Source organism: Chenopodium quinoa, unplaced genomic scaffold, assembly GCF_001683475.1.
Source record: "Chenopodium quinoa cultivar QQ74 unplaced genomic scaffold, ASM168347v1, whole genome shotgun sequence".
NCBI classification, from domain to species: Eukaryota; Viridiplantae; Streptophyta; class Magnoliopsida; order Caryophyllales; family Amaranthaceae; genus Chenopodium; species Chenopodium quinoa.
Genome location: NW_018743050.1, coordinates 70,024 through 138,875, shown reverse-complemented (window position 1 = coordinate 138,875; position 68,852 = coordinate 70,024). Strand labels below are relative to the sequence as shown.

Sequence of the window (68,852 nt, the reverse complement as noted above, 5' to 3'; positions counted from 1 at the left end):
TCGGCCAACTCGACCGTTTCAGTCTACTGGTCCATGTCCATTGCTGATGGACTGGACTCTTCACAATCTAGTCTGCTGTCTATGTCAGCAGGCGTCCCAGACTTTTTCTTCTTCGGCTGGCTCTCTAAGTCTTTCGGCTCAGATGAAGAGCCAGTTCTTTCTTTTTCTGGCCCTTTTTCTCTGGGCACAGAACCTTGGGCCGAAGCACTTAAACCTTTCGGCTTTTTTGTGCTTGTCTCTCTTTCTTTTTCTTTCTCCTCCTCATCCTCATCGTCGTCATCTGGGCGACTGGTGGATGGCTTGAGGTAGTTGCACCTTCGGGCGTCCTTTTGGCTGCCCTGGATCCTTTCGGGGAAGCCGGCGTCTGAGACGTAAATCATCAGCTGATGATAGGTTGAGACGACTCCTTGGATCTTGTGAATTATGGGTCTCCCGAAAATCACGTTGTACACTGAAGGAGCGTCAATGACTAAAAATTCAGTCATGACGTTCCTGGCTGCCTCATCGCAGCCGATGGTGACAGGAAGTGTTACCTTCCCGTCTGGATAAGTTGAAGCCCCGTTGAATCTGGATACCGGGTAGGGTACCGGCGTAAGGTGCTTGGGCTTCAGCTTAATTTGATTGTAGGCCTTTCGGAACAGAATGTTTTCTCCGCTGCCACCATCAACAAGGACCTTACTGACGTCGTGGTTGGCCACCGTGGCGATGATCACCAGCGGGTCCTCATGAGGGAATGTTACCCCACGGCAGTCGGCGGCTGTGATCGTCATGTTCGGCACCGGCGACTGAGGAGGCTGAATATCAGCGTTGTTCACCTGGTGGGTCAGAGCCCTAAGGTGCCGCTTGTGTTCCCTCCTAGAGCATATTCCTCCCGAGATAACATTGATTGGAGAGAATTTTCCCTCCGCACTCTTGTTGTTCTTCCGGGGGAAGTCGAGGTCCTGCCGAGAATCCTTTGCTGACTTTTTGGCCTCTTTTTTCTCGCGGTGATCCGCGATGTATTTTTTCAAGTATCCCTTCCAGACCATGTCCTCGATCTGGTCCTTTAGCTGGATACATTCCTCGGTGTTATGTTCGGTGATTCATGGAACTCGCACCACTGGTTTTTATTTTTTCGCTGATACCACTCTGGGAGCGGTCTCGGCTTTCTGTAACTCTACTCCTCCTTCGTCACGCTGTAAATTTTGGCGCGTGGAAGAGAGAGTGGAGTGTAGGATTCATATCTGCCTGTGTACGGGGCAAATTTTTCCTTCTTCGGCTCGTTGGCCGAAGATTGTTCCGAGGCCTTAGCCTTTCCCTTTGTCTTCTGGCCTTGGCCTTCAGACGAGGGTGTTTGTTTTTGCTTCCCTTCCCCAGATTGAGGTTGGGTTTTTGTTTTGTTCCACTCTTCAGCTTGGATGAACTTATCCGAAGCATTCAGCGCCTCCTCCAGGGTCTTGGGTGAATTCATGACCATGAAGTCGGAGAACTGCCCTGCTCTGAGGCCATGCTGAAGGGCGAAAACTGCTAGCCCTTGGTCCAGCTGAGAAATGCTGGACGACTCATTGCTGAAACGGGTCAGGTAGTCCCGGAGACTCTCGGTCTCCCCTTGCTGCAGGCCCATGAGCTCAGCAGTGGTCTTCTCTCGGCGATTTGCCGTGGAGAACTTGCTCTTAAACTTGGTGGACAGGTCATCCCACCCTGTTATAGAGCCTTGTTTCACTCCCTTGGAGATCCACGCTTGCGCGACCCCCTTGAGAATGGTTGGAAAATATTTGCACCATGTCGCTTCGGACCTGGGGCAAAGATGCATATGAGCCTCATACGAGGCAATGTGGTCCTTCGGATCCGAAGTCCCATCATATGTGATGTGCGACGGTATTTTAACCGTGGGCACGTGCTCTTCCAGTATCCATTGCTCGAATGGGGAGTTGGTGGGTAGCATAACGGCCTTGCCTTTGTTCCTGGCCGAAGGGACCGCGCTCCGCCCTCTTAGAGAGGTAGGAGTGGTTTTCGTCCCTGGCTGGGAAGTCTGGGCTTCGGCTACAGGGAACGAGAGGCGACTGTGCACGCTCGGCTCCCTGCCGCCGAGTCGGTCGAGTACGCTTCGGCGAACAGTCTCAGGTTGCTCTCGGCGAGCAGATTCTGGCCGAGAAGCTGAGCTGCTGCTCTTATGCGTTTCTGGCCGAGAGGTTGAGGATCCTCTGAAAAATTGAGGGTTCTTTTTCCTCTCTCTTTCAGTTCTCCTGGTATCCTCTTCCCACTTTTCCAGTTCCCGGAAGGAGGGAGGTTTCTCCCCATCGCGGTCTAGCTTCCTCCGCCGATGCCGGGTATGCGGAGGAGTTCGATCGCGAGGTGGAGGCATATTTTGTGCCCTCAATGCCTCCATGAGCACTGCCAGCGCTCTCGCCACCTCCTCTGAGCTGGGCTTCGTCAAAGGGGTCCTCGGCTGAGTGTGGGAATGAGAGCGGATGGTCGATGGTTGGCTTTAAGGCACTGAATGAGTCCTATGATCGGACTGACCTCTGTTAGACCGAGAGGGACTCGGCCTATGATGAGAGTTGTGAATTACGGTAGAAAGGGAATCCTCCCTGTATGATCCTCCCCCGAACTGGCACCCTTGGGAGAGTTCCGGTCCGGTGAGGGTGATGGTGTAGGAGTTTTAGGCTTTTCTCCTGCTCCTTGACGGAGGCTTTTGCTCTTGCGGTTCTTAGCCATTGCTACTAATATGATTGCAAGATGATTTTTGATTAAAGATTTGGCTTAAAGATTTTTGAAAGTCTTCCCCACAGACGGCGCCAAATTGTTTCGGATGAAAACAATGGGGCCTTGCCAAAGGCCCGCTGAAGTGGCTGAAGACTGGTTCGGTCCAATTGATGTTGGGCCGAAGGTTTCCTGCACAACTAAAACACGTAAACTGGCCTCGGGGGTGGATCTGAGGAAGACCCCTCCGATGCCGAAGTCAAATAGTGTTTAGAGAGAGAAAGCTATGCAAGAGATTTTGTGCTTGAGGCTTTTGTGTATATGTCATAAATGAATGAATTGAAGGCTTATATACCTTTGCATATGAGGAGAGGAGAGTAATTGGGCCCTTAAATAGTCATGGGCTGACCATGACAATTCGGACCAAAGGACTCTTGGTTGACTTGGCTTGATTGGAGGCTCGGGCCTTGACCTTGGAATATTGAGTCATTTAGTGACCAGGCCCAATAAGATAATTAGACCCAAATAAATGACTAGGCCCAATTAGATAAATTGCACCCAAACACTCCGTATTAAGGAATGATGAACTAACTCATCAAGATATGAGAAAGCAACAACAGCAACCATAATGCCAGTCTTTTGCTTACTGACTATATCCACACAGTAGTCAGACTCTCTTGTTATCAGAGATAAAGCAAGTATTCCTAAAGAATGTTTTTTTTTTTTTTTTTTTTGCAATAACACTTCAAAAGCAATCAGATTTAGAATTTTGCTTGCTCTACATCATAATAAAACTCACACTGTTTTACATTCCCCTGGGACGTGATATTTAAGGTGTAGCTTGGACAACCAATAGCGCGCATTGGTATTTGATTTATCAACTTCTAAAGCCAAATCCAAATTCTCCTTAGCACCCGGGTAAAGATTACAATGAGCAGCAACAATTAGATCAGATTGAAGCATTAGCATATCAAACCAATACAATTCATCACAATGCATGCCTAGTTAAAAATGAGTATTATCAATGCAAACTAAGACGAGTATATTAGCAAGAGCTCATAGAGTAATTGTTAAAATTAACAAACACATAGTTCGATAGCTTAAGTTACAAAAGGGTGAACCACATCTTCATAATACAATTTTGATATTGTGAAGGCAGGCAGAGCGTACCCTCTCCTGACTCGTGCTGCTCTAGAGTGTACACCAAGTATCTCTTGTTACCAATCCTTTAGAACTCCGAGGGCTTCATCCACTTCCTCTCTATTTGAGGAGGCGAAATATCATAGGTTGCTAAAACCTCAATCCAACCACATTCGTTGACGACTGAACCACATTCTTCTACAGGTATCTGAAGAGTACCACTAAACACTACATTCTCAGTTGACGCATCTGTCAAATATACATCAAGACAAAGGTGGCTATCTACTGGCACAGCCACCTTATCTCTTGACAGTGAAAAATAACCTCCCTCCAACAACTTCTGAGACATTGCTGAGTACATAACAGCCCCATGACATATGTTAACATTATGATGCTTGTCGTCGAGGTCGAGGAATAAAGTCCAAGAATGGTTATCAGACCTTGCACAATTTGGAGGACCAACCAAATGCAGTTGTTGGGTTCCATTTGGAAATATTATAGGGTTTTCATTATCTGAAGGTTTGAACATATCAGTACCACCATCGACATCAATTGTGTTATCTAACAACCTCACAAAACCATCAAGTTCAACACTTTCGATATCATCAGTGTAGTACCGTTCTATCCATATCGAAAATATTTCAACCATACAACCTGGAAATCTCTCCATTGCTGAATAATAACATTGCATCCTCGAAGGTATTATAAATTTTACTAAGTACCCATGAATGTTGGGATCTAAGAAACAATTAATATTTTTCTATGTATTGTTAATTAAATTAAGGCCGATTTATAAGGAAATACAACACATATTATCTTCTGTACATAAATTTTATCATTCTTTATAAAATCCTTTTTAATTGTTATCCATATCAATGTTGTTTTTATTAACGACACCAATCACATGAATAATTTTATCATTTTTTTTAGTTGTTATCCATATCAATAATTTTTTATTTATTTTTTATTTTTATACCTACTACATTAAGCCCGTGAAACTAGTTAATAGGATTAACATATTTTATTTGAAATAATTAGATAAATTATTAGATTAGTATGATAATTTTAATTTTTCAATTTTTTTTTTGTATAGTTCTTTGAACCATAGCAAGATTATGGTAGGGTAGAATTAATAAATTTAGGATAGCATTAATAAATTTTTAAAGGATAAACATATTTTATTTGAAATAATTAGATAAATCATTAGATTAGCATGATAATTTTAATTTTTGATCATTTTATTGTTTTTATTTCATCGTGGCACACATAAATATGTGGCGCTCTATTTTTTTTTTAAATAACAAAATTCTACATATCTCTCTAAAAACTCTAGAAAAAACTCCCATATATATATATATATATATATATATATATATAATATTAGATTGCAACTTTGGAATATTTTATATGTCACAAATTATACCTCAAAGTTGCAACTAATGTGTAACGGAGGTAGTAATAAAATAATACGGAGTACTTTGTAGTAGATTACAAAATAAAAATAAAAAATGATTGTCAATAATGTTGTAATTATTATATGGATGTAAACGAAAATACTACCTCCGTTACAGATTATGTGCAACGTAACGATTTGACATAAAGCAGAGAGGAAAAATGTCTAATTGTTTCACATAATCTGTAACGTAGGTAGTACTATAATTATTAAAAAAAAACAAAGAGAAAATAACCAATTGAGCAAAAGGATTACTAGGACTATGAGTACATCCTTTTCAAAATAGTTCTGTTTTTTTTTTTTTGACTAAGAGAACAAACAACAAAAACAGTCAAAAAGACCACGAAATAGCAAAACGACGGCGAGCTTGGCCCGCAAGCCAGTGAGCCGGCAGAACCCAGGACCTAGGAACTTTCTGAATCTTACAGTCAGAAAAGTCCTTGACTGTATCCCTGATTGCATCCAGAAGCCAAACGCACGAAATGTCGTCCCCACCCGCCCTTGTCAGTAAAGAAACAACCTGAGCACTATCCGTATTAACCTGCAACCGATCAAAACCCTTACGCTTAGCCGCTTTTAAAGCCCACAAGCATGCCTGAAGTTCAGCCTGCAACGCCGAACCTGCTCTAGTAGCCCTCAGACCACCACCTAACACCAAATCCGAATGAACATCCCGGAAGATCCAACCTATACCTACTGTATTATCATTAACATTCCAGGTGCCATCAAATAAAAGGCAACAGTCGAGAATATCAAAACTATCACCCCTCAGCCAACCTGTCCTCAAGGGAGAAGACACCAAGCAGGGAGTATGCACCAAATGTCGGGTCTTAGAGACCGCTAAAGCCTCCGCCCCCCGATAAACCCAATCATCAGCTAAGAATAAAAGCAGAGAAGGAGAAACCACAACATGACGAAAAACCTTTTGATTACGAGAGACCCAAACTGCCCACATAAAACAGACAAAATAGGATAGACCAGTCCAATCCTTAGCTTCTTTGAAATCTGTAAACGTGACAGGGTAAAGTCGTATCCCCTAATAAAAAAAAATTCCTAAGTCCTCTAACTAAAGTAGATAGGGAAGTAGGGTCGAACTCCACACGGAAACAAGTCTTTCTATTCCTAATTAACTAATATAATCTAGATTATGAAGTGACCAATATTTATATTTGAATAATGAACTAAACTACGAAGGTTAAGAATAAGGAGAAAATAATATATAAAAGGATCTAGGGCACATGTTCACCAATAAATAATACTCCAGGGTAAAACATAATAATCAATCATTGACATTGCATAGATAACATGATTAACAGGCTCTCGCAATTTATTAATCAACATCGATCTAACAGGCTCTCGCAATTTACTAGATCTAAGTTCTTATTGAAAATAGCCTTTAATATCAAATTAACATTTGCTCGATTCATCAATTCAATATTGCTATACTTCTACAAGCCATAATTGTAAAGAGTTAAAACAATTCAATAAGAAATTATCATGCAATATCAAAAATCAATAATGGTCAATCATCAATGCATCAATTAACCAGATCATAAAGGGCTTTCGCTACATATTACAATCACATAATTAATCTACCGGTATTAAATCTCATCTCTCGAATCTCGACTTAATCATTTATAAATTAATCTGCCTATTGAAACTAGACCTAAACATCAATTCTCATCTGCCAAATCTCGAATCAATATTATCAAACTCATGCATAAAAGATCAGGCCTAATCTAGTCACAGAGCATTAAATAAATCAATAGAAAATTAATCTAGCATTGATAATTAACAACAATAAATTACCCCTTCATATTATTTATGGATCCCCATAAACCCTAGATTAATTTCCTATTGATTGGTTTAATGCTCTGTGACTAGATTAATCTAGCATTGATAATTAACAACAATAAATTACCCCTTCATATTATTTATGGATCCCCATAAACCCTAGAAATAAAACTACTCACACATAGTTAAAACTAAACTAATCAAGACAATTAGAGGAGACATGATCAAAGAAAGAGAATAAATTACTGAAATTAAACCAAGAGTTATATAGAGAGAAAATAATACTAAGAGTTTAAGAGGAGAGAGAAAAGAGTTAAAGAGAGAAAGTCTCAGAAAAATCAAGAAAGAGTAAAAAGAAGGTAAAGAAGTACTAAATTCGTTTTACGGAGAAGTATTTATACTCCTTAAGAATCCTAAACTAAAACAAACTTAAACGACGCTAATCGTCTCCTAACAATAACACCGCTCGATCGGGCGCGCCTTCGGGCGCCGACCTTTGCTTCCCTCGCCCGGCCAGGCGCGCCTCCGGGCGCCAGCCTCTTTGGCCGGGCGCCGACCTTTGCTTCTCTCGCCCGGCCGGGCGCGCCTCCGGGCGCCAGCCTTTTTGGCCGGGCGGCTCTCTTGGTCCACAATTTGAACTACGATTGGGCTCCAATTCTTCGGGCCAATCTGGGGTTCTTCTTCGGGTCTTGAATTCTCGATCCAAATGCCCCGGTATCACACATACCAAGCCCTTAATCACCGGTTCGATGGCTCTAACCGGTCTTGGGCTATAAAATCTGGTCGTGCTTCACCAATGTTCGTGATTGCTCCAAAATATCTCGGGAAAATACTCCAAAAGTGTAAATCCCTGCAAAAGTCAACCAAATCTACGAAAACACTAGAAAACACCAATTAGTAATAAAAGTGGCTCTAAAGAGCCAAAAACACTACTAATTATGACCAAGGGACGGGGGTAAAATACTATATAAAATAGACACATCAAAGAGCCCAAGCGAGACTCCAAAGAGGGAATTGGAAGACTATTGCCAAGTGTATCGTAATATGAGGGATGAGAATCAGCCGGGAACTCGGAAGGGTCTTCCTCATCATGGAATCCGAACCATAATTCCGTTGTCCAAACAGCAGGGGTCGGAATAATGCCACGAAGAGCATTAGAGTACAAATCCGTATCTGTTGGGCCAAGTAACACACGCCCCCCATTGTTGTGAATGCTACGAAAACGATTTTCTAAGTGAAAATTAATAGTAGCATCAGATTTGACACACGTGCGATCCCCATGTCCGACAAAACCACACTTTTTTATAGAATCTAAACACACCTTCCTATTTAAATCGTACCGACTTGAATTCCATTCGTAGGAAAATAACAGCCCGCAATCAAAGGTATCGACAAATCAACTAAAATTCTAACTCTAGGACGAGGAATAGGAAACTGACCCGTATCACCATCGATCATAGTAATGTCCCCGACACGAGTTAGAACCGCCGCCGCAATATTTAGAGTAGAGTAGCGAATAGGAAGACCCTCAACCGCTACCCATAATTCCGCCAGATGGAGATTCATGTTGACTGGTACTGAACTTTCCCGAATACGCTGAAGAACCACCAAACTACCCTTAAAATGAACTCAAGCACGAGCATCTAGCTCCTCTGCATCTTGTTCTGTTCCACAACTGAAAATGAAATCCCTACCATAAGGGAAAACCCGAACTAGAGCTCGAAGGTGCCAAAAACGCGACACCAGACGCTGAATAAAAGAGATAGAAAACACTCTAGTATCCCAAATCCTACCAATAACGGTACAGTTCCAGTCAATAGGATATTCCTCCTCCAAAGGGGGAGGAAACAGAATACCTTAACCTACTAGATGAGGATATACAAAAGTACGAGAGTCAAGGTAACTAGACATATTGAGGAAATTCAGGGAGAAAGGATGAAGGGGGAGAGGATTGAAAGGGGTTAAACTGAAGTAAAAATTAGGAGAAGAGGTTTTTCACTCACTACGGTCTTTCTCTCTCTAGAGACTTTGGGGAGTATATATTTTACCTTTTTAATTGACATTCCTACTGTTTCAAAATATAATTCGACTATTTACTCATTTCGGAGTAACATATTCCTATTTATTCTTCTCATTTTAAAATGAGTAAAAAGTGAATTCTAGTAAGTGTGAAACAATTAAGACACTGTAATAGAGTTTCTAATCTTTAGATTATTAGCTTACTAAGGGCTAAAGCTGCTAATGCGTGCGTCATAGCTAGTCATGTCTGGAGATTTGTTTTGATTTAGTCCTATGTCACAAATTTAGTTGTTGGTGACATTCATATGTAAACAAATATTTTAAGAGATATAAATGTCCACACACTACTTTTAATCAACTTTTTAAAAGGTTGGAAAATAGTCTCAATTTCCGAAACAAACCAAATATGAAAAAGATTTTTTTTTTTTTTTTTTTTGAAAGGTACTCCCTCCGTCCCTAAATTACATTCCTCCTTTCTATTTTTGGTATTTCAAAATTACATTACCCCTTTCTATTTTTGGTAAGTTTTTTTAGTAAATCAACTCTCTTTTTCTGTTTTTATTTAATGTTTTCTCACTCATCCTTACCTAATCTCACTCATAATCCTTGTGCCAAATTACAATGAATATGATTGGTTAAAAAATTTCAATTAGGAGCATGTGATTGGTCCTTTTTTTTTTTTTTGCAAATGATTGATGACATGTCATGAGTAATAACTAATCTATCTTTGTACTTCCCATTACATTATCTAATAATTGTTATTTGTCTTATTCTTTCCTTCTTAATTCCCGTGTAAATTTTCAAAGAGGAATGTAATTTAGGGAAGGATGGAGTACTAATTAATGTGATAATTGATAAAGACAGAGGAGTAATAAAAATTGGAATTTGTGGAAAAACACAACTAGTGGAAAATTGTTTTAAAAATGATGTGAAAAAAATATATTATACACTTACTATCATCATATTTATCTATTTCCAATGCAACTAATACCATTTACCAAGTCCTTAGAAGAATTAAAAAACATTACTCCGTACCATTTACCAAAATATTTACAAATCCAAAGTAACTATTCTCATTTATCAAAATATTTACATATTCCCAAAACATACATTTTCATTTACCTACTCCTAAAGCATATATTTTCATTTACCAAAATATTTACCTACATTTAACATAAATACTCCCATTTATTCAGTTTCGGTCCTTAAAAATCCATTATTCCGGGTTTCAAATATGGTCCGTGTAAAACCCGGAATTTTCAAGTCCGAACCTGAAACTGGTGAAGTAGTTTTTTTTATTTTTATTTAATAGGTCCATATCAGGTCTAAACAGGTCCAAACAAGTCCATATCAGGTCTAAACATATCCATATTAAGTCTAAACATGTCCTTAAACAAGTCTAAACAAGTAAACAGTTCCATATGAGGTCTGAACATGTTCATATCAAGTCCTTAACACAAGTCCAATAGGTTTTTTATTTAAAAAATTAAAAAAAAAGGAACAAATTAATAATCAGATCTATTCAGGTCCAAACCTTGACCGGACCTTATTTTCAGGTCTAGACCAGAACAGGACCTGTTGATTCAGGTCCGGTATCCGATCCTTAAAAATCAATGATTCAGGTCCCGGTCCATTCAGGCCCGTGTCCGGTTCGATTTTAGACCAGTGTACAACCCTACTCCCATTTACCTAATATGCCCAAATCATTTTTCTAAAGTAAAGGAGGAAGTAAGATAATTAGATAAAGATAATTAGATATTAATCCAAAATAATAAAAAGTAAGGGTTAGCACTTGGCAAATGTGGAAGTCTATTTAGAACAAGGGTAGTATTTATTACAAGTAATTACAAATATGACTAATTGTACAGTGAAGAATATGTGATAATGCAGATTATACAACATACATGCACTGAACAAATAATTAGCATTCTGATGATATCGAAATTATGAGCTCATTCCCTGCTACCAGACCTGAGGTGGCTACAGGGCGGCTGAGTCATGGCCAACAAACTGTTTTAAATCAGAGCAGATTACTCACCAAACACTGGCACAACGAGGATAGAATGATTTTCTTCCAACGGTGTAGACTTTGTACTGTTGATGGCCTTGGTGTCAGCCATGGTGGATATACAAATGTTTATGATCATGCACCTCGATATAGTAAGCATGATGTTCTTCGACTCTTCGTACATATTATGATGCCTCTTGGTTAGCTGGAAAGCACCCACATATATTGAACGCCTTTGTTCTACTAAACGAGGGAGAAGACTGACCTACAAGGCTACAATTCCGACTGTGGATAATGAAAGAGTGCCGTGCAATCAATACTAGATATGAACAATGCAGGAGATCCATCTCCACTTCTCCAGATTTGAGACTATTTCTAATTGTAAAGCTAACTATGAACATCTGAAAGCTTCAACCCTGCAAATCAAGAGATAATGCAGCATATGCGTAGTTTCCTACTTGACTTTCTTCTACTCAAATATACATCTCCTTGTGTTACAAGAGATAAAATCAAGGCAATACATGCGAAAAGGAGGAATGAAGCAGCATTTGTGCAATTGTGTCTTATACCTCACCTACCTCAATATCCAGACTCGGCTCTCCCTCACAGCCAGAAGAAAGAAAAGGAGACGAAATATAGTACTTCATTCCAAAATCTAAAATATTTACGCCAAAGAGGACCAGACCAACAGCTACTTTAAGAGAAACTAACGGAAGCTTGCAGTCAACTTCATAATTAAACCAAACGAAGCTCACCTAGCTGATCTATTATAGTTCAGAAACCCAGAGTAAAAGAACTGAGAACCAGCTTACAACCAAGAAAGTCACAATTTTGGCTTTTCAACTCTCAAACAGCTGTGGTAGCTCCCTATCCAGACCTGGTGCCCTCTACTCTTAAGGTCATATCATTTGCTTTCCTCCCTGCAAATTTATCAGAGATGAAAAAGTATATACTGACATGTTGTTTTATAATTACCACATCCTAAAGCTGAAAGAGCACCAAACTATTGATCTACGAAAAAGTTAGTGGAATGCACCCCTTGAGTCGAAAGGATGCACACAAGCCTAATCCCTTTACTGGTTCACAGGGGTCAGTGCCAAGGCTTTAAAAAAAAATGAGAATGAAAGAACCCAACCTCAGACCTCAGTATTCAGAAATCTCACCAAAATTTGTCCTAGCAAGAGTAGCAACTCAAAGTGGACAAGCAGTTTATTCGGTTAAACCAATAAATAGGGTCAGCACTTTCACTAAGTAAATAGACAACCATCAAACTTACAATCTTGATAAGTTTATCTACTGAATAATGTCATAAATAATCACTTTAAACCTAGAAACTTGTTGAGTGGTGAAGGAAGAAATAAGAAAGAAAATTAATGACAAAAAGAATTATAGAAGTTCGATAGATTGCTCATTAAACAAACACTTAGAATCTTGAATATACCACTCCAAGGCAAACTGATACATCTAGTTGTTTGAGTAAATAGATCACATGTCACATGAAACATCCAATTAGGGGAATCTAATCAAGCCTACCAGAATCAAATCAATTGAAATGCCGAAGAGGAAGTCAAGTGACAAAGTAAGTATGATTTTCGAAATTTTTCCATGTAAAGCTTGATTTTCAGACACAACTGATTAAGTAGTTCTTTACTACTACCGTACTGCATATAATTTTTATCTGGTTTACTGGTATATTCAGACACTAACACATCATGTAAATAGATCACGGTGTCACATTAAACATCCAAACAAGAGAATCTAATCAAGCCTACCAGAATCAAATCACTTGAAAATGACGAAGAGGAAGTCAAATAACAAAGTAAGTATGATTTTCTTTCCATCTAAAGCTTGATTTTTTGACACTACTAATTATGTAATTCTTTACTATGCTTTTTATAATAATTAGGAAATTTTAGATTTTAACACCACACAAAAACCCGAAAATGGTTTTTAACACCTCCATAAAAAAAAATTGATTTTAACACCACACAAACTAACAAAAAATTGGTATTACCACCACTTAACGGATTCCATCCAAAAATTCCGTTAAGTGGGGTCCTCAGTGACACGTGTCACCATTTTAGTTGTTTAAAAAAAATTTACAAAAATAAAAAAACCCTAAAACTACCCCAGCCACCCCAGCCCCACCACCGCGCCACCACCGCCAACCACAGACCTACCCCTTCCCTCCCCGAAACCACCACCGGCCGCGACGCCTTCACACCCCAACCCAGATGAACCCTCCCCCTCCCTTTCCCGCAATGGCTTCGCCCCCAAAAACGACCAAACCCAAAATCTCCTTCCCCAATACGGTCGCGGTTCCGGCCACAAATGGACGAAATCGGCCGGTTTTGGGGTTAAGTTGCCTTAATCGGCCGATTTCGACCATTTTTGGCCGGAATCGTGACCGTATTAGGGAAGGAGGGTTTTGGGTTAGGTGGTTTTTGGGGGCGAAGCGGTTGTGGGAAAGGGAGGGGGAGGTTTCAGCTAGGTTGGGTGAGCGAAGGCGTCGCTGGTGGTGGTTTTTGGGAGGGCAGGGGTGGGTGGGTGGTTAGGTGGTGGTGGCGCGGCGGCGGGGCTGGGGTGGCTGGGTAGTTTTAGGTCTTTTTATTTTTTTTATTTTATTTTTATTTTTTTGGCCAATAAGAAAGCGACACGTGGCACTTACCGTAAAGTGGTGGTAATACCCATTTTTTGTTAGTTTGTGTGGTGTTAAAATCAATTTTTTTTATGGAGGTGTTAAAAATTATTTTCGGGTTTTTATATGGTGTTAAAATCTAAAATTTCCTAATAATTAATTATTATCCAGTTTACTAAAATATTCGGATTGTTAATTTGAAAAGATGATACTTTCAAGTAAAGTCAGTCTCCATCGATTATATTCAGGATAAATATTTGTAGAACAACTGAACAAGTAATATGCTACTCACAACTCACAAATACAACATTAAACTTATTGGAGTTTGAACTGAATTGAATATTATATGTGAGAAGAAAATTAAGATAAGAATTGAAATGAACTGAACTTATTGGAGCTAAAGAGAACAGACCCTTATTATCAGAAAGCTTAGATCATGAGATTTATTTATTTGTTTATTTATTTATTTATTTTTTGATAAAGTAAATGAACAAAGTCTAATGATGTCTGATGTGAACTAAGAGTAAATTGTAATCCTCGGAAAAACCAATAATACATTTACAACCATGAAAAGACGATCAAAACAGAACTACCAATATATGCAATTTCGATAAGATCAGTTAGATACTTGTGAAATAGCAGGCTTAAAATATAGTAACAAAGTAACTTACAAAACCATAGCCGCTCTCTGACAAGGTTAGATCATCACCCTCCAGATATAGAGCTAAGCTCGCTTTGTGCAATTCTACATGTCATGCCAAAAAATAAAAAGTTCAGAAGGCACGTGTTTCACATTTTCTGTACCATTCAAAATAGAAGAAACTAATAAATCATCATCCCCTACCAAGACCATTAGAAAGTCCTTTCCAACTAAACCCAACTATAAGCTGCCCCAATAAACTCTCCTTATCAAGGTCGATGAAAAATAGCTTCATCTATGACTTAGCCATACCATCCTCTTTCATAACCCAAGGTATAGCTCCCAGTCTCTCTCTCGTAGAATAGTGCAAGAGATTCGTAGAAAATTGTTCCGTTGAGGAGTAGAAAATATATTCATCACCTTCAGGACGAGCTAACTCCGTAAACACCTCGATAATCAAATCAAAGGACACAATGTTGAACACATTGTCCTTAATTTTCCCAACTGATACACAAATTACCCACATTACACAAATGAGTACAATGTATGCCGGAGATAACGGGGCAAAATAATCAAGGGTCCTCCATGACTTATTATGGAGGGAGAGCCGGGGAACACATTACCACAGTTTTAGAAGGAAAACCAGTATGTTCATACCAAAAGATCCTCACAATCTTAACATGTTTCGACAAAGAATCGTAAACAAACCTGAAACACATAGTATTCAAACAATCAGAGACCATATCACTGGCCTGGCCAATCTCATTCTTTTGACAAATTGTTCAATCAAGGAAGTTTAGGCATTTTCGAATGGCAGGGCTCCAAAACATTAGGGCGTTAAGTCTATTATCCAAAAGACAGTTTAATTTATTAACAGAGCCTTTAATTGTGAAATAATCAGATTAACTCTTAAATGGGAAATCAAGAGTATCAAATTCATGGAATTTTTTATTGTCAGGATGTAAGCTGTATTTCCTTGCCGGTATTAGATTTCCTAAGATTTCCTAAAAAGCTGGTTTCCAGCAACTTGATAATGATTGTGATGAAAATGTGAAATTATGAAATCGGAATCATTAATCAGAGAGCATCAAATTTTGAAAACACACCTAAATTGAAGTAGAGACTTTACAGGTAATCTCAATAGTAATATTTGGACAATGACTAAGGTACATTAGTTGGAAAGACCATTACTATAATCAGTAGTTCAGTGATATGAGATGATGTCCCAGGAAATGCAAATTTAAATAATAGTAGTCATAATTTTGCCTTGTTAGCGGTAATGTTGGTGTAACCCTAAAATGCCTATAAGCCAGGAGTAGAGGGTGTGTTCTTGCGTCTTGTTAAGCCATTGCCCAAAAACTAAAAGAATAAAAGTAATAATGCAAGTTTGATAAGATTAACAAACTTAGATATCAGCAGCCAGTAACTTACAAATCAATCGGTGCTCTGCAAAATTCTTCATGGTTGTCACCTGTATTCCATTGCCAAGGCTTGTCGTTTAAAGGGGTCGATTATCACGCTCATTGAATAGGACTAAACTCTCTTTGTAGGACTCCACATGCCAAGCAGATTCAGGTTCAGGAGTCACATATTTCACAACTTTAACATCCTCCGTAACAGGTGAAACTAACAAACTACCTTCCCCAACCACTAGCATCAGCCCTTTCATACTAAACCCAACTATACGTTGCCCCGGTACACCTCCATCAAGGTCTACTGAGAACAGCTTCATCCAAGAATTATCCACACCACTTTCTTTCATAACCCAAATATGATATCTCTTATAATCCCACTCATGGAGTAGTGCAAGAGAGTCACGAAAAATCGTTAACTCAGTCTTACACCGAATAACAGACTTAACACCTTCAGGACACGCTAATTCCATAAACTTCTCAACACTCAAATCAAAGGACACAATCTTGAACCCATAGTTATCGATTTGTGTCAACCGATACACAAAACCACCCACATTACACGAACGAGAATACAAACACAAAGGAATAGTATCATCTAAGGGAGAAAGCAACAACTAAAGTTCTCAAAGCAATAGTATCATCTATCATCATATTATAGAATATAATCCTTACTAGTTTGTAATCATTCGACGAAATATCATACCCAAACCCGAAACACATATCACGAACAACAGATCGAGGAAATTCGATTCTTTCACTCCTTTTAAACACAGGAATAGTATAGCATTTTCTAATTGAAGGGTTCCATAACATCAGGGTATTGGGTGTTTCATCCCACAAACAAATTAAACCATTAACACAACCAATAATCAAGAAATAATCAGAAGAACTCTTAAAAGGGAAATCAAGGGTTTCAATTTTCAGAAATTCCCCATTATCAGTATGTATGCTATAAATTTCCTCCTTTAAATCCAATAAATATTTCCTAAAAAGCACATCATAGTTTCTATCAAATTGATTATGATGAAGTTGTGAAAGAATGAAATTTGATGAGCTGATTAAAGAACACCATGATTTGCAAACACACCTGAATCGAAGTAGAGATTTTACTGGCAATCTGATGATTATTTGGTGCAACAGCTCTTCTGGTAAATTGATGATCATTTTCTGCATTTTGTAACTCAGAAATTGCAAAGTTATCAGATATTTTGGGATTTTCTCTTTGTTTAGTGAATAGAAGGGGATATGAAATTGGAGGTTGAAAAGGACAAAGGTAGTTATTGACAATAGTCACAATATTGATCATTCTTACAAGTACGTGGATTAGGTTCGAATAGATCAGGTCGGGTATTTCAAAGTTGATATAAGTTAGATTATTGCTTTTATACAAATTAAAATTTGAATTTGATTTTTTAGGGTCAGGTCAAATTAAGTCAGTTTTGGACCCTTTTACTTACAAGTAAAAACGTCAATATGAATCGTCAAAAAAAAAGACGTCAATATGATAAAGTCACCAAGACGTATATCGATATATAGGATACGCAGAGTGAGGGAGTATTTGACATCATATCATATAACTAATATATAAAGCTAAACTTTTAGCCAGGTCACGAGACAGCGACACTTGGCGCTTTAACTTTTTGCCAAGTGTCGTGCCACATAGGCGACATATAAGATTTAGTATGACACCTCTAACGCTAGATAAGAGAATTTAAGATAGATTTTTTTTAAGATAAAAAAGTTATTTAGAGTTTTATTTCTGACAAAAAAGTTATTTATAGTTTTATTTATGATAGGACTTCTAATTTTCCATATGAATAAGTAGATTGTAACTTTAAAAATATATCTTATAAATATGTTAAATTAAATTTATATCATAAAACTTATAAAGTTGTACAAAACAGGACTTATTTATGATACACTTTAATCAACCAAAACAAAACTTGGCATTTTGATTTTCGCCAAGTGTCACGTCATGTAAAAAACAAATATGAATTAGTGTGACACGCATAAGATAAATAATTATAACTTTTAAATACTTTTAACACAACTTTAACCGGTCTTTATAAGTAGCGAATTATTGTAAGGATTTTTAAAACATAAAGATATATATTGCGGAGGGAACTCGGGGCATCGCCCGGGGTACGTACTAGAAATTAATATATAAAGCTAAACTTTTAGCCAAGTCACGAGGCAGCGACACTTGGCATTCTAACTTTTCGCCAAGTGTCGAGCCACGTTGGATAGATTTAAATACACTTCATAAGATAAAAAAAGTTAGTTTAGAATTCTATTTTGAATCAAATTTGGATAGAATTTTAGGATAAAATTATTAATTTAGAGTTTTAATTTCAATAAAATAAAATTTGAGTGTCGCGCCACGTTGGATAGATTTAAATCAACTTCATAAATAACCCGGGCATCGCACGGGCACAAAACTAGGTAATTGAATAATTGTAAATTAAAAGATTATGAGGATCATATTTGCTGATTTTAACTAGCTAATTGTTTTAACTTATTTGACTAGTTGATTTTATAAGAGTATTTGGTAAATAATTAAATATATTGTTGCTCTTATCAAACACGCTAAAAATTTAATTTTTTGAATCAGCTCATCACCAAACATCTCAATTAGCTTATCCTTATGGATATGCCAACATTATTGTGAAGGGACCCTTATGCCTTTATTCATATTTGCAAGCCAACCCCAATTGATCTTTATGATTGACGAAATTCGTCAATATAATGGCATTACTAAATATTGAATAACATTTCTTGATGACACCTCATGAGTGAAGCTAACGGCCGATTTAATTGCCATTTTGCCGTTACTCCACCGACACCACCATCAAAACTCTTGGACGTTTTTCCAAAGTGAGCCAATTTTGGCAAATATTAACCAAAATGGTTGCGTGGCAAAAGTATTTACCAAACTAAGCTTCCAGGCTAAAACGCAGTCTCGGTCAGCGTTTTATGCCTGGGTTTTTTTTGAAAAAAAATCAACCTAAAAACGCTGTCTGGGACAGCGTCTTTGTTGTTGACCTTTCTTTAAAAAAAAATTTGTAATTGCCTTTTATTTATAAAAATGTTTTTTTAAAAAAAAAACAGTTATACCAGAGATGCTGTCCCAGACAGCGTTTAACTCTGGAACTATAAACGCTGTCTCAGACAGCGTTTAAGGTTATTAATGAAACGCTGTCTGAGACAGCGTTTCTGTCGTTTTTTTTCCCTCCAACAGCGTATTTCATTTCATTTCCTCCTCCTTCATTCTCAAACCCCTTCTTTCCCAAACTCTAACTTAATCCCCCTCTCTCTCATACTTGTGCTCCTCCGTGTAGACCGCCGCCGGCGCCGCCACCTCCACCGTCGCCCTCCGTGTAGCCCACTATACACTCCCCTCACCCTGAAATAGGTATTCATTCAACTTTCTTTGTGTTTTAAATTCTAGGGTTTATGTTGGTGATTTCTAATTTTTTTGGAATTGGGTTAAAATGTTGATGAGGTTGAGTTGTTAGTGTTAAAAATGTTGAATTGTTAGTGTTGGTATTGTTGAATTATTAGTGTTGGTAATTGTTGAATTGTTAGTGTTGATAATGGTAGTGTTGATATTGTTAGTGTTGATAATAGTTTGGATAATGTTGAATTGTTGTTGTTGGTTTTGTTGAAAATTGTTGACAATGGTTGATAATTATTAGGTTTTGAACAATTGTAATTACCTACATTGTTGTGTAATAATGGTGATTTAGGGGTTCTTAGTAGTTAATTTGTAGAGTATGTAAAATTTTTTTGTTTGATTGTGGTGATTTAGGGATGATTTAACGGCTTTACGTAAAATGTGTTTTGGTTGTTATGTAGAATATGGCTGGACAAAATGTAGCGTTGTTATGTCGATGGGGAGGTGAAATTTTGTGTAATGGATCAAATGTGGAGTACAGTGGAGGGAATATGGACCTTATAACACTTGAACCGAACATGACTGTGACTGATCTGATGAATGAGGTTCACAGTTGTATTGGTTCAAACCCTATGACTGTTGAACTGAACCTTAAAATGAGGTGTGATACTGGTCATGGGGTGCAAGTGTTACCTGTCTCTACGAACAGAAATTTGAAAGGTTTGAGGAGCATGGTAGGAATGAAGGGTTTTCCCAATGAGATATATGTAGAAACAGTGCCTATATGTACCCAACAAAGTACTCGGGCAGAACAGCAAGCTACATATGTCTCTGATTACAACACCGCGTCCTTCCAAGAACCCGCAAACCACATTCCATCGAATGCATATGGGATGGGTTCTTTCACTCGAATGATGCAGGACGACCAATTTCACTTGCCTTTTAGTTCTCATATAGCTTCACCAGTACATGCGAGGGGACGCGTGACAGTGTTCGGCCAGCCTGCTCCGTCGTCATCGAACACCGTGGCATCTTCGCCGATGCAATTGCATAGCTACTCTCCTATGCAAGGTGATGATGGTTCACCGTTTCGAGAAGAGCCAAATCATTTTGATGATGTTGTGAATAATGAATTGTCGGTGTATGATGTGTATGCGGAAATGGATGATGAGGACGAGAACGGAGAGGGGGATGATGAACCTACACAGGTGGAAGATGGTCAACCGTTGGTTAGAACTCTCATACCTTGGTTCAGTGAGGTACCCGAGAACTATGAAGTTGATCAGTATTGGGCCGAATCGGGTAGCCACACCTCTTTTGTTCCCGGGGGAGAATTTGAGAAGGGAATGTATTTTGAGAGCAAGAAACTGCTTCAAGAAATGGTGAAGATGTATTCTATTAAGAGGAATCAATTCTACACCACAGTGACCTCGAATGATGGTGTCCTACATCTGCGATGCAAGAAGAAATGTGGTTGGATGCTACGGGGTACCAAATCGAGTGAGCACTCACGTGGTTTTACCATAGTCACGTACAAAGGCCCGCATCGGGAGACATGTATCACTGAAGTACTATCTAATGATCACCCACACTTGGATTCGTCCGTAATAGCCGAGTATGTGAAGTCCTTTGTGCGGAAAGATCCTTCGTTGAAAGTGGAATTCATACAGGAACTGATCTCGAAGCAATTTCATTTCGATGTCCCGTATCGAAGAGCGTGGTATGCCAAGGAGGAAGCTATAGCTGAGATATTTGGGGATTGGGAGAGTTCATATGGCAGACTTCCCCACTTCATGCAAGCACTCCTACGGTCGAACCCGGGAACATGTGTCGTATGGAAACACAAAGCTTTAGTGGATGGTGTATACTACAGCAACATGGAAGTGTTTGAACGAGTGTTTTGGGCCTTTGGTCCTTGTATCGATGGCTTTAAACATTGTATGCCTGTTATCTGTATCGATGGGACGCACTTGTACGGGAAGTATAAAGGAACACTGTTGGTTGCTACGAGTGTTGATGCAAGCTTCCAAGTATTTCCTATTGCATTTGCGGTGGTTGAAGGGGAAAACACTTCCAGCTGGTCTTGGTTCCTAGGTTGTATTCGAGATCGTGTCATGCAACGGGATGGCCTTTGTGTTATTTCTGATCGGCATCCTGGGATCATTGCAGCAATGAATGATTCTAATGTTGGATTCACCCAGCCCCGAGCGTATCACAGGTTTTGTGTCCGCCACATAGCCTCTAACTTGAAGACTCACGTGCAAAGTAACGACATGAGAAACATGTTCAAGGCCGCTGCGTACCAAAGGCAAGAAAGAAAACTTCAAGCTGATCTGTGTTTCATTGGTGAGGCCTGTCCCAAGGCCATTGAGTACATTGCTCAAGTCTCGTTCCCTATGTGGTCTCTGTTTCATGACAGTGGTCGCAGGTATGGTATATGTACTACTAACTTCTCGGAGACATTCAACAATGTGCTGAAAGGAGCTCGGTTTCTACCGATTATGTCCCTTGTCGAGTTAACCTTCCACAGAGTTAACAAGTATTTCACTTTGAAAAGGGATTCTTCTGAGGCTAGGTCTGATCAGGGACTTCCATACCCCCCAAAGGTCACTGCCATCCTCGAGAAGAACACCGCTAAAGCTAGATATCATAGAGTGGATGCCTATAACCGGCGATTGCATATTTACCAAGTGACAACAGAGAGGGGAGAGAGAGTTGGTAATAAAGGAGGCCACAAGCATACGGTGAACTGGCAGTTGAGAACGTGTACGTGCAACAAACCGAAGATATTCCACCTCCCATGTTCTCATGTGCTAGCAGTCTGTGCTACATACTCACTATCAGAACGGCCTTGGGTGGACCCTCTGTTGTAGTCGGCCGCCTACATGAACACCTATGCACCACAGTTCTGGCCGATCCCCTGCGAGACAACCTGGGCACAGTGGGCACAGTACGTAGGCCCTAAACTCATTCTGGACGGCACAATGATACGTGGAAAAGGTCGTCCAAAGTCGAAGCGCATACGCAATGAGATGGATGACAGCAACCGGCCCCCAACCAAATGCAGCCGTTGTCACCAGCAAGGTCACAACCGCACTACTTGTCCATCTAGACCAACATAGGACCTAAGTGTATATGTGTTATTTGATATAGTAGTATGTAGTGGTGTTATTTTGATGAAACAATTATAATTTTCTACATTATGTGTTATTGTGTTCAATTCGATGAATTTTATTTTGTACGTTGGATGTTCGAGATTTCCTGTTTATGCCTTTCAATCGAAATTAGTATTCAATATATTGTGTTAGTGTTTGGTGTGTAACGTTTTCAATAAACAGATATCATGGACGTACGGGATAGGACACCCGGACCTTTTGACCCTTCTGTCCTGACACTACAGGACACCCATCGGAGCGTCGACGTATGGAACCTGACGGTAATGATTCATCTTTAACGTTTTTGGATTCTTTGATGTACTATCTTTTGTTACTTATAAATGCTCCTGTGTTTTCAGGGTGACGTAGCGAAGCCACTACAGTGCAGGCACTACAGGACCCCCTGGGTTGTCCATGATCGCTGCCTTGAGTACGTGACATACGCTGGCTTTGGCGGTGTACATCGCTTGGGATTCAGGGAGATCGACCGACACCTTGTCACGGCGTTAGTGGAGAGATGGAGGCAGGAGACGCACTCCTTCCACCTACCAGTTGGGGAGGCGAATGTGACATTGCGGGACGTGGCAATACTGACGCGCCTTCCAGTACAGGGGACTGCGGTGACGGGATCATTTCTAGTCGATCCCGTTGGATTGGTTGTGCGGGTTCTCGGGGTGCAGCCGGGTCCCAACGATGTTAGGGGCTCCGCCTTGAGGACGGTCTGGTTACGAGATACTTTCCAGGGCTTGCCTGCGGACGCCGATGACGCCACGGTACAGAGATACGCTCGAGTGTACTTGTTCTTCCTCATATCCGGCGTGTTGTTCGGCAACAAGAGCGGGAGCCACTTGCAGCTTATTTACCTACAGCTGTTAGACCACGACTGGGAGCATATCCGTGGATACAGCTGGGGTAGTGCCTCTTTGGCGGTGTTGTATCGCCAACTTTGCAGAGCCTCACGGAGTGGTGCGCTCGAGATTGGAGGACCTCTGTTTGTGCTTCAGGTATACTACGTATATTATCACAAGCGAATTATGCAATGAGTAATGTCATATTTAACATAGTTTTGTGTTTTGCTATTGAAGCTATGGGCTTGGGAGCACATCCACGTAGGATGACCAGGTAGGCCTGCTGTACATCGTCCGGGGCAGCAGGACCAGGAGGACTAGTATGAGCCGTACATCGCTCCGCCTCGCCCTGCAGCTGATGAGGCTTACGGTTGCAGGTTTGTAACAATTGTCATTTTTTTTTCCCATATACGATTTCATTTTGTAAACATACTTACCAAATTTGTTGCCCCAGGTGGATGGTCCCCAGACTCACACAGGCACATGCGGCGACGGGTCTCCCATACTACCGAGACGCCCTTGATCGACTCACTGAGGATCAGGTACAAACTCTGAAGACATTTGTAATCATTTAGGTACTGTGTATACTGATTGTGGACTAACTTATTTAGGATGTGTTATTGCAGATCACATGGGATCCGTATGTACCGGAGTTGGTAGATGTCATGCCTGCACATCTACTAGAGCATCAGGGAGAGTGGCGTGCCCGGGTCCTCCTGATCTGTTTCGAGGTTGTGGAGAGTCACCTACCTGACCGCGTCATGCGACAGTTCGGACTGCAACAGCCTATTCCCCAGAACTGTGACACTGTCGTGCGCCTTCACGACATTGACCGTCGGGGAAAGACGGAGACAAACTGGGCACTGGAGCATTGGCAGTATCTTCAGCTATGGGAGAAGCGGTTGGGTCATGTCGTTCAGGGTTATCCCATGCAGGGCGTTATGGATCATGACGATCCGTACATGGTGTAGTACAGGCTTATCACACGCCGTTTCATCAACCCCAGCTACACACCACCGTCCACCCATTACCACCCGGCACATGACGTCATTAGCGGATACGTGAGTTTCTTTTACTATACTTATCATCCTCATTTTTTAACTTTTTTAAATATCATGTACTTGACTGATCGATGATTACTACAGGCGGCGGATATGGTGGCGATGTATGATGCACTGTCCCTCGCCCTTACAGACGGACCCACCAGAGCCCAGGTCCAGCGGATGCGAGATATGTCCGTGACTTTCTTACGCAGACATGGTCACGGTCATCTCATCCAACAACGGGACGGTGATGATGGTCACTCCATCCATTCGCGGTTCGACCCCGGCCAGAGTAGCAGTGGAGGTGATCCTACGTCGCACACAGAGGCAGAGGAGTACATCTTCCACAGTTCTGCACCCTTCAGAACCTAGGAGGACGCATCGTCCAGCCAGCTCACTCCCCCTCCCCCCGCGCCGGAACCCATTCACCACCATTCACCATTACACTCGGCGTCGTCCAAGACGAAGGGACGACAGTGAGGCTAGGGAAGGGTTACACCAAATTGATGAGTAGTGAACGTATTGTATCATTGTTTTGTCCTTTTTCCTGGAATGCTGTATATAACGATTGCATTATCAATATAAGACATGCTGGTTGAATGATTCTGTTTGTGTTTTGAAGTTTTGTTTGCTTATTTATCCAAATCGGATTTATGTCAGCCAAAATGGATCCTTCAGGGCTAATGTACATTAAACAATAGACATTTGGAATCCATAGTCGAAAATGGGGAAGAAAGGATGGCCCGTGGTGGTTAATGTGGTTGTTCATGGTGGTTTTAGTGTTGTTGGTTGTGGTGGGTGGTTATCGACGATTGTTGAATGGTTGGGGTTGGTGGTGGAGCTGGTTGAAGTGTTGTTGGAGGTCAAAAGTGGTGGCAGATGATGGTCGATGGTGGGGGTTGTTGGTGGATTGTGGTGGCAAGAATCATGGCAGGGGGTGGTGGGTGGGGGCAGAAGAAAGTGGCAGATCAGTGGCAAAAGGCTGATTCTGCTGCTGTTTTGCACACCAGCAGAGAAACGCTGTCCCAGACAGCGTTTTAGGTTGAAAATAAGACGCTGTCTGAGACAGCGTTTTAGGTACAAGGAAGCTTGTACATAAAGCGCTGTCTGGGACAGCGTCTTTGGTATAACTGTTTTTGTTTTTTAAAAACATTTTTATAAATAAAAGGCAATTACAAATTTTTTTAAAAAAAAGGTCAACAACAAAGACGCTGTCTTAGACAACGTTTTTAGGTTGATTTTTTTTAAAAAAAAACCCAGGCATAAAACGCTGACCGAGACAACGTTTTAGCCTGGAAGCTTAGTTTGGTAAATACTTTTGCCACGCAACCATTTTGGTTAATATTTTCCAAAATTGGCTCACTTTGGAAAAACTTCCAAAACTCTTTTCATTGAAAGCGCTTCATGCTTCTTCCTCCATTAGAGTTTTCCCAACCTCGACCGTTGTTGAAGTTTCCTCGATACCAAAACCAATGAAACTTTCCCATCTCCACCCACCTTCTCCGATATTAAAAAAAATCCTATGAATGAAGGGTGAAATTAAAGGCATGGTCAACCCCAAAAAGTATGGTGACCATATTCTCCAGAGAAGGTTTTTTGTGAGTCTGTTTCACGTGAGTCCGGATTATAATGTATACTCCCATCTCCTACACACTGTCACTGCCAGCCCTTGCCGGCGGCCGGCGACTTTCTCCCTCCCAACCCCCGGTGACGACGACCCTCCCCTACCACCAACCGAAAAGAGTCCCAACAAACACGTTTAGGTTGACTGTTGCTAAAGGAAAATATAGCAACAATGGTTCTTGAGAGGTGGGAACCCCTGTGTCATGTTTTACTTCACTATTGCAAATCAGTCAATTTTTATGTTGGGTAAATTGAAATCTATATTCGTCGGCCTTTGAAGTTTCTAACTCCATAATCTTGACAACTTGCAGCCCTTTCTATGGACAGAGGCGTCCCTTGCATCAATATGGCTCAAAACTTCATCGTGTAAGTAATGTTGGGTTGTTGAGGAGAAAGAAAGAGAGGAAGGAGGAGTTTTAATACCTGACCATTATAATCTATTTTCATATATATATATATATATATATATATATATATATATTACCTAACTTCTGATATATTTAATCTATTTTTTTATATGTATAACTTAATTTTTGACAATTATAATATAATATCTGATATATATAATCTAATTTCTGACCATTATAATAAAAAATTTTTGTTCTGTCTGTATGACCGGACTCACGTGAGTCTGTTCTACTCAAAATTTTTACCTCAAGCTCCCTCAATAAAGGTTGATTTTTGAAAATGCTGAAAGAAATAATGTTAACGACAAAGGGAGAGGAGATAGCAAATGACAATGATTGATTGATTGTGATGTTAGTTGTGGTGGTGAAGAAGTGAGGTAGGAAATTTTAAAGTTGAATTGCTTTTGTTAAGTTAGATTAGGAGGAGTGAGGAGAAAGAAAGTTGGCCGGAGAAAGTAATACGAAAGAGGAAGGAAGAAGCTAAAACTAACAAATATCATAGTAAATTTTCAAAATTATTTTTTACAAAACAATAAATACCCAAGTACCCATCCTACTATATTATTTATTATTTATTATTTATTTTTTAACTTAAAAAAAATACATCAATAAGGATAATAATTACCTATTCCACTTTTTTTTTTTTGGTATTTCTTTAAGGAATTGCAACAATTAATCAAAATTCACTTTTTTTTAAAACATTACTAACATTTCACTTTGTCTTATTTTCTTTCGCGTATAATACATTTCGTGCATTAGCACGGATATACAATTCCTTTATCACCGATTCACCATAACACTCTAAATCCCCAATCAATCATAAAGATTACCTTGTATTTCATCCATATTTACTTTCCCACTTCACCTCACCCTTTATTTTAAACTTTCTCTCTCTTAATTCATCCACCACCCACCAAATATAATAGCTATTACTGATTTACCGCTGTCATTGTCAACTGCGAGCTCCATCACTAACTCCATCCAACTTTCAATAATACTATGAAAGGCCCACTAAAGAGAAGCGAGCTCCATCCTTGTTTAAAAAAAAAAAAAAAGAGAAGCGAAGCTCCATTATTTACGAATATTGTTAACTTTAAATATTTTTGTAAATGTTGTATAATTTTTATTTATAAATCAATTTTATTTTTTTTAAAAAAGGGTAAAGAGGTGCATATAAACATTTAATATACTTTTTTTTTTATTCCCTCCGTCCCCGAAAGAACGACTAATTTGGCTTAATTTTAGTCCCAAAAAGAATGATCCATTAGCATTAAAATACCCACCAATTTGCAACAATATTTGTGCAAAATATACTTTTATTACTATCTCTCTCTACTTTTTTGTAAACCCCATATAAATTTATCTTTCCAATATAATTTTACTTCTTTTTATTTAACTTTATTAATACCCGCAAAATCAACCCAAAAGGGTCGTTCTTTCGGGGACGAAGGGAGTAGTATTAAGTTGGAAATTTATCGACACGAATAAATTGGTGTAATAAATGTTTATTTGTTGTCTTTTCTATCCATTTTTAGCTTCTTATATGCAGTTCTTAGAATTGCATATATTTTTTTCCTAAAAAAAAATTTGATTTGTCTAAAACTACTTGTACTTTCTCAATTCCCAAACAAACATCCAACCTAGCCCTTGTTTGGTTGATTAAATATTTGTTGGGAAGTCAAAATTTTCATAAATTTCATATTTAACCTCTTGTTTGATTGACACAAAAACCTGAAAATAAGGGCATTGACAATTCATGGGAATTTTGAATTCCCACCATGAGAATTTACCACGGAGTACAAATTTAAATTGAAATTTCAAGAGAATTTGTACTTCCCTTATAAACCAAATGACCCCCTATTTTTAAAATCGACCAATATACTATCACCTCTTTCGATTTAAATTGAAATTTCATGGGAATTTGTACTTTCCTTGTAAACCAAATAACCCCTTATTTTTTTGAAACCGACCAATATACTATTACCTCCTTCGGTTGTGCTTTCACCCTCATCAGTCATCAAATTCATCAACACTTCTAAAAATGAAACAACACTACACAAAAATACAACCCATAAGAGGGTCTCCTCCTTTCGAACATTTCTCTTTCCAAAACTCGAGAATTTGAGGATCAAATTAGCATCTTTAGATGAATTTATCTGCAAATTACTCAACCCTTTTCCTGAAATCGAATCCTGCATACACACCAGCTCTTAGGTAAATCAATGGTTGTCTTATAATTTTATTTCATTGCTTAACTTTTTTTGAATACTAATTGCTTTTTACATTGTCATTTTCCAGATTAATCCATGAACAAATGGGTGTTTAGAGAGATGGGGTTGCAGCTAAAGACAAAAGATTGTGTGTTTTCTGCTCTCCTTTGATTTTCTGCAAATTTAAATAAAAAATTCGTAATTGGCAAGCTTATGAATGAATCTTGTTGCTTGTTTTGTACTTATATGTCAAGCTTTTTGAGTATGAGTTCACATATATCACCTAGTTGTGAATATAAGTGTATTAAACTAATGAATTAGATTTGTACAATGAAATTGTTATTTCCTTAATAGACCTTTTGGTATTGTATGTGAAAAATAAGAGTATATTAGCAATTGATTATTTACAGAAGCTGGAAACAATTTCATAAAAAGTGGTAGAATAGGCCAATTCAATGTAGTTATCAAATCGGCTACCTCAATGTAATTAAGAAAATCTCAAACCATCTCAGTGAAAGTTTCCTTATTGTTTATAATGAATTTCAAATGCTTGGTTTTTGAAGAGGGGATATTTCTTTCTTTCTTTTTATGTTCTTGAATACTAGTAAGATTTGTTACATTTGGATAATCTTTGAGCGGCTTATGTGACTATATATCACGTAGTTGTGAATATAAGTGTATTACACAGGTTAGATTTCACACTTATTAAACTAATGAAGTAGATTTGTACAATGAAATTGTTATTTCCTTAATAGACTTTTTGGTATTGTATGTGAAAAATAAGAGTATATTAGCAATTCATTATTTGTAGAAGCTGGAAACAAGTTCATAAAAAATGGTAGAATAGGCCAATTCAATGTAATTATCAAATCGGCTACCTCAATGTAATTAAGAAAAATCTATCTAAATTCAAGTGCTTGGTTTTTTAAGCGGGGATGTTTTTTTCTTTCTTTTTTATGTTCTTGAATGCTTGTAAGATTTGTTACATTTGGATATATTCAGAGTCGTTCACGATAGTTGCCTATAAGTTTTATACTTCGATAAGAGAGATCTCAGGCTTGGTTTGATGCTTCGATGAGCTGTTTGGTTACTCTTCTTAAGTTGGACTATAATTGTAATGTTTTAATACAAGGTTTTGGAGGAGAAAACCAAATTTGAGGAGCATTTAAGGTACCCTACTTGTGATTAGTTCAATTTGTGTGGTTGTTGTGCATGCCTGTTGTGATTGCCTTTGGTGTAAATTCTTTTGTGTAGAAAAATCGGTGTTGGTAATTTTCAAGAGGGTAATTGAATATATTACCTGCATATGATTTGGCTTATTTGAGCTATCGCATTTCTTATCTCATGGGTCCCTCTTATATTTCTCTCTTTTTCTCTTTTTGTGACTTGATCTTCTTAGATATTGTACAGCCTCTACACTTTGCAATAATTTATAAATAATACATAAGTAGAGGAAGTAGCTTATATCATAAATTTGTAATAGATAAGCTTATGAATGAATCTTGTTCCTTGTTTTGCACTTATATTTCAAGCTCTTTGAGTACGAGTTCACATATATTTGTGAGTATAAGTGTATTGCGCAAGTTAGATTTCACAGTTAGTATTAGACTCATGATTAAATGTTTTCCTATGAAATTGTTATTACCTTAATAGACTTTTGGTATTTTATGAGATTACTAGAGTATTTCAGTATAGATTATTTATGGAAGCTGGAAAGAACAATCTCATAAAGAAGTGGTAGAATAGGCCAAAGACCATTAGAGAGATGGGAAGGACAAAGGTGTGTGGCTGGATTTATCTTTCTTTCTTTTTATTTTCTTGAGTATTTGTGCGGATTGCTGTTTTGGTCTACTGGGATTACTTTACAATTCTTGCCATGTATTTGTCTATCATTTCATATTTAGACCAGGAAGCATTTAGTCAGAATTGTTCAATTGATTTCCTTAATAGTCTGGTGTCATATCTCTTATGCCAGAGAACATATTTTGCTGAAGTTGCTGAGGTAATGACATATTTGATACTTTGACAAATGCATATGTCATATCCGAATCTACCTTATAATGGTTTATTTCTTTTTCCTTCGAGTTTGTAACAACTTTGTTGGTTCATTGCATTTGTTATTCTTCTGTAAAATTTAGGGAAATCTATTGTACTTATTTATATACATTCATTTATTATACTTTTATACATTTGTTTGATGTAAGTATTCTGGCAGAAGTGCTTTGTTTATAGTAGGAATAAATTGTTAATGTGGTAAGTTAATCTTGACCTTATTTTTTCATAAATTTTTTTAGATAAATAATATTATGTGGGATCTTGTTAGTTTCTTCTCAGTGTAATTTTCAAATATCTACTTTATATAATGTTTTATACTGATACACAATTAAAGATATTTACATATAAGTTAATTGAAATAATTTTTGGCTTGGTGTAATCTGCATGAGGTCTGGTCTAATGTGATTTGGAACATAAATAAGTAACAAGTTCTTAAAACAATGTAAATTTGTGAATCTCTGTGGGAGTTGTTCATTTCCAACTGTAATCATCCTGTTTGGCCTCATACTTATGCATAGGTGTTCATTAATCAAGTTCTATACTTATTGGTGCTCGGTTGGTGAATGGTTTTAGAATTATCCGATCCCAAATGAAACAAATTATCAAAAGTCTGCTAGCTCAACACTATGATTTTGCCTGAATTGAGCTGATTTAGTTACCTGTTTAAATTCAAGCATACAATACTGTAAGTTCACTGTTTTTGGATCCATTCATAAGTGTAGCATATGCTGTGAACAAGTCAGCCACAAAGACCATTATTTGTTATTAAAGTGATGGGAAGGACAAAGGCGGGTATGCTTTATCTGTCAATGTAATGCTAGATTTCTGCTTAGATAAGTTCTTCAAGCAACTTTATTAGTGCTTGCATTTATATGCGTCTTATTTGACTCATTCTTCCAAAACACTGTTGTGGTGAAATGTAAACACATCCCTAATTTACACACATTAAAATTCATCTATGTAATGCTAGATGTGTGCTTGGCTAAGTTCTTCAAGCAATGAATGTTTGTATTTATAAGCGTTTTATTTGGCTTGTTCTTTCAGAACTTTGTTGTTGTGGATTATTAGCACGTCCTTAATTTACCAAAAGGCCCATTGGAAATAAACGGAAGTGTAAATAGTTAAACAGGTTTAGGACTTTGTTACCTTTAGCTTCTTTAAGATTTTAGCTTTATATTTTTATTTTTATGTTAAAAAATCTGTCTTGAAGAAGATTATGCACATATACTGTTCTTGAAGGTTCCTCCCTGCATTAGTGTTGTAAATATCATCATTTGTTATGGAGCATTTTGCCATTTAGCTCTTATCAAATATATCATTAAGATTATGTCAGTAAAGTCAATTCTTTTCAACCTAGTTAATACTACCGCCGTTCTTTTATGTTCTACTCACTGTGAGTGGGTGTAAGATAACGTAAGAGAGAGGATGTTAAAGGGTGGCTTTGTGTAAAGAAAAGTGAATAAAGTTGGGGGAGAGAGAGAGAGAGAGAGAGTTTGAAAAGGTGTAATTATTGTGGGGATGGAAAGGTAAGATGATAAAGAGAGTATGTCGTTCATAAAATAAAGCAAAGTGGGTAGAACTTAAAAGAACAGCCTAAAATTAGAAGTCAATAGAACAAAAAGGATCGGAAGGAGTAATTATTAAATTATATGATGTGATCAATCTGATCATAGTTGTGATTTTTATATGGTAAGTAATCAATATGCATGATTCTTTCTGCTAGAAATCATTCATTTCCATTCTGATAAATGAATTGAATAAATACATTAAGTTAATATGGGCTGTATCATTTGGGATTCGATTCACTTTGATATGATTTGAAGTTTTTGGGGGCGTTATACTAAATGTAAATGGAGCCTTGATGGCCCAAATTCAGAAGGCATAGTGGACTAGGTTTTCAGAAGGCCATCCATCCTCTTTCAATTCCTTCATATAGTTTCTGCAGCCATTCTCTCACCTTTTTAAACCTGATTTTGGATTCATCTACACCCCCATTCTCCTTGTTCTGAAAAAAAAATAAATAAATAAAAATGAGTGATAATCCTGAAAAATTGGTGCTGAAAATTCTGGTGCGATTGCCTACAAAGTCTCTGCTGCGATTCAGGTCTGTTTGCAAATCCTGGTCTTTGTTGATTAATAGTCCCAATTTCATTTCTTCACACAAACTTCACAACCAATCTACTGGTAACTATAATCTGCTCTTTAGGTGCTTCACCGATAAAGAAATCTACACCTTATTTGATGAAAAGTGTAGATCTAGTGCTTTAAGAACTTTTAGAAAAACAATTGGGGAACTTGATTTTCCATTTTATCAGCCTCTAAGGGAGTACTACACAGTTGTGGGTTGTGTTGATGGGCTCATTTGCTTATGGGATGAAACTTATGACCTTGTGACTCTGTGGAACCCCGCCATCAGAAAGTCTTATCCGGTTCCTTATTTTTATGGTAAACCGTCTGATATTACATCACGGACTTACCTAAAATGTTCTTTTGGGTTTGGCTTTGATGCTTTAGCTAATGACTATAAAATTTTGAGGATTGCCTTTTGGTTTCATAGTTGCCCAGCAGGTAGGAGAGTTGACCGTGAGCCTTTTTCTTACAGGACTAAACCCTTTTTATGCTCCGCTGACATTTTCTCTTTGAGTACTAAATCATGGAGAAGTGTCAAGTTTTCTATGCTGTTGCAGCAACTAAGTGTTCCGGTTTTTGTTAATGGTGCTCTCCATTTCTTGACTCGCAAAGATAGTAATCAGTGCTGTATTGTGTCATTTAGTCTGAGTGCTGAGACTTTTGTGGAAATGGCATGTCCTCAGGGTGGGAAACTTAATGCTAACTTAAATCATCAGATTGCGGGGTCCTCTGGGACTATTTTTCTGTTCCATCAACTTCCTGAGAATCAATATGACATATAGGTAATGAAAGAGTATAATGTGAAAGAGTCATGGACCAAACTATTCTCAATTAACTTGAATCATGGAGGACGGAAACAATTAATTAGCGTCACTAGGAATGGAGGATTGATTATATGTGGGAAGGGTAGCTGGATTGGCTACCCGATTGTGGAAGATGTAGAAGTTGCGGATCTTCGGCCCCTGAAGTCATACATAGCTGCGCATGCAGAATTCTCTTCGGAAAGTCTGGTTCTATTGGGGAACGACGATTGTGTAACTTATCAGCAACGAAAAAATGAGAAGAAGAATGCAGAGGCGAGGATAAGGCAGATAGAGTGCACTTGCCGTCTATTTGATGTAAGCTTCTTTTTTCCTTGCTGGCTTTGAACTTGCATCAATTGGTAAAGTATTATCTTGCTGTTTCATTTTATGAGCCGAATGTCATAATCCCATAGCTTCCCAAATCAGGGTGTATATTTAAGTCCCCCCCCTCCCCCCCTCCCCCCAAAAGCCCGTGGATTGTTTATGTGAAGTCTCTGATCTAGTCATTATATTCTGCTAGCATGTCTAGTCCATTTTTTTTCCTCTTTATTTACATGGACGAGTTATTTTGTTTTTCTTGGTCATGTGTAGATTTTGCATTTATAGTCCCTATGTCTTGCAAATTTTAATGCATGTCTGACTGATATCCTTCCTTAAAATATACGCTTTTCTTCTTTGTCACGTAAACTTGAAACATCTAGCTAGATCTAATGTGTGTGACTGATATTTGTCACGTGAATTTTTACGCACATGTTTTAAATCTGGAATTAGATGTTCTAAATTTTGCAAATCAAATGTTCTAAATTATCACTCACGTAGATATTCTAAATTTTTACTTCTATGTTCTATATTTTTAATCATGTGTTCTAAACTTTAATCACACACGCACGCACGCACGCACGCCCCGCACACGCACGTACGCGCACACACACGCACGTACGCGCACACACACGCACACACGTGCACGCGCACACACACACATACATATTTTGCATAAGAGTTGTAACTCTTTGTGTTGAAGTTTTAATGAATGTTCTGTGCAAATATCAAATATCATAATGGACTGTTAGAATTTATAAGTAACTCTTGTCTAGATTCCATCCGAGAAAGGAAAAAAAAAATATTATTCTTAGAGGAAGATGATTAAGAGTGATATGAGTCCATTGGGGATCAAGGGAAATATGACGTTGGAGTGTTGGACAGTTGGACGGAGAAATTTTAAGCAAAGACAATGACTTGACTTTAAATATGTATACTTTTTTTTTTTTTTGAAAATTTTAATTTAATAACAAAGATTCATTCATAAATATAAAGTCAATGAAATCTAGAAAGAAATTTATATCTAACAAATACGTGACCATTGAATCAAATCAAATTTCAGCAAAGCTACGATCATTGTGGCAAATCGTACATTCTTTATACCTTTTTTCACATTATTATGATTTACAACCTTCTTCGACGAGGGGTTCTTTCGATTTGTTGTACCCGTAAAGAAAATTTCCGCCTCATTCGTCTAGTTGTAATTGAAAAACTAACTTCCTTTATTATCCCGCACAAATCTTTATCCTTGAAACAACTCTATAACAAAAGAACAAATCCCCCTTCAAAAGAGGAAAAAAAAAACCTTTCTTTCAATGGAGAAAAATTCTCCTAATGAAGAAGAAAACCCTTTTCTTTTGCGGGAGAAACGTTTCTCCTAGAAGAGGAAGAGTTTTTATAAACCTAAAACAAACATAAATAAAGATAAAAGGCTCACAAAAAACAAAGAATGGGGCTTTTCAACAGTAACAACCGATGGAAGTCCCTCCAAAGTTTAATAATGAAGGCTAGAGTTTCTAGAGCGAAGAGAGGGGTATTAACACGGTTCATTAACTAATGACATATATGTATACTCTCATTCTGCTTGCAAATTTTATTTATTTTCTTTTGCAAGGCCTATTCAAACCTCTTATGTGTTTCCCTCTCTTCAAATCTCCTCTTGGCCCTCTTTTACGGGACTTTATCAATTTCTATGTGTATATCTTCATCTTTTGAGTTTCCAATTTACACTGTTGTCACTTAAGGATGCTTATGCTGTTGAACAAGAGTCTCTTAGAATTAAAAAAAATAAAATAAAATAAATAAATATTTGCTTAAAATTAAAAAAAAGGGTGATAAAAATGCTTTGAGTCCAGCTTTTGCATGCTGTTTAGCCCTCATGAGTAATGACCTGTCTACTTTTGATTTCCCCATTTCTTAGTACGGTAAGAAATATATTTATGTATTTCCTTTGACCTTATTTTCCTTGGCATCTTACAAATGCACAGTGTGACAGTGGTTGTTAGCTGCAGTATTAATTTGTATTGTATAAGTATGGACACTTGGTAAATTACTAAATTACATCAGTTTGATTCGTTGATATTTTCATGCGCACATGAGAACTTTCTGTTCATGACCATTTTTGGCAACTGGGAGGGTTAGTATTATAAACAGCTGGGTGTTCTCTCTAGGACATAATGATATGTCATTTCATCATCTTAGTTGCTTATGTGTCTCTGGATCCATTCTTGTCTTGTTTATTTGCAAATACTTAGTTTTATGTGTGGGTGTACTTACATGTTGATGTGAATACAACTTTATTTGACATGTTACTTTGATTGTTGTAACTTATAAACTAGAAATTTAGTAGAAAACATCTTGGTTTATGATATTTAGTAGAAAACATCTTGGTTTATGATATTTAATAGCTGTTTTTCTAGCAGCATACTAGAATTAGTCAAATGTTATGCTGAAGTAGTATGTGCATCCATTTAAGATTTTTGTGGGGAAAGCACATTCGTACTATGTAAGTATGTATATTAAGATTCAATTTTAGAGATCCTAAAGTTTTTGAAGCAAGCCTGTGATGTCTTCAGCCAAACCAGTTTCTTTCATTGTTGCATTTGAGAACTAGAAATATATCAGTAGCTTACTTTCCCCATCCTGAAAAAATTCTGATCAATATCAAAAAATTATCTTCCCGTTTTAGTTTGTATTATGATGAACGCTACAAATGTTTCCTTTCAAGTGGTTTTTTTAAGTGTTCTGTATTTTACAGCTCTTTTCCAGTTTCCTTCTGAGGGAACAGAGATAATTCAGGCACCTAACTACATTATGATGTTACTATGAAGTAATGAGTATGTCTGGGCCGTCTGGCATGTATGAGTCTGTTTAAAAATGCTATAGCTTGTTGGATACAGGAAGTTGCGTAAGTTATATGTTGACTTTTTGCTGTTTATTAAAATATATCAGTATAGAAGAGTCGTCTTTTGTTATAGTCTGTTTTGTATCAAAATCTTCATATCTGGCTGGATAGTTTATGGGCATATTGAATAGTGTGTTATATCTATATAAAGTCATCAGATTAAGCAAATTAATTGTGAAAGGTACTCTTGCTTTTCCTGAAAATTCACAGGACTTGAGGATGAACTTTGCTAATCCAGATGTCAGAAAGAGACTGGGATGTAGGTGTGAGCCGCCCTAGTGGTTTATGATTGAGGCATGTTCATGGGCATCAAATCTGGAGACTGAGATGTTGATGTCGCCGCCTTAGTGGTTTATAACCGTTGCAAACTCTTTAGCAGCTTGTCATTTTCATTTGTTTTTAAAAAGTTTTTTGCTCTAATTCTCAGTACTCCAACCTCTGCTGCAGCAGCCTTGGAGGTTATAAACGTTGTTGCAAACTCATAAGCAGCTTGTTATTTTCGTTTTTTTGTTTCGTACTGTAGTTCTCGACACACTATTTGAGATTTTAGTGGGTTTGAATGTTTTATTGGATTGCATATCTATATTGAATGATTTCCTGGTTTCAAATTTTCTTTACCCTTCTTTAGAAGTACTACAGTGTCTGGTTTTCCATTAGCATCTGAGTATCTGGTTTGTCAATCAGATGAGAATTTGCATTACATACAATCTGAAAACACAACAAATAAGATAGGTTCTTACAGAAAACTATAGCAACTTATATAAGATATTTTATAATAGTGTGATTAATAAAAAATATTATCTACAAACAAGGGTAATATCTACTGTAGAACCTACTGAAGCTACTAATTTGGCTCTTTTATTCATTTGGAAGGACTCCAAATGAGTTTACAGGTCAAATAATGTATTCTTGGAACCATGCATATGGTACAACTGGTTTTATCGAGGATCAAGGACATCTAGGTGCCTTAACGACCAAAATCATAAAATTAGTTCCTATAAGAGAGCAATCGACTAATTAGTTCATTCATGGTCTTCTGTCAAAGCTTCAATAAAAGAACTATAACCTAGTATTGCTTTCACCGGCTAAATTATCGGGCTGTGGGCTAGCAGTAGAGTTAATCTTTACAAAACATCTGATAGTTGGTTGATCAGTTCCATTCATTGGCATTGAAAGTCTCCCTTTCTGATTCCAGCATCTGCAAGACTGCAACTCAACTACCAAAATATCTCAGAAATGCTATGCCTGCCTATACATATTTGCCACGTTATGCTCGCTTCCTCCCCTGGCTGTTTCTTCTGAGGTTTGATCCAACTTCTCACTCTGTGTAGCTTTTTTTTCCGTAGAGTTTGACACAATGTAGTTCACCAAGGCACCAGTCTTGGCAGCCTCCATATACAATACTTTGACCAAATTCTGGAATCGCCGCCTGAAAGTTGGCATTCTTGTCATGGATCCCACAATCCCCTGCAATCTAGAGGGACAATAATGTTTTGTTTATTACTTGCAGTTTTAAATCATAACCCTCTAGATGACTTAAATTGCCGGGAAGTAGAAAGCAAAATCATAGTTTTACTTTTATGAGTTGCATTGATATAATCTATATGTTACGCAAATACATACCTTCTGATGACAGATTGTAGTTGTGCTCTTCTGACATTATCTTCAGATGGAAACCCAATATTATCCCAATCCTCTGGTGTCTCATTTTTGCAAATCATGATTGCTCGACACAAACAAGCCTCTTCACTGTCATCCAAATTTAATATTCTGATCTGCTCTTTCATGACCAACAAAGGTTCGATTAACCACTGAAACATTTTATCTCTTGGCCAATTTGTAATCGTCAAATCTGCCTCATCAGCTACAGAAAAAACACACGAGGATTAGGGCATACACGTCAATACTGAAAAAATTACAGGATGTCAGGTGTGGTAGAACCATACAGATGACTAAACCAGGTGCATCCGACTTAGCAGAGGCAAGCAAACACTTCAAAATGCACCATGCAGGGAGTGCAGTACCCAATTTCTTGCAGTCCCCTTTCACAACACACTCTTCGATGTCTCTCACATTTATCAGACCTTCATGAAGTAATTTCCTTCCATTCACCTCACATGATTTAAACAACCAATCCAGTACCTAATAATTTTCACCAATAAAATGCAGTAAGATATCATGAGAAACGAATATCAGAAAATCTTATTCAAAAATCAAGATTATCTTCTAATTTATTAAAACACCCTTCCAACCTGCATTCCTAAATCAAGAAAGTGTTTCAAAGTTGGGAAAAATGAGAGATTTGGCTCGCACAACCAAGAATTGTTACAAGTGATAAAATTATTTCTCGTAAGTACTAGTGCAGGATTATTCGGTGGTAGTAATGCAATTACTAAAGTGGCATAGAAACTCAGTGAGGAGTGAGGATCATGCATGTCATCTTACCTTTATAGGCTTATATTGTTGAATTGCTGCTTTCAATGTTCTCGAGCGTTGTGAGATAAGCTTTGAATCACTTAGCTCTTCTTTTCCATCCTTTTCAACATTACTTCCATTGTCATATGATGAGTTTCTTCTATGTAAGCTATCTGGAGGGACATGATTACGATATCTTGGCCTGGCTGTCCCAAAAAATTGCCATAAAATTCAATTGTAATCTGACAGTGAGGGAAGAGAATTTTGTACATAAATTGATAAACTTAATGGTTGAAGTTCGGTAAGATACCTGGGAAGGCGTGATCCGGGTTCCAAATAGAGTAAGTCATTTGCATACTCATCGAAGAGTGAGACAGCAGCTACAACAAATGCAATTCCCATTCTCAAAGATTTTTCCTGTGACCATTTAAGTAATTAACATCATCTCACTGGTTTTTCAAGGCATGTTTAGTAAGAGTATATTAGATACGTAAGGAATTAATACTGCGTATTATCATATATGTTGCAATTGCTTCTGTGATACGGAGTATGTTATATCTGATATTTGCTATATATATATTTATAAAAAAAAAAAAGACATTAAATCCTCTCTCACAAAGTAAAGATCACACACCTGATGAACGACAATACCAGCATAGAATCCAAGAAAAAAACTAGACATAAATGCAGCAAGAACTGATCCAACCACGGCAAGAGGCCAAAGGATAATGGCCAGACCACCAAATGGGACACATACTGTCTCGAGGAACGGTCCTTCTCTTCCAAGGAAATCTTCAATTAGCCTTTTCCATCCAGTAAAAAGCATGTATGGGCTCTTCCAAAGAGCAAGAACTGTTATCGAAGGTACATCTATCAACAACCCGACTAGGCTGACCAACAAACAACCCGGCAACCTTGATAGCCTACGAAGAGACAAAACAGTGCATGAGTAGAAACATCCAACCCTCAAAAAATTCTTATGCATGAACAAGCACATTATCTGTTTGGGAAAAACACAATTTATCTTTACTTTATCTCCAGAGGCTTCTCATCAGCGGGTCTTTTCATGATGAGCTCATCCATGTAGGAGAAGTAGGAGTGGAAGCAAAAATCAGTGAAGTCCCGTACCACTGTGCAGCTTCCCTGAATCGTTTCCCAACAGCCATCCTAAGAAAACAAATATCAAATGTAAGCAATCCGAAATAGTAATAGTCCATAGAATTAATCTATGCTGCAATGGAAAAAGTAAAATGTTGACAAGAAGAATAATGTTTGAGGTCCTTCAGGACGGTCATCATCCTCTATTTCTTGGTAAAGAATAACCAAATTGGACTTACAACTATGCAATGGTAGGTTTTGTCAGCGACATTTTCTCCAACAGCTTCAAAAGTTGCAAGTATTGGCGAAAAAAACCCAAATCCAAAGCCACCTATAAAGCTCCCAAGAATACCAGCAATAGGCCAAAGAACAAGAGGCAATGGCAAGGAAAGCAGCATCAAAATCTTCAGCGTAATTCCAAGTTTCTTTGTTCTGTTATTCAAATGCCAAAATACAATAGGTTTAAGAACACAATAGTAAAATACCATGAAAGTGATAAAGATTTATGAAGGCATATAATTTGTTCTGCTAGAATAGCATGAAAAGAACAAAACACACCTTGCTACACAGTAGAAAGTCCAAATGATATGGGCAGGCCAAAGTCCAATAATCACCGAAGAGTTTCCAACACCGATAATGCCAGCTGCAATCGGACTGATGACTAAAGCTGCAATATGTAAATCAGATCAAGAGTATCAATTTGTGCAAAATATGATTAGCCTAAAGCCTACATGATCACACTTATATAATATGTATCTTTCCGTACGTATCTATTTCGCATCTTTCTGTACAAATCTCATTTTGTATGTTAAAATGTGTTTCCCTTGTTAATCATCCCACCTTATAAATTACCCTGACTATGTATTTCACAATTGTAGGGGTGAAATGAGTCGTCACACAATCATTTTCCACAAAATTGTTATTACTTGTATGAAACTGCTACAATAGAATCATACAATGTGATTTGTAACAATTGAACTGCAAAACTGCTAGTAGAGAACAAGAAAATTTTGGGACTGTCATTGGTTCATACAAAATGCAAAAAGCGAGTTTGTACTTTGTAGCCAAGATTAAGACTACAGAGTAGTAAATTTGCATATACTTGTTTTGATTCTTGGAAAATCCAAGTGAGAACAAGTGTCCTTTAACATGTAAATTGGCCATCTGAAAATAATTTAGTATCAAACAACAATTTTGTCTGACATATTCTGTACAATGTGCAGGCAACTCCTAAAATCTTTTACCAGGAGCTTGACTCGAGCTTAATAATATAAGAAAATCTTCAAATAAATGCAAAGCCAAAACTAGTAATGAATGAGATCATAAACACGGTCGACATAAACATTCAGTGACTCAATGTCTCATTAACATCCTCATGGACAACCAGACTTGGTAGGTCAATACACAAGAATGTGGTTGGCACGTAATAATTTAGATATGAAACTCGACTACCCTCAATTATCAAAGTTTCGGATGATGAAGCTGGCATAAGTAAGTATTCATAATGTCTGTATCCCTTTTCCTATCTCTGATACAATACAATTTTGATTTGAATGGTAGCAAGGCAACTAGTGATGGTCATATTGTCAACCAACTACTCCGTAAAATCTAACACTACATGCTTGAAAAAAAAAAACACACACACACACACACACTAGATGCTTCGTTTGGAACTCTATGATTGCAGTGTTACATTTCTGCCAACTACTCAATAAGACCATAATCACCATCCTAGGTGAAATTTGTTATAAGTTCAGATTAGTCTAGCTAAAGTGATTTAGTTTTGATAAGATAATAATAAGGTGGACAGTTACATTCATTTTGACTCTCCTTTATTAAGTATTCTTTTATAGTCGGTTCAATTGCATAGCTAGAGGAACAATATAGATTGTAGTGAACTTCAACAATCTCCATTATTAGGGACACTACAAAACCATGATATCATTATATGTACTCTCCAATGCATGAGTTAAAAACTTTCAATCAGCATTGCCTATTTACAGACTACGGAGTACTTATGTATCGTGTTGAGACGATTTATGCTCACTTAGGCCCCGTTCGCTTCACCTTATTTTTGCTGAGGTGGGATTATTTTTACTGAACTAAAATTATTTTTGCTGAATTTAAATTATTTACTGAACTAAAATTATTTTTGCTGAACTTAAATTATTTACTGAACTGAAAATAATTTTACTGATTTTCTATTATATTTTTCTTTAAGTTTATTGAGTTTTACTGAACTGAAATTATTTTTACTGAACTAAACTTATTTAAGGTAAAGTGAATAGGGTCTTCGTAACTCGGACTCTAACCATCAAAACATCATTCACCTTAATTAAATACGAGTAGTAATCTCCCCAATTGTCCCTAAAAAAATGACTACCTTCAATCAAACGTAACCTATTGATCTTACACCATTTATTACACATACACTTTATATCTGTATTAAAAGTTAGGCAACCATATAATTTTTAATACATAGATTAAGCAATCAATTAAGAAAAAAACAAGCTCATAACTTACAAATTAAATAACAAAACTTAAGTAAGCAAGAATACAAGCTCTTAACCTTCCAAATTAATTACATAGCAAAACATGCAACAAAAGATATCTTCTTTTTTAAGAGAAAAGCAAAAATTACACAAAAATATATATATTGATTGTAACAAAAATTTTATCAAAAAAAAAAAATGAGAAGTATTATAACCTTTGAGGATGCCCAAAATAAAGAGCGAAATGAAAAAGGGCAAAAATTTGATGAAGCTCCAAAGCTTCGCTATAAATCCCACTGGTACATTCATTTGTATTTTATTTTTCTAGAAATTTTTAATTTTGATGGTACGTGTAGAAGAATAATTATAATTAACTTACAAGTATATGAATTTGATGAACCGCCTTACTATTAACAATTAATATTATACAGTAGTAGTATAATTTTATTTTCTCGAATATAATACTTTTTTTGTTTGTTTGTTAATGATATTTGAGTGCATAATTAATTATAAATGTTACGAAAATTTTAATTAGTTGGGAAAATAGTGAAGATTTAGTGGTGGCAGCATGACTAGAAGATGCCACATGTCAGTTAAATGGCAATGAATGCTGGTGCCGTGTCGTTAGATGGGTCCTTCTCAAACCCACCATATCCAACGACACGGCACCTCTATTATTATCACCCCCTTTAATGTGACTTTAATTGTTACTCCGTATTAACTAGAAATGTCTTAGGTAGAGGGTCAAATCGGATGTTCGGATCGGGTTTGATGTGTTCAAGTTGGGTCGGTTTAATTTTTAAAGTTGAGTCACATAAAATTATTGTATCCACGTGAATTTAAATTTGAATCGGATATTTTTTGGGTTAGTTTTAAATCGGATCTGATTGAGTATGCTTTTAACACCTCTAGTCCAAGTTATTAGATCTTTGTAATTTTTTATCTCAGAAAACACAAGAGAGCTAAGTGAGGTTTTTTAAAGGGGTATCCATTCTAGGATATTTCAGGGCAACTTCTATAAAACTGTTCGTTGTCAGAAATTCTACCGTTGGATTGGACACAAAGCTCAAATTGGCAGCTTATATCTGGCATCAAAAGCTTCATTTTGGAGGGTTGAATCGTCGTTTTGAGCTTCATTTGGGGTACTTTTCCTCCTAATTTATCAAAAAGGGGAAGTATATTGGTGGACTCCTCAAACGATCTCGTGATTTTTATCGTTCACATCAAATGAGTTGTCTGTAACACTTTGGTTAGTTTTAACTTGTAATATTGATGAATAAGCAATAAAGATGTGATTTTTGAGGAAAGTAGGCAGCTTTTTGATTAATGAAAATGGATGAAGTTTGCACAATGGTGGCTTGAGGCCACTACTCTCTGATTTAGTACCTTTAGGGCACTACTCTCTAGCTCTAATGATTACAAATATCTGCCTGCCTGCACATCCCTACCCTCCCTTTCTTATATATACATGATCATCCTAAAAAGAGAAAGAAGACAAAAGATTATGGCAGCTGTCATGAGGAGAGGGGTTGCTCACTGATTGACAGGGTAAAGTCGTATCCCCTAATCAAAAATAATTCCTAAGTCCTCTAACTAAAGTAGATAGGGAAGTAGGGTCGATCTCCACAGGGAAACAAGTCTTTTTACTCCTAATTAATTATTATAATCTAAATTATCTAAGTAACCAATATTTATATTCGAATAAGGAACTAAACTACTAAGATTGAGAATAGAGAGAAAACAATATATGAAAGGATCTAGGGTATATGTTCACCAATAAATAATACTCCAGGGTAAAACATAGTAATCAATCATTGACATTGCATAAATAACACGATTAACAGGCTCTCGCAATTTATTAATCAACATAGATCTAACAGGCTTTCGCAATTTACTAGATCTAAGTTCTTATTGAAAATAGCCTTTAATATCAAATCAACATCTGCTCGATTCATCAATTTAATATTGCTATACTTTTACAAGCCGCAATTGTAAAACGTTAAAATAATTCAATAAGAAATTATCATGCCATACCAATAATCAATAATAGTCAATCATCAATGCATCAATTAACCAGATTGTAAAGGGCTTTCGCTACGTATTACAATCACAGAATTAATCTACCGGAATTAAATCTCATCTCTCTAATCTCGACTTAACCATTTATAAATTAACCTGCCTATTGAAACTAGATCTAAACATCAATTCTCATCTGTCGAATCTCGAATCAATATTGTTAAACTCATGCATAAAAGATCTGTGCAAAACTAATTTGTATTAATGGAAATAATCAAGAGCAAGGTTTGAGAGAAAAGTTAAGAGAGAGAAAAAATCCTAAGGAGAGAGAGAAAGTCTAAGAAAGAAGATAAACAAAAATTTCGTACAAAACTCATATATAAACGTTTCCTAAAACAAAAATTAAAACTAACTAATCAGGTCCTATAGAAACACGCGCCCGATCGGGCACGCTTTTTTCTTCGCGTTCCTTCCCAGCAGCATCGCCCGATCGTGCTAGACGCTCGCACGATCGGGCGCGCTATAAGCACGCACAGCACCTGGCCTTGCCGCGCCCGATCGGGCGACCTCCTGCCCGATCGAGCCCTTGCTCCACTTTGAGGCTCGGACTTCGATTGGGCTTGATTTCTCGGCCCAATCCGAATTTCCTCTTCGGGTCTTGAACACTCGGTCCGAATACCCCGGGATCCCAATTACCGAGCCCTTAATCACCGGCTCTCACCGATCCTGAGCTCCAAAAGTGGTCGTGTCCTTCTAGCTTCCGTAGTTGATCCATAAAGCCCGGGAAAATGCTCCAAGAGTGCAATTTCCTGTAAAATACAACTAAAACTACGAAAACACTAGAAAACATAAATTAGTAATAAAAGTGGCTCTAAAGAGCCCAAAACACTACTAATAACGACCAAGGGACGGGGGTAAAACATTATTTAAAATGGACATATCAAACTCCCCCAAGCCAAACCTTTGCTTGTCCCTAAGCAAAGATCTCATCAATGAATAAATAAATATGCTTCACCCCAAAAAGTAAAAATCAAGCACAAACGATCCAGGGTAAATCAAATAAACATGCTTCAAAGATGTACTCGATCGCTCTCCATCCAACCCCTCTATGTGAACAATGCCCTCCCAACTCACACTCTCGTGTGTATAAAAACAATGAACGCTCATCCAACTAGTCGACTCAAAATATGCAAAATCATAACTTGCATTGATAAACAACACTTTCACATTCATACAATTCTATACACAAGGGTCAGAATGTCTTTAAAGCTTGTAATGTAAGGATAGGGTAAAGGGTAGGATAAATTTGGGAATAAGTGAGAGAAAAGCTATGCTTAAAGGAGCCATATCCTAATAAAACCCATGATCAAAATAAATAATGATCATACATCTCCTACATAACCAACTCTAACATCAACCAAATATACTCCAATCATAATAAATAATCCCAACTCTTACAATATCACTCATAAAATATAATAATGAAGAAGTGAAGTGAATAAACAAACTTTATTTCCAAACTTAAATTTTTTTCATTGAAGCTCAAAATTATTTTTTTTTTCTTTGATCAACCTCCAACTAGAACATTTGAACATTTTTTTTCTTTTTGAAGTTCACTTATTTTTTTTCACACATTTTTTTTTCTCTTGAACTTCTCTTTTTTTTTTCATAATATCATGCTTTATTTTTTCAAGAAAATATAACTCTCAAACTCATCAAAAATAAACATGAATAACAACAAAACAACTTCTCAAATCCCACCCAAATTGTGCAAATAATAAGCACACTACAAACTCCCTCACCTCACTCACTAATAGCTCCCCCAAGCCAAGCTTGGGACTAGTAACCAATGGGGCAAAATAGGCTTGTAATGTGGCTAATAAACAACAAAAAGTCAAGGCAACAACATGGGTAGCAAGAAGGGAACAAATGTATCTACAATATCTGGAGGCTACCTAAAAGAACAAATGCCTTCGTCCTCCACAATGTGCATAATAATGAATCATATAAATATTACTAATAGTTGCAAACCAATACTCAAATTCATTGACATACCAGGAACTATGGAACTATCACACATTCCTTACCAAATCAACTAGTCAAGCACTATATTCACAAGTAGTTGGACAAAATTGATGCATGTAAAGGTTTCAAGGCAATCAAACATCAAATCATGATCAACTAATCCACAATGCCTATCATCAAATACCAAGAATCGAAACAATTTTCTCAAGTAAGGGGCACAGGGAAGCATAATTTATAATTCATTGGAACGTATTTTTGGGATTTTTTTTATTTTTTTCAATTTTTTTGTATTTTTCATAAATAGGAAAGCAATAAAAACTACACTAGGAAAGCAATAAATAGAGAAAAGAGAAAGAGGATTACCATATATACAAGAAATCTCCCCCCAAGCCAAATCAAGTTATGCCCTCATTGACTTGGGAGGGTAGCTAGGAAGAGCTACTCCTCATCGTCATCCATCCTCTCATATCCTCCTCCATGACTCGAGCCGACACCACCCTGGCTCGGTCCAGCACCACCATAGCCCGAACCACCTTCAAAGTAGTTAGGGTCCACATTCCCCCCCATACCCCCAAAAGGAGCATCACCCCCATATCCGTGGACTGAAGAGTAGTCCACATAAGTACCATACGCACCGGGGTGAGAATACCCTCCTTGGGGGTATTGGAACCAATCGGGAGTAAGTGAATCGGGAGGAATAGCCCCTCGAAGGGCATAATCGTCATACATGGGGTATAGACCCCTCCCGAGGTTCCTCTCTATGTAACCAACCCGCCCAACTAAGGTGCTTAACCTAGAATCTAGGTTTTGCATCATACCCTCAACTCTCCCTTGCCCCGTCTCGATACGGTCTAATTGGCTCCTAAAAGCCAAAAAGTCATAAGGGGCATTGGGGTCGACGTTATAGTCAACCGAGGAAGTGGTTACGCCATAGGTGAAGGGTGGAGGTGATGGATAGTGTGGTGAATGGTGAGTAGGGGAATGGTCTAGGGGGGATTAGTGGGGTTGTGGTGAAGGGTGAGGTGATTGAACCTCACCTTGACCATTAATCTCGAAAGTATAAGAAGGTTTCCCCTTCTCAAATTTGGTCAAGGCGGGTTTGGGTAAGGTAAAGGCTTGATCCCTCCTACCCGATTGTCGGTGGACTATCCACCAAGTATCACTCACCACGGGTTGCACCCAGTTCAAACTCCCTAAATAGGCTAGGTCCATGAGGTTTGACCCTACAACTTTTCTATGCCCATCCGGGTTCCAACCTAGGTGTTTTCTAGCAATGTGGGTCACTAACCCCCCAAAATAAATAGGTTCCCTAGACCTCCTAGCCTCGGCCGCATTGGCCGCCCTTTGGAAGCGATTGGCTATCCTATGGGGTATGTTCAATTTTTTGGCGGTAGGAATTATATAGGATGCCAAAAGTTCCAATTCATCTCTCCTAACATTTTCCGGTTCATGCCTCCCAAAAATAGTGAGGCCGGCAAATCTTTGCCAAAGTTTTGGGACGAGATGTTGAATCCACATCCCTTTGGCATGTTGGAGGTTAACTAAATCCTCCCCAGTTAGCCTCTTATAGACCACGGCGGTGTGGTCTTGAGAGGGTTCAATCGGTTTATCCGATTTCAAATCAAACAACTTTTCGAATTCTTTAAGAGTTAGTCTCACATTGTTGTTTAATAATCGGAATTGTACATGAGTAATTAGTGCATTCATTTTAATAACATTAAAAACTTGAAATAAATTCTAATGTTAAGTAGTCATACGTATCGTGGCACATTTGAAAGAAACCACTCATGCCTATACCTTTGAACAATTTTTCCAAATATTTATCTAAGCCTAACCTAACTAGTGTGGGATGATGAATAAAACGAGTAGAGATTACCTGGAGATCGATGAGGTTTAACATCCTAACCCGTTGCTCCTCCGAGGTAATGACAACCTCCTCCCATCCCGGAATTTGAAGATCTGGGTTGACCGTTGGTTGTGGTGCCCTCGAACTCTCACCCCTTTGTGTCCTTTAACGTTTTGAGGCCATTATATGAGGATAAATTGATGCTTGGAGCTTTCTCTCTCTAAGGGTTTGAAGGAAGTATGAGAGAAAGTGGGAGAAAATAGGTGGGAAATGTAGAGGAAGATGTGAGGATTAATAATATGTAAGAATATTGAGGTTTTTATGGATGAATTTGAGGAGATCTTGGATTGAAAGTGTAGTTGAAGGTGTAAAAATGGAGGTTTTGGAGAGAGAAAGTAATGGAGAAGAAGATGAAATAAGAAGAAAGTGAGGAAAGAAAGAAGAGGAAAAGTTTAAAGGGACGGCCAAAATAGGCGCGCCCGATCAGGCGGATAATGCTGAAGTCCATAATCTCCATTGCGCGCCCGATCGGGCGAGCTTCGCCCGACATATCTTTTCCTTCACTCGATTTGCGCCCGTTCGGGCGACCTCGCCCGATCGGGCGAAATTTGCTCGAGTTTCCAACTCTCCTTGCGCGCCCGATCGGGCGAATTTAAGGCCGCTTTCCAGCTCTCCTTGCGCGCCCGATCGGGCCCGTGCCTAGTCGGATTTCCTTAGCTTTTTCTTCGTCTTCAAATTTTTCTAAGTCATTTGACCTCTTAAACCTATACCTGTACAAAAACACTTATAAACGGTTCACTCTCCTCGCCTTTCTAAAATAAAAATAAAAAATAAATATAAAGGAAAACTAGTCTAGAAAGCGAGAAATACGGGTTGCCTCCCGCAAAGCGCTGGTTTATCTAGGTCCCGCACGACCTTCTTACCAAGTACAATGTCTAGGACCCTTGGCCTAACGCTTGATCGGGTGATTTCTCACCCGGTCTAGCGGTGTTCAGGCTGCGATGCGGCTTCCTGACATACCCTGTGGGATTGCAAATCACCTTATCTGGTGGATCCTCCTTGACTTGGACTGGGGAATCTTCAATGCTACGCACTAAAAATCCTTCTTCGATCGAAGGTTGCTTCAAATTGTCATTGCGTTCAACACTTGCAACTCGATCTGGCGGAACACTTACCGTAGGCTCGATTCGCACAACTTTCTCGATCGGTTCCACCTGTTCATCCTCGAAACCAAGACCAACATTATAGAGTGCTCTTTCTATTGCATCGACTTCCTTCTTCCATTTGTCTATCTCATCTGAAAAGGATGCAACACAAGATACCGCCTCCAAGGAATCTTTTTCAAGAGCTTGGGGCTTGTTAGAATAGTTTTCAATCACATTAACACTGAAACATTTCTCCTCAGTCATGGAGCTTTTAGGGGCATTATTCAGATTAAAAACAACTTTATCATCCCCTACTGATAATGTTAACTTACCACTTCTTACATCTATTACTGCTCCTGCAGTGTTGAGGAATGGTCTACCCAAAAATAATCGGGGTTTGCATATCCTCATCCATATCAAGAACAACGAAATCTACAGGTATATAAAATTTACCTACTCTAACGGGGACATCCTCTAAAACACCTAAGGGGTATTTGAAAGAACGGTCGGTCATTTGTAGAGTTATATTGGTAGCTTTTAATTTACCCATATTCAACTTAGAACATACAGATAATGGCATGACGCTAACACTAGCACCCAAATCACATAATGCATTATCAATCAAGAGATTGCCAATATGACAAGGGATAGAAAAACTACCCGGATCTTTTAATTTAGGTGGAGACTTATTTTGAAGTACGACACTACACTCTGCAGTGAAAGCTACCGTCTCTACCTCACTAATAGACATTTTCCTCGTCAATATGTCTTTCATAAATTTTGCATACGAGGGAATTTGTGTGATTAATTCAGTAAAGGGAACTATTACCTTCAAATCTTTTACCACCTCCAAGAACTTACCAAACTGCTTATCCAAGTTTGTCTTCAATTGACGATTGGGGAATGGAAGTTTGATAATTGGCTTTGGAGAATTATTACTCTTGTCTGGAGTAGCCACCTTCTCTGGAGTTGTACCCTGCAATGTAGAATTATATATGTTAGTATTATCCTTTAGCCCTGCAGGGCTATCAACTACATTGTTTGGTTTAACGGAATCAAGATTAGCTTTATTTAATAAAACAGATTCATCAACTCCGGGCACGGAGGGCCCTTCATAGTTTGAACTACTCCTTAGAGTAATTGCGAATGCTTGATCCGTAGGCCTAGTCGGCTGTGCCGGCAAAGCTCCCTGTTGGCGGGCTTGTAGAGTAGCGGAGAGTTGCGCAATTTGATTATCTACAATTTTATTATGCGCTAGAATTTGATCAATTGTCGCATCTCTACTCTCCATGTGCTTTTGCATATTAACCAACATCGCTCTAATTTCCACCAGAGAAGGGTCAGAAGATGAGGAGGGTTGTTGTGGTTGGTTCTTCTGGCCAGCATTGGGATGATAATATTTATGCTGCTGTTTTTGTGGTGCCTGTGGTTCTTGTGGTGGTGGATTTTGAACATTATTGCTCCGGTAGGAAAGGTATGGATGATTCCGGTACCCAGGATTGTAGGTGTTGGAGTATGGGTTATTCTGCCTATAGGATTGGAAGGCATTAACTTGCTCCACGGGACTCCTGCAATCTTGCTCCCAATGACCTACAATACCACAATTTTCACAGAAAGCCTCATTAAAATTATTATTAATCGCAGAAACATTAGCTACATTAGCAGTGCTCAGATTATCTAATTTTTGGCAAATAGAGGTTAGTTGAGCTTGCAAAAAGGATACAGAGTCGACACTATGCTTCCCCTTGTTAGCAAATCCTCTAGGATTCCCATATTGGATTTTTTTATCGCCATATCTTCAATAACCTGGCCTGCATCTTCAACATCAAGATTCATAAATCTCCCACTAGCTGCAGAATCTAAAATTATTCGAAAAGAATTTCCAAGGCCATTATAAAAGGCTTGGTTTAGCTGCCATTGCGCTAAATTATGGTGAGGGAAATCTCTTTGTAAATCTTTGAACCTCTCCCAAGCCTCATATAAAGATTCATCGGCTTCTTGGGCAAAGTTCTGGATCGCACTCCGTAGTACGGTTGTTCCCTTTGCAGGGTAATACTTGTTATAGAAATTCAAAACAAGAGTTTCCCAGTCAGTTATACCAAGTGTAGTTCTATTTAAGCCATTAAACCACAATTTAGCTTTTCCAGTTAAAGAGAAGGGAAAGAGAATCTCCCTGATTTGGTCTTGAGTGACCCCGACTTGCCTGATGGTGTTACAATATTGACAATAGTCGGCAATGTGAAGATTCGAGTCTTCACCCTTGGCTCCACTGAATTGCTTCCTCTCTATCATCGTTATAAATTGAGGTTTAATTTCAAATTGAACCCCATCAAGAGCCGGAGTAGGGGTAAGATGTGGAAAATCCGTAAGCTTTGGTTGTGAATAATCACTAAGCTTCTTTGGAGCCGTCATCTCTGATTCTGCGTCTGATGATACCTCTGAATCGCTAGAACCAGTTGGAGGATCTCGGTGATTTGATTATTGTTATTATCACCAGGATTTGCTTGTAGAGATTTTTCTGTCTATGGAAGGAACGTTTGATCTCAGGATCGAATGGGATGTAACCTGATCTGGAACACCTGGGCATAAACAAAAACTAGAAGCAAATGTGAGATTTGTCTCAGAGAACTAACGCTCTCTAAGACAAAAGGGAAATAATCTAGACTACAAAAACAATCAGAAATAAAAATAAAACCGTTTCCCCGGCAACGGCGCCAAATTTTGACAGGGTAAAGTCATATCCCCTAATCAAAAATAATTCCTAAGTCCTCTAACTAAAGTAGATAGGGAAGTAGGGTCGATCTCCACAGGGAAACAAGTCTTTTTACTCCTAATTAATTATTATAATCTAAATTATCTAAGTAACCAACATTTATATTCGAATGAGGAACTAAACTACTAAGATTGAGAATAGAGAGAAAACAATATATGAAAGGATCTAGGGTATAGGTTCACCAATAAATAATACTCCAGGGTAAAACATAGTAATCAATCATTGACATTGCATAAATAACACGATTAACAGGCTCTCGCAATTTATTAATCAACATAGATCTAACAGGCTTTCGCAATTTACTAGATCTAAGTTCTTATTGAAAATAGCCTTTAATATCAAATCAACATCTGCTCGATTCATCAATTTAATATTGCTATACTTTTACAAGCCGCAATTGTAAAACGTTAAAATAATTCAATAAGAAATTATCATGACATACCAATAATCAATAATAGTCAATCATCAATGCATCAATTAACCAGATTGTAAAGGGCTTTCGCTACGTATTACAATCACAGAATTAATCTACCGGAATTAAATCTCATCTCTCTAATCTCGACTTAACCATTTATAAATTAACCTGCCTATTGAAACTAGACCTAAACATCAATTCTCATCTGTCGAATCTCGAATCAATATTGTTAAACTCATGCATAAAAGATCTGTGCAAATCTAGTCACAGAGCATTAAATCAATCAATAGGAAATTAATCTAGCATTGATAATCAACAACAATAAATTACCCCTTCATATTATTTATGGATCCCCATAACCCTAGAAAGAAAACTACTCACACATAATAAAAACTAAACTAATCAAAGCAATAAAATAAGTCATGATTAAAGGAATAAAATAAACAACTAAGATTAAGAGAAGAGAAATCGTTACCAAACTAATCTGTATTAATGGAAATAATCAAGAACAAGGTTTGAGAGAAAAGTTAAGAGAGAGAAAAAATCTTAAGTAGAGAGAGAAATTCTAAGAAAGAAGATAAACAAAAATTCCGTACAAAACTCATATATAAACGTTTCCTAAAACAAAAATTAAAACTAACTAATCAGGTCCTATAGAAACACGCGCCCGATCGGGCCCGCCTTTTTCTTCGCGTTCCTTCCCAGCAGCATCGCTCGATCGTGCTAGACGCTCGCACGATCGGGCGCGCTATAAGCACGCACAGCACCTGGCCTTGCCGCGCCCGATCGGGCGACCTCCTGCCCGATCGGGCCCTTGCTCCACTTTGAGGCTCGGACTTCGATTGGGCTTGATTTCTCGGCCCAATCCGAATTTCCTCTTCGGATCTTGAACACTCGGTCCGAATACCTCGGGATCCCAATTACCGAACCCTTAATCACCGGATCTCACCGATCCTGAGCTCCAAAAGTGGTCGTGTCCTTCTAGCTTCCGTAGTTGATCCATAAAGCCCGGGAAAATGCTCCAAGAGTGGAATTTCCTGTAAAATACAACTAAAACTACGAAAACACTAGAAAACACAAATTAGTAATAAAAGTGGCTCTAAAGAGCCAAAAACACTACTAATAACGACCAAGGGACGGGGGTAAAATATTATATAAAATGGACATATCACTGATGTGGTGGTTGTCCTTCTGTCGTTTTCCCAAATATTCCTATTTGCTGACCTCTCCTCCTCCTTCGCTCATAAGTAATCCACCCACGGTTCTTGCTGAGTAGTGTATCCATTACATTTCCTCCCCCTAGAAGACTCACCTTGTCCTCAAGGTGAAAGGAAGAAAAACGCTCATTGATGATTGAAGCTTCTTCCCATGTGGCCTCAAGTGTGGGTAATCCCACCCATTTGATTAGTACTTCCAACACCGTGGGTGAGCTTTTGGATTTACTGACATCAAGCACCAGTTTAGTCTCTGCTTGCAGCTCCAGTTCTTCTGTCAGTTGGGTGGGTATGGTGGGGTTGACCACCTGATTGCCCAGTGCACGTTTCAGCTGTGAAACATGGAAAACTGGGTGCACTCGGAAAGAGTCTGGCAGGTCCAGCTTATAGGCCACCTTTCCCATGCGTTGCACCACCAAGAAAGGTCCATAAAAGCGTGGGGAGAGCTTCTCATTAAGCCGCTTTGCAAGAGATTTTTGCCTATATGGTTGGAGCTTTAAATAAACATAATCTCCCACTTGGAACTCCTCTTCTCTTCTTTTTAAATTTACATTGGTTTTCATTCTTTGTTGAGCGCGGAGTAAATTCATTTGTAAATCTTCGAGCACCCAATCTCTCTCTTGCAACCACTCATCCAAGCTATCCACCGGTGTTTGACCCTTGCCCACTTTAATTAGCTTTGGGGGGTCCCTTCCATAGACCACTCGAAAAAGGAGTGAACCAGATTGATTCATGGTGGGCGGTATTATAAGCATATTCAGCCCAATTTAGCCACTTTCCCCAAGACTTGGGCTGCCCATTCACAAAACACCTCAAATATGTTTCCAAAGTCTTGTTGACAATTTCAGTTTGGCCATCGGTTTGCGGGTGATATGTCGTGCTCCTCTTGAGCTCCGTGCCTTGTAGCTTGAACAACTCACGCCAAAAAATACTCATGAATATACGATCTCGATCCGAGACTATAGAGCTAGGAAACCTATGAAGCTTGACCACTTCTTTAACAAAAATGGCAGCCACCGTTGCGGCACTATAAGGGTGTTTCAAGCCCACAAAATGCGCATATTTGGAGAGTCTATCAACCACCACTAAGATTGAATTCATCACAATAGAGTTGGGTAGGCCCTCAATGAAGTCCATTGAGATGTCCTCCCAAATAGCCTCGGGTATGGGTAGAGGTTGAAGTAGGTCTGCAGGTTGCATTTGGGAATGCTTGGCTTGTTGGCAGGTGGGGCAGCGTAGCACATGTTCTCCGATGTCCTTCCGCAACCCAATCCAATACCATTCCGAAGCAATTCTCAAGTAAGTTTTGGTATCACCTTGGTGTCCTCCAATCGGGCTATCATGGTACTCCCTTAAAAGCTTTGGAATTAAGGTGGATGATTTGGGAATGGCAACTCTTCCCTTAAACAATAACCTCCCTTCTTCCATTGTATATCCCACATAACTCCTCTCCCCTTGCTTCATTGCTACTGCTATTTTGCCCAGAAGGCTGTCAGCCTCGACTTCTCTCTCCACCTCACCCTAATTGATGCCTTGGGTGGTGACCATGGCTGCCAACTCACACCCCGAACCACCCCTCCTAAAAAGTGCATCTGCCACCCTATTGCTAGCCCCGGGTTTAAACTGAATTTTGAAGTCAAATCCCAATAATTTGCGCACCCATTTTTGGTGATCACCTCCCACTTCTCGTTGCTCCATTAAATACTTCAAGCTTTGTTGGTCCGTCCTCACCACAAAGTGGCGGCCTAGCAAGTAGTGGCGCCACTTGACTATGGCAAGGAAAATCGCCATTAATTCCTTCTCATAAGTAGCCTTTGCTTTCGACCTTGGCCCAAAAATCTTGCTATAAAATGCTATAGGCTTTGAATCTTGCATCAACACCGCCCCTAAACCGTAGCCCGAAGCATCGGCCTCCACCACGAATAACTTGCTAAAGTCCGGCATCACCAACACCGGGGCGGCCACCATGGCAGCCTTGAGTTGTTCCAGCGCCTTGGTGGCTTCGGGTGACCACCCAAAATTATCTCTCTTCGATTGCTCGGTCAAGGGTTTAGCTATTTGGGCATACCCCTTGATGAATTTGTGGTAGTATTCGGTTAGCCCCAAGAAACCTCGTAACTCCTTCAAGTTTTTAGGAGTGGGCCACTCCACCATACCCTTGACCTTCCCCATGTCAACGGCTACTCCACCTTGGGACACCACGTGACCCAAATAAGCCACTTGCGACTGCCCAAATACACACTTTTTAAAATTCACCACCAAACTATGCTCCTTGAGCAAAGCCAACTCTATTTTCATGTGCTCACGGTGACTCTCCTTGTTGGGGCTATAAATCAAGATGTCGTCGAAGAAGACTAACACAAATTTTTCTCAAGTAGGGTCGAAACACTTCATTCATTAAAGCTTGGAAAATGGCGGGTGCATTTGTGAGCCCGAAGGGCATCACTAAAAATTCATTGTGACCCTCATGGGTCCGGAAGGCCGTTTTGTGTAGGGGTGTTTGCGGTGCGGTTTGGATCATAAATCGCACCAAACCGCAAAAGTGCGGTTTGTAATTTTTCGAAACCGCGCTTTTAAAAAAAAGGCACCAAAGCGCACCGCAAGATGCGGTGTGGTGCGGTGCGGTTTAACCGTATTTATTTAAAATTGTAATTATTCTTTTTAAAACAAAACTTTTATTTTATATTATAATTATTAGTTGATAATTTAAATATTAAACTCTTTTTATTAACCTTTAATTAACTAATAGTAAAAAATTAGCTCATATATTTTAGTTCTTTTATATAATTTTAACGAAAATATAGTATAAAAATTGCAAACCGCATTAAAGTGCGGTTTGTGGTGCGGTTTGGTCTCAATAATTTTGGAAACCGCACCAAACCGCAGTTTGGTCATTTTTAAAAACCGCACCGCAATTTTCAAATCGCAAACCGCACTCTGTACAGCCCTAGTTTTGTGTGTGTATTCCTCCCTCACTAGAATTTGGTGGTAGCCCGATTTGAGGTCGAGCTTAGAGAAGATGGCAGCCCCGTGAAGCTCATCCAAGAGCTCATCAATGATGGGAATGGGGTATTTATCGAGAATTGTCTCTCGGTTCAAGGCACGATAATCCACACAAAAACGCCACGACCCGTCCTTCTTCTTAACCAACAAAACCGGACTTGAAAATGGGCTCACCGACGGCTTGATGATTCCGGCAGCCAACAACTCTCTAATCATCTGTTCAATCTCATCCTTCTGGAATTGGGGGTACCGGTAGGGTCTCACGCTCATCGGATTACTCCCCTCTTTCAACACAATCGCGTGTTCATGACCCTTCTTGGGTGGCAGCCCCTTAGGGTCAGCAAACACACCTTGAAATTCCACCATTACATCTTTCAACCACTCCGACAGTGCTGCCACCAGTAGTTTACCCTTCCCCTCACTCGAGTTCATCTCCACTTGGTTTATTTCTACCCACAATCCTCCACCCTCGTGTCGCAAGGTTCTTATCATGGCCTTAAGCGACACCTTAGAGCATTCCAAGGCCGGGTTTCCCACTAGTGTTACCCTCTGATTTCCCACCATAAAACTCATTATATGAGTCTTCCAATTATGCGTGACTGACCCGAGCTTCTCCAACCATTCTATACCCAAAATCAGATCAGCGCTGCCCAATTTAAGTGGCAGAAAATTATCCACCACCACAAATCCACCCTCAAGGACCACCCTCACTCCCTTATACCTTCCCTTACCCCAAATCAAATCCCCATTTCCCAGTGAGACCCCAAATTCCCGATCTCCGTCCACTAGCACACCCACCTCTGCCACTAAAACGTCGGAGATGAGATTATGGGTAGCCCTCGGGTCCTCCAAAATCACCACCGGTTTCGGGCCCACCTTCCCTTCCAATTTCATGGTTCATGGGTTGGACAACCCCACCACTGAACAGAACGAGGCTTCAGCAGCTGCCTCCTCGTCGCTAAAATCTAGCGGCGGCGGTTTGGACGGCCCAGCTCTGGTATTAGAGATGGCAATATTAAGTGGATATCCGCTAACCCGCTCCACCCGCTTAAAATAAATGGACGAAAATCCGAATTAAATGGATGAGAAGCGGGTGACGGATGAAGCGGATGATGGATCGGATCGGATGTGGATGATATTTTTTTCACCCGCTAACCATTTACCCATCCGTTTAACATATATTAAATTTTTAATCAAAGAATTTTACTAATAAAATATAGAATGTGCAAGAAAATTACTTGTCGTTTTTTTGTTGTAAATTAATTTTTCAAACAATATGTTGTTATTGTTTCTTTTTTATTAATAAATTAAAAAAATTATTATATAAATAACCGAAAATTTAAGTTTATCTGAGTTTTTTTTTCATTTTAGTACTTATCCATTTGTCATCCGCTCCACCCGCTTCATCCGTGGATGATGCACGGACGGATATGGATGATGGGTGAAGCAAATGACGGATGGATGTGGATGAAGCAATTAGGATAATGGATGATGCGGGTGAAGCTCCATCCGATCCAAATCCGATCCATTGCCATCTTTATCCGGTATCCTCTTCTCCACCTAACAATAGCACACTCAGTTCCCTGTTCTTGCAGCGATGACCAACACTCCATCGCTCGTCGCACCAGGAGCAGAGCCCCTTCGCTTTGCGCTCTTGATGCACGAAGTCGGTCAGCCGTCGTGGCTCACCGGATTTGGCCGTCGAACTGGTGGTAGATCTGGGAATGTTGACGGATGCCTGCAATTCGGTGGTGGGCGCTTTTGGCCACCCTTTGAATGTCGAGGCTTGCTGAGTTGGGGTGCCATAAGTGTTACTGAGACCCGACTCGACTGGAGCTTTGGATCTAGAAGATCCAGATCCGCTGGCAATGGATTTACCCGATCTGTAGTAACCGGGTGTTTTCTTTAACCCGCCGACCCGGTTCCTCTCTTCGACCCGACCCGCGATCTCCATGGCCTGCTCTAGGTTAAATGGGTTCATAAATATGACGTCAGCCTTGATCTCATCCTTGAGCCCATTTATAAAATGGCCCATCATAATGGTTTCAGGAACATCTTCCAACGGAGCTGATAGCTCGATAAACTTCTTGCGATATTCGAGTACGGTGGTCTCCTGACTTGCCGCCAGCCACTACTCATGGAGGCTTCCAGCATGGGTTAGTCGAAATTGTCTCAATATTCGAGCTTTCATACTTTCCCAGTTAGGAATTGGCCGCCTCCTGTTCTCCCATTGAAACCACCGCAAAACGTCGCGCTCAAGAGCTGACACCGCCGCTTGAAGCTTTTGTTCTTCCGTGAGGTGGTAATGGAGAAAATACTTTTCTCCCTTGAGTATCTATCCATCGGGGTCCGTTCCTTCAAAGAGTGGCATGTCTATCTTTCTCGGCTTCCAACGGTGGTCACCACCGCCAATCTGATTGTTTCAGTTGCGTGTGAACTCTATCCCCTGCTCGTGGTTCCTATGGTTAACCAAGTTCTGCAATTCTTCGAAGAACTGGGCTTGATTAGTGGTGTTTGCTGCCGTTTGAGCGTCTTGCTGTTGTCGTAGCAGCTCGAACTGATTATCGAGTCTTTGAATGGCCTCCTCCAAGGATTTCTTGAGTGTTTTTTCCTGAGTTTTCATCGTGGCTTCCATTGTTTCCAGTCGGTTCTGTACTCCGGCCATTTGTTCTTCTAGTGTATCGCATCTCTCTGTTGCAGAGGCAACCATTTTCTTTTTTCTTTTTTTTTAAACAGAGTACGGGGTGGTGGTTTCCGGTACCGGCAGGCGCAGGACCGCCGCTCTGATACCACTTGTAACACTTTGGTTAGTTTTAACTTGTAATATTGATGAATAAGCAATAAAGATGTGATTTTTGAGGAAAGTAGGTAGTTTTTTTATTATTGAAAATGGATGAAGTTTTCACAGTGGTGGCTTGAGGCCACTACTCTCTAATTTAGTGCCTTTAGGGCACTACTTTCTAGCTCTAATGATTACAAATATCTGCCTCCCTGCACATCCCTACCCTCCCTTTCTTATATATACATGATCATCCTAAAAAGAGAAAGAAGACAAAAGATTATGGCAGCTGTCATGAAGAGAGGGGCTGCTCACTGATGTGGTGGCTGTCCTTCTGTCTCATTCCCTAACATTCCTATTTGCTGACCTCTCCTCCTCCTTCCTCATAAGTAATCCACCCACGGTTCTTGCTGAGTAGTGTATCCGTTACATTGTCCACATATGATTCATGTGTGTTGTTTATTATCATTTCTTCCTATTATTATTGGGTTTTGCTACTGTCTTATTGCTGGCTTTTATTTAGTGATTTGGTTGTGTGAGAATTTGGGTTGATTTGATTGAATTATTGGTTGATTGCCTCGTGTAGTCGTGTGTGACATTGTGGGTGGCGTACTTACCTCTTTTCGATCTCTACAACTTGGTATCAGAGGCATAGTTCAATTTGTCACATTATGGGATCGAGTAGTAGTAATTTGATGGTTAAATTGACATCAACTAATTACTCAATTTGGAGACCTTTGATGAAAGACCAGTTATATTACAAAGATTTACATAAACCAATAGAAACAATAACACAGAAAAATAGTAGCATTGTTAAACCAACAAAACCTGAAAAAATGGATGACAAATATTAGGTGAAGTTGAAAAGGAAGACTTAGATACTATTAGACAAATGATTCATATTAGCATATTCAACCACGTGTCACAAGAGTCCGACCCTTATGAATTCTGGAAGAAATTTGAAGGTCTTTTTGAAAGAAAGGCCTCTCATACTAAAGCATCATTAATCAAGAAACTAGTTAGGGGTCGTTTGGTTCGCGCGGGGGAATCGGAATGGAATGAACAAAGGGAATGTAGGAGAATGGAATGAAACCCTTTCCAAGTACTATGTTGTTTGGTTTTCAATAAACAAAGGGAATCACCACCACCACCACACATCCCCTTTCTTCACTTTTCCAGCCACTAGGAGCCACCCCACCGCCCAACCACAACGTCAACGGGAATCGGCAGCCCTGGGCGCACCTCCCCCACCCCTCGCAGCCCCTAACCTCCCCGGAAAAACTTCCACCACCACGCAAAAACCCTAGAAAACATCATCCCTCCCCTCAAAAACGCCAGCCGACCTTCCCCCTACCCTCGAAACCCTAGCCGTGGTGTTTATAAGGGGAGGGATGGTGTTTTCTAGGGTTTTTGCGTGGTGGTGGAAGTTTTTCCGGGGAGGGGAGGTATTTTCGAGGGGAGAGGTGGGGGAGGTGCGCGGGCTCCGGCGAGTTGTGGGGGAAGTGCGGCGAGTCCGGCGGTGGGGACTGGGTTCGTGGCGAGGTGGTTGGGCTAGTTCCGGCAAGTACAACGGTGGTGGGTATGGTGGCTAGGGAAAGGGATTGGGAAAGTCTAGGGGGGTGGGGAATCAATGTAGACTAAAAATGAGTGAACTCAAAAATAAAAATGGGTAAAGGGAATAAAAAAAAGTGACAAACAAACAACAAAGGGAATGATATCAGTTCATTCCGATTCCCTTTGATTATAAACCCCAACCAAACGGCCCCTTAATTTGAAATTAAAGGGTGTGAAGTCAATCTCTATTATATACGTAGTATTAACAAGTTGACTACTATGAAGATTGTTAACATTGTTCAGTTGAGATCTTTGCCTAATAATTGGGAAACTTTAGTTGTGACTATTAGTAACTCTGCTCCGAATGGTGTGATATCTTTGGATGTTCCATTGTGTTCCAAACCATGAAATTCTTTTTATATTTTTTTATAATGAAATGCCCTCAAATTGAGTATAAAAAAATCTTGGATACAAGTCACACAAGCAACTATCCTTAAGTGCACTCAATGCATAATTAACTTTGCAATTCCACATATTAGTCAACTCTAATTGCACTCAAATGCATTATAAACTTCGCAATCGATCAACGGTAGTGGGTAAAGGATAAACATTGGACTTCAAGTCAATAATACAGTCTCATGTACTCATCATAGACTATATGCAGACAAGCTCATCAAATCAATTCAAGGTGTGACTTAAACATTGATTCAAATAATTTTACAGCACACTTTTAAAAGTCGTAACACTATCTTATCCTGCAATGTGAACTGATGCATCAATAAGATCAACAGTGTGACCTCATTCACTCCATGGAATTTACAAAGATAATTCAAGATCCATCAGCATCATCACTATGTAAAACCTATATTCATATATTAACACACAAACACGTACGGGAAACAAAGAAAAAAAAACAAAGTTATTTATACCGGCAGGCTGAATGTACAACTCATGATCATCCTGATAAAAGTTCTGGGTATACTCGTTCCCATCTCCAGCATTATTTGTCTTCATCAGTTTTTGGCACCATCCAATGGTATTCGAGCACAGTCTAGAGAACGCCGTGTGAGTCCTTCTGATCTAATAGAGCTAGACTCTCTAGGTATGATCTCATATGAAAACCACGAATAGAACCCTCAACATGGGTTTTGAATTCCTCAAACTGATTGGTCTTTGCATTATATAAAACTAGTTTGCCACCGATATTTTGCAGTATAACACAGCCATTGCTTCTAAGACTTCTGACCATTACAAATGACTCAATCACAAACTGCTTTACCCATGATTTAGGCGCACCATAATCTTTCATAATCCACAAACTAAGCTTCCCTGACCAATACCCATTTTCAAATACAGAAAGCAAGTCACACCATGAGGCGATGGTTAAATCACTAATATTGGCATCCTGCAAGGTTTGGGGAAGCATCATGTCTTTGAATGCCTCGCCTTTCACATCAAACCCCACAATTAGCTTGTTATAAGCCAACCAGTGAATAACACCATTTACATAAGCTTGCCGGGTATCAAGCACAGGGACTGAAGCAGAGCCATTAACTTCCCAACAACTTGAGCTAAGTCTAAAAATTGCAATTTTGGCGTCAACTTGGAGGGCTTCAAAATCCGGATTCTTAAGATAAACAATCCTGATAACCTTGTAATCATTCTTAGAAGAGTCAAACCCAAAACCAAAAACTGACCGACCCAAATCAGTTGATTCAACATCTAGTTTGAGTTCAGGAAGGGTCAGGAATCTCCTAATCACCGGATTCCATAAAATCAAAGTATCTGTTACTTCAACAATATCATCCGACAAGCATACTAACCCATTCACACAACCCACCATCCTAAAATAATCATGATGTTTACTAACAAAAGGAAAATCAATTGTCATTATCTCATCCAATTGCTCATTATCGTGACAGAGTTTATACCTGACCTTTTTTTCTGCATGATCAAAGCTTCGCAAAAGGACAAGATGGCGTTTAGCCTTGTTGTAACAGACATGGGCCAAAATGAAATCGGGATTTGTAATTAAGGAATACCAAGACCTACAGACACACCTGCATCTGAGCAAAGTCTTGGCTGGTAACCTCATTAGAATTTCCTGCACCAAATCGTCATATAAACCCCCTGTTGCCATTGATTCTTCTATTACTGCTTTGTGATTGTAGTTAAACTCTGAAAGAGAACAAAACTCTCCTCGTCACAAATCTGACCAAGAACGGTGAATACAAAAATAATCAATACAAAGTGCCAAGAAAATATCTCATAAGCAATTTGTCTTAATCTTGTAAGAAGTCTTTCATAATGAAATTGACCACAAAGGTATCAAATGCTATAGGAACTTAAACAACAATTATCAAGCAAATATGATCCTTCATTATGAATTAATAGTCATACTTTATAAGGATATTCTAATTTCTAAATAAATGTCAAATAGTAAAACAAGATATTTCTACTACAACCCCAATTAGAACCCCTCCTGTATTAAGTAGTTGTTAAGCATGGTTTAGCCTCCCTTACTTCCCATTAGAAACACAGCTATTCTCGGTCCAACCCCATCCATGTTCGGCCTCCTCATGTCTCCACCATACATACTAGGCTTACTACCAAAATGTTCTTCTCCTAGCTTCTTTTTGGTATCCAACACAAAATGTTCTAGCTTCTTATACATGGTATTTGAGGAAATAACACTCTATGATTCCATTTTTCCGACACACGAAATATTACAGCAATACTCATATTACCCTAGTGCCTCCAAAGAGGTTCTTGACAATGGCCCGGTCAGAAGGGCAGATCGATGTACACAACCTTATCCTTTGATGATAGAGATGTTTCTAATTGACCCTTAATTTAAAAGCACGATCATTATTTAATACTCAGCAATTAATTTTTTAATAAATAGTACAAACAATGAAACAATAAAAAAAAAACAAATTAATCCATTACAATCCAAAATTCCAAACCCAACAAACATCAAACTACCTTCATAATAATGGACAATGATCAGAACTTAAAACCAACGACAAAGATTCAGCTTGATACAAATCACTAAATCAAAATAGAAATAAAAGATTCTACCATATCAACAACCTGTATAATAATTTCATTAATTCCATCAAATAATATTTATTGAATATATCATGCAACATCAATTCAATCAATAAATAAACTGAAATCAACATGGGCTAAGACAAAATTAAAAATTGGGAAGAAATTATTGGAAAAAAAATACAAAAAATATCAACTTTAGAGTTAAATTGAAATGGGTATGAACAAAATCAAAACTTGGCACAAAGATTAAGAAAAATAGAATGATCAGAGTAAGAAGAGTACCTGAATTAGGAAAGGGTTTTTAGGTTTTTGTTACAGCAAAAAGGGGTTTTATACAAATGCAATGAAATTAATGGGTAGTGAATTAAGCTACTTAAATTACAAGGGGTTAAGCAATTAGTCAACTTTAATTGTCACCTTAAAAAAAGGCAAAATGTCTGTTTGAAATTGATTTAATAAAGAAAAAGATAGAGGCGTCCACTACTTTTCTTCCAACTCAAGGAACACGTCAAGGAAATTCGGTTGTTAATGTCTATCTCTTTTGAACTTTGATTGATGATCATTTTTTTGTAATTTTGTATTGTGGTTTTTAGCTCGAATACTCGTTTAGATTCTCCGTGACAGATGACATCAATGCTTACTATATTTAAGATGGATGTCGGTAATGTAGCGAATTGAATCGATGCGATAACACGATATGAATCAATCAATACAGTGAGTTGGTTAGTGTTCGACCTTTTAATTCGCTAATCTATATAGATAAGGTGACCTTTTTTGTTTAAGAAATTAGTCAATTTAGTGTTGATATATTCAAATTTCAACTCAAAATGAGCACAATTTAGCTTAGGGATGAGTAAAGTTACTACCTTTATTATATACTAGATGTAAGCCCGTACGATGCACGGTTTTTAAATATTTCATTTTGTATATTTTTTTGTAATTTCTTAATTTTTTTTGTTTTTATTTTCTATTATATTATTTTAACATTAATTTAAGGTAAAATATTTTGTTAAGTTTTAAATTATTCTTATTCAAATTTTACATATATAGAGCTCGAATTTATAAATTGAAATAAATATTACCTCATTCATCTTTATAAATATTAATTTATAAATAAATAGATAAATTTATAAAGATAATTTTTGTTTTTTTTTTCATAATTTAAATCTTAAATTACTATTTTTTGTTTTCAATTCTCAAATTTCATTAGTTAATTTTTTCTTAAATGGTGACTAAAAATTAAAATTCTAAATTAATATATAAATCTAAATTTTCATTGGTCGAAATATTACTTTTGCTTATATGGCGTGCGATGCACGAATTTTTATATACATTTTGTATATAAATATTTTTTTGGTGATCTCTTAATTTTTTTCTTGCATTATAAGTTTAAAATTTTGTATGAAAGTATCATATCATCATATATTTACATAAAACCATTAACATCAAACGATAATTTATATTTTTTAAATATCAAAATATAATTTTTAGTTTTTTAAATAATATAAATCCTAATATCTAAAGATAATTTTTAGTTTTGGAAAAAATAAAAATGATAATATTCAGTGTTCTTAAATAAATAAAATCCTAATAAATTACTATTCGTCGTTTTTATTTAAAATTTCATTCGTCACTTTTGTTTAGGTGGCGAGTGATTTTTTTAATTCTAAAATAAAATAGAAATCTAATTTTTAATTGGTTGAAAAAATACTGTTAAAGGGTGGTGAAATCATTTTTTTAGTAAAATAAATCTATTTGAACTTTTTTTGGTGCTAATAATATTTTCCATCTTTTTTGTGGTTTTAAAATTAAAAAATTTATTATGAATGTTGCTATTTGGTCAGCTTTGTTGCTGATTTTTACATCATTACTATGAATGTAAGCCCGTGCGATGCACATTTTTAAATATTTCATTTTGTATATTTTTTTTTAAATTTCTTAATAATTTTTTGTTTTTATTTTCTATTCTATTATTTTAACATTAATTTAAGGTAAAATATTTTTTTAAGTTTTAAATTATTCTTATTCAAATTTTACATATATAGAACTTGAATTTATAAATTGAAATAAATATTATCTCATTCATCGGATAGTTAGATAAAATCATTAAATCAAAATATATTTTTTAATTTCTAATTATTTGTTAAAACAATATAAATCCTAATGTAAAAGATAATATAAAAGATAATTTTTGTTTTTTTTCATAATTTAAATCTTAAACTACTATTTTTTGTTTACAATTCTCAAATTTCATCTGTTTATTTTTTCTTAAATGGCGACTGAAAATTAAAATTCTAAATTAATATATAAATCTAATTTTTCATTGGTCGAAATATTACTTTTGCTTATGTGGCGTGTGATGCAATATTTTTTGGTGATCTCTTAATTTTTTTCTTGCATTATAAGTTTTAAAATTTTGTATGAAAGTATCATATTATCAGATATTTACATAAAATCATTAACATCAAATGATAATTTATATTTTTTAAATATCAAAATATAATTTTAGTTTTTTAAATAATATAAATCCTAATATCTAAAGATAATTTTTAGTTTTGTAACAAATAAAAATGATAAATTTAGTGTTCTTAAATAATTAAAATCCTAATAAATTACTATTCGTCGTTTTTACCTACGTGGCAAAATTTTAAAATTTCATTCGTCACTTTTGTTTAGGTGGCGAGTAATTTTTTTAATTCTAAAATAAAATAGAAATCTAATTTTTAATTGGTCGAAAATATACCTTCGCTTATGTGGCGCTCCCAATGCTCTCCAAAAATGCCTCTTTATTTATATATATTAGATTATGTGCAATTTTTAGATATTATTTGACACATAATATGTAACAGAAGTAGTATATACAAATTCAAAACTCTAATATGTATCTAATTTAATAATGTAAGATATCGATTCCCAATCTTATATTCATTTCTCAAGTCGATTTTAAGTGGCAAACATCCAGTTTAAACATCCAAAATTGTGTGTATTATACCTTCTTTTTTTTTTTATTTTACAGATGTACGAAAATTCAAAGTTAAAAGATTTTAGTCTTAGGGTCTGTTCTGATTTACTAAACTGAATTGATTGGAGCTGAACTCAATTCAACTGAATAGAGCTGAAATGAATTAATTATGAGAGAAAGGAATTAGGAGCTAAACTAAACAAAACTAAAATTAAGCTGAAAAGAACAGACTCTTAATATACATATATGGTATGGTATGATTTGGTTGTTGAAAAAAAATAAAAATAAAAAACTAAATTACATTTAATCATTTGGACTATCAGATACTGTTGTTGACATTTTTTTAAGGGAAGTAATAGTCCAATACTTGTATAATAACTTAGGGCATGTTCTCTTACGTTGAAATTCAGTTCAGTTCAGTTCAGTTCAGCTCAATTCAGTTCAGTTCAATTCAGTTCAGTTCAGTTCAACTCAGCTCCTAATTTCCTTCTCTTATAAAATATTCAGTTCAGTTCAGTTTAGTTTAGTTTAATTTAGTTCAGTTCAGTTCAGTTCAGCTCAGTTCAGCTCAGCTCAGTTCAGCTCACCTCAGTTCAGTTCAGTTCAGTTCAGCTCAGTTCAGTTAATGAAAACAGGCCCTTAGATATTCGAATATCAATTTCAGATCGGATACTAATATCATATAATCAAGTTTTGGTTCCTCAAAAAAAAAAAAAAAAAAATCAAGTTTTGTATTAGGATTTTTAGCTCGAATGCTCTTTTAGAATCTTCATGACAATTGACATCAATGCTTAAAATACTTAAGATTGATGTTGGCAATGTATTTGCATTGATATATACGATAACACGATTTGATTCAACCATGAGTGAGTTAGTTAGTCTTTAACCTTTTGATTTGCTTATTTGAGTAGTATGAGCTTAATCATTTAATAAATATACAAAATTAATGTTGATGTATTTCAAAGCAAAATTGACACAATTTAGCTTAAGGCCATGCAAAACCTTTTGTCTTTTTGAAGATCAAAATGTTAAAAAATTTGATTCACATTGGATTTGATCTGATACTGATTACAATTGGATATGGTTTGGGTAACAAATATTCGATCCATATGTCTAGAATTTTGCCTATTCCTGGTTTTTTATTTTTTTAAACCTAATTAAAGGATTTCAGTCTTGATAGAGTATAAAACATATTCTTGGGTACGATCTCAACCATCAATATAAGCTTTTGGTTAAGATGGTCCGTTAACATGGTATAAGAGCTAGCGTAACACAAAGGTCACGAGTTCGAATCTAAATTTTCTTTTAAAAAATTAAAGAAAAGGTAATGAACTAAGGATATTTGTAGCCCTAATGAGTTACAGATAAACATTACTCCGTA

The 68,852-nt window shown here is 37.8% G+C and overlaps 2 protein-coding genes and 2 pseudogenes across 2 annotated transcripts; 1 reads left to right on the top strand and 3 right to left on the bottom strand.

Annotated features, from left to right (window-relative positions):
- Window positions 1–13,206: 13,206 nt before the first annotated feature.
- On the bottom strand, window positions 13,207–17,141 carry LOC110730806 (annotated as a pseudogene).
- An 11,056-nt stretch (window positions 17,142–28,197) lies between these two features.
- LOC110730805 lies at window positions 28,198–37,288 on the top strand (annotated as a pseudogene).
- Window positions 37,289–37,427: 139 nt separating this feature from the next.
- LOC110730804 (uncharacterized membrane protein At3g27390) lies at window positions 37,428–43,171 on the bottom strand. The gene is made up of 10 exons (XM_021910627.1): window positions 42,901–43,171; window positions 40,752–40,860; window positions 40,433–40,625; window positions 40,126–40,262; window positions 39,730–40,018; window positions 39,406–39,512; window positions 39,126–39,297; window positions 38,627–38,822; window positions 38,304–38,544; window positions 37,428–38,154 (listed from the first exon to the last, which is right to left on the bottom strand). Exons 1-10 carry the CDS (start codon window positions 42,992–42,994, stop codon window positions 37,920–37,922), a joined length of 1,773 nt encoding a protein of 590 aa, XP_021766319.1. The 5' UTR covers window positions 42,995–43,171; the 3' UTR covers window positions 37,428–37,919.
- An 18,934-nt stretch (window positions 43,172–62,105) lies between these two features.
- LOC110730803 (F-box/kelch-repeat protein At3g23880-like) lies at window positions 62,106–63,657 on the bottom strand. Its single transcript, XM_021910626.1, has one exon. It carries the CDS (start codon window positions 63,593–63,595, stop codon window positions 62,507–62,509), a length of 1,089 nt encoding a protein of 362 aa, XP_021766318.1. The 5' UTR covers window positions 63,596–63,657; the 3' UTR covers window positions 62,106–62,506.
- Window positions 63,658–68,852: the final 5,195 nt, after the last annotated feature.

What these genes read in the sequence shown, in the direction of transcription:
- LOC110730803 (XM_021910626.1), bottom strand. Translation starts at nt 63,595, where the DNA reads ATGGCAACAGGGGGTTTATATGACGATTTGGTGCAGGAAATTCTAATG.
- LOC110730804 (XM_021910627.1), bottom strand. Translation starts at nt 42,994, where the DNA reads ATGAATGTACCAGTGGGATTTATAGCGAAGCTTTGGAGCTTCATCAAA. An exon ending in GAGAAGCCTCTGGAGATAAA is followed by an intron (nt 40,019 to 40,125) that starts GTAAAGATAAAT and finishes GTCTCTTCGTAG; the next exon opens with GCTATCAAGGTTGCCGGGTT. An exon ending in CTGGTATTGTCGTTCATCAG is followed by an intron (nt 39,513 to 39,729) that starts GTGTGTGATCTT and finishes AAATGGTCACAG; the next exon opens with GAAAAATCTTTGAGAATGGG.